This window comes from Wolffia australiana, chromosome 7, assembly GCF_029677425.1.
Source record: "Wolffia australiana isolate 7733 chromosome 7, ASM2967742v1".
Lineage (NCBI taxonomy): Eukaryota > Viridiplantae > Streptophyta > Magnoliopsida > Alismatales > Araceae > Wolffia > Wolffia australiana.
This window is the reverse complement of record NC_135841.1, coordinates 5,150,970-5,223,058: the sequence shown is the minus strand read 5'-3', so window position 1 is coordinate 5,223,058 and position 72,089 is coordinate 5,150,970. Positions and strand designations below refer to the sequence as shown.

Below are 72,089 nucleotides of genomic sequence, written 5' to 3'. Positions count from 1 at the left end.
TACTCGTCCGTCCCCTGTGGTGTAACACGAGCCGTCGATCGCGGCCGTTGTGTTACAACATACTCGTCCATCCCCTGTGGTGTAATCAATCATGCATATCATCTCAAGTGGGATTTTTTGATTTAAAATAGTTAACCTCCAATTGAGAAATGGTATAAAGAAATTAAATGATCAAAATAATGAGATCCATGAAAGGATGGAAAAGTTAGTGGAGAATGAATCATTGACTAAAGAGCTTGCTGCAATACCGTTAGCCATCCTACCAAAAAAGACAAATAGATTTATAAATGAAAAGAAAATAAAAATATTGACACGGTGAGGAGGTACGAGGAACATAGGAGCGAGTATTTAGGGGATCATAGGATGTATGAGCATAAGAGACAGATCCCTATGTAATATAGGTTGATGAGGACGAAGGTTATTTCAACCCAAAATCAGGAGTGAAGTGTATGGATTCCCAAATCCATCTTAGAACCCTTTAAAACAACTAGTGGGGGCTGCTCGCAATGCTTGCTTGGGTAGAGAGAGAAAGGAGAGAAAGCAGGGCCTTAGTAAATAATTAAAAGATGGAAAAAAATAAGGCCATGGTAATCATCTGTCCGCTGTAAAAGAATGATGAAATTCAGACTCATCAAAGAGCATTATAGATTCCGACATAAAATAGCATTGGTAATTCTTGTCAAAGACTTGTGCTCAACCCGGAATTCGAATGGTAAATAGAAGCTTAGCCTCAGGCTCAATGTAGAATCCACCTTTCAATCTGGCCTCCGGTTTCAACCGTATCTGTTCCTTTTCCTAAGAATCCAAAAGAAATCAGGAGATTAACAATCCAAAATGGTTAATCTCAAACTATCTAATGAACCCGATATCATCTTATGAATTTGTACTCCTCGGCGTACTGGAGAGCCCTTCTGAAAATAAGTTTGCGGTTTTTCACATTCTTCTTATGCTGCTCGAGATCTTATTCTCGGCGTATGCCCATGCCTCGGTACGCTTCCTCTTCTTCAGAACCGACTCAGGGATGATGGCAGTCCTTGCCCCCTCATCCATGTCGATTACCTCTGGTTAGCGTTCCTGCGAGAGATCACCCAAGAGAAATTTGCGAATTTTTAAAAGGGAAATGCCATGTGGGTAGGAGAGGCAAGGAGAATTGAGAGCGCAGGCGGGGTTGCTCACACTATGGTCTGGCGGCCGGCATCCACGAACAGGAAGAGAGGTGTAGGAGGAAGAGCGAGGGCGCAGTGGAATGTTATACCTTGGCCTAGAATTCAATCCGACGGCTAGAGAGCAATGCGCTTTGAGAATTCATCGTGACCGTTGATTGATAAACCACGGGTATCCGACTGCTGTGGATCTAGCCACTTCAAGATAAATGATACGTTACGCATGGTCGTGAGTGATAATCCTCGGCTCACGGGAGAGTCCGTTACCCAACTGACAAAATTTGTTGAAAGAGCCATCGTGAGCCAGGGAAGAACGCAGAGGAGACCCAACTCTGTGAGGTTGAACTTCCAAACCTGTTAACCAGCCATTTCAAGAAATTGGAAACAAAAAATGAATCTTATTCAGCTTCTCCGATGACTTTATCAATTGTACATAGTTGCTGACCTGATGGTAGTATGTCGGTGCCCATTTGAGAAGGATGATGGTTACCCTGTTGTGGCAGAAGTGGGAAAAGGTGAGTGCCCATACAGGCGGCTTGGACAACGTCTACTTCCAGGGTATTGACTTTACGGGCTCCTTGGAAAGTCTTAAAATCACCAAAAGATACTTCATTACTACAATTATGGGTTGGATATCAACAGGAACCTCCACGTAACAAATTCGCACATCGCACCGCACAGAGGCACGAAATAAATTATCTAAAGCTCGCCTTGGCCGGCGGGGCCAAGGTGGGGAAGAACTTTTTTGTGCCGCAATTCTTTTCATACATTTTTTTGTGGATAAATATGCAACATGTAATCGTAGTAATAAAGTATTTTTTGCCGGTTTAATGCAATGTCTAAGTTTTTTGCGCATGGAGAAATCTGGTGAGGGGAGAAATCTGGGTTGTGGTTTGATTTTCAATACGGAGAAGTTAAATGCAGAATTTGTTACGTGGAGGTTCCTGTTGATCATCGCAATCGTTCTTCTGATAATTTTTTTCTGTATATAAATCCAACCCGTAATTGTTGTAATAAAGTATCTTTTGACGATTTAATCCAATGTCTAAGATTTTGGTAGTATGATTTTGGGAATTTCTTGGCCCTGCATTCTTCCTAACCCAGTTGAGCCACGTCGAGTCCGAGTCTCTGGCAATGGCGATACTCTGTATGGCATGTTCCCCCCCCCCCACCCCCCAACCCCCCCCCCATTCGAATAATTTCTCTAATTTTGGGAATAAAAAAGAACATCAGTAAAGAAATAAAGGAAAACAATTTCTTTAAGCTTTTTTAGAGAAAACATCAACTTCAGCTTAAAATGTAAGAGCTTCTCAAGAAAGTATTTTTTTGTTATTGAAATGATTATTCCAATGATTAGAATATCGGTAAAGTGATCAACCTCCTGAGAGCTTTAACAGGGGAGCGGCTAGATTGAGTCTTCATCATCTTCCAGACCTCTTAAACCCTCTCCAGAGTCTGTTTGATTGCAGAGGCGGTCAGCGCCGTGACCGGCTTTGGATTTAACAGGAATCAGAAACCAATCACCAGTGACAAAAAAACATTCATAATTGCTCGTGAAAAAAATAAAAAGTTTATGCTCATAATTTATCCTACACAGCTATACCTGAAGATCTGTGCTGGGGAACTCGGTTTCCTCAGCAAATGGAAGCCCAACGTGATCGCATACGAAGGATAAGAGAGCGTCCCGGCTGACAAACTCTTCAAAAGAGGGTGAGATTCTTCACAACAATGGGAGGGCATACAGGAAGATCTTCTCTGGAAATGTATGGGTCAATTTCTCGTTAGAGCGAGAGGAAGAAATGCCCAGCACTAAAAGACCAAGAACTCCAGGCCTCCCAAGCTTGAATTCCTCTGGTCCCGGCTGTTCGATCTACATAGAGAGAGAGAGAGAGAACTGTCCCGCACGTGCCCTCCCCCGCCGCCGCCATCCCAGCCCTTCCCCGCTGTCCGCGCCCCCTTCCCGCCGCCGCGCCGCCCCCCTCGTCCCCCTCACCCTCTTCCCCGCCGGCTCGAGCGGCTCGACCTCTGCCCGGCTTGAGAGGCGGCGGGGAGGGGGGAGGGGGGGTGACGGGGAAGGAGGTGGCGGCGGGGAGGAAGCGGGTGGCCGGGGAAGGGGTGGGGTGGCGGCGGGGAGGGGGCGCGGGAGGCAGGGGGAGGGGCGGGGCGGCGGCGGGGAGGGGGCGCGGGAGGCCGGGGAAGGAGGGCGGGGTGGCGGTGGGAAGGGGGTGCCGGAGGCGGGGACTGGGGTTGGCGGTGGCGGGGAGGGGGTGCGGGAGGCCGTGGGAGGAGGAAACGACGGCTGGGAGGGGGCCCTCTCACTTTCTCACTCTCTTCTCTCTCACTCTCTCTCTCTCTCTCTTCTCTTAGCCAATCAGAGGCCAGAAGGGTACACGAATTTGCTTTATAGTAATAGAGATATCACATTAGGAATTATGGATTCCAAAGTTTATAATAGGGCAATTTGTATGACCCTAAATAGTTGAATTCATGTGGCTCGCCATTTTTTCTTTAATCGTATGACCCTAAATAGTCAAATCGAGAGACCTCTGAGTTGGATTGTAAAGCTTGACTTCAACTGGGCATCCCCATATATGCATGTAACATAAAGAAGGCTTTTCACCAGTCCATAACTCATAAGGAGTTTACCCTAAAGACTTGGTAAGAACCTTATTTGGTATATGCACATTTGTTCTCAATGCTTCACCCCACAACGAGACTGGTCAGGTTGAGTGACTCATCATATCTCTAACAATTTCCTTAAGTGTTATATTTCTGCCTTCAGTGATACCCCATTCATATTGGGTTTTCTTGGCAGTGTGTACTGTGGAATTGTGCTATGTTTCTTTACATATAGAGCAAAAGGTCCGTGCATTTGTCCCTTCTTAGTGTATCAACCATGGTACTCGCCTCCTCTATAAGATAAAACGGATTTGATGGATTTTCCTAGTTTTTTTCTACCTCTAATTTGAAATCCTTAAACATCGTGAAGACATCAGATTTCTCACGGATGAGGTAAAGATACATGTATCTGAACTAATCACCTATGAAGGTAGCAAAGTACTTCTAGCCAGTGAAGCAAGGGTTTAAGGGTCCACACACATTAGTGTGAATGAAATATAAAAGATTATGGCTTCTTGATGTAACACGACGTTCAGAATTGATACTTTGTGTTACGTCCGGAAGAAAATCACTAAATGCGATATTAATGATGAGAACTTATGAATATAATTTTAGAAATTAATAGCAAAAAGTACTTCAGCCACCGAATGACCCTAGACGCAACTCAATTGGACGACATGCAACGGGTTTTGACACAGTCAAACTCACAGTGATCTGCAGGATCAAATTGAAAGGATGAGGTAGTGAGGGACATTCTTCGTCCAAGAGTGTTCAAACTATCAAGTAAACAACTGGGTCGAATACCGTCAAAGAAAATTCTCTTTCACGATCGGGTGGCTAATCCTATGCCCACGTAAGATCCTCTCTCGGTAGCGAGGTAGTCAAAAGATCAGGACTGAAGAAAGTAATTAAGACTGTAAATGAAAGGGAAACAAACAAAAGTGTGATTGGGCGTAGTGAAGCTTATAGTGAACCATGACACGTCTAGTGAGAAATTCACTGTGACACAAATCTTGGCTCAGCTGATGTGAATGTTCACATTCAGTTAAATGTCCAGCTTAATGGGCTTGACATGATGTTCGGATTACAAATCCAGATTCAGCAATACCAGACCTTCTAGTTCCTGCAAAGTTGAGAGGAAATACTCCCCTACACGATTCTATCAGTAGGCCGTTCAAGAGAAGGAGAACAGGGTCGACTGAGCATGGTAATTGGCATGATTTGGGCTCTGTTGGAGGATTTCCAACGTGGATTCGACGATCACAAAATGCCCAAAAATCATTACAGGACAGTAGAAAAAATCCAGCAAGAGGGAAATCTCAAACAGCTACCATGACAATCAATTACGAAGCGCTTTCATGCTTGAGTCTGATTATCATGCAGTTCAGTAATATTGTGGCATAAGACAATCGACGAGGTTGAGTCGATCGACGGATAGATCAAATCACCAATAGACACCCAAAATAACAAATTTGTGCCGATGGACATCAGGCTTCTCATGGCAGAGTTGGAAACAATCTACGTGGCCGTCAATGTGTACAACCCTCTCGATAATCTTCTCAGGAAAGAACAGGATTATGATATGAACAGATTCTGATTTTCAATGAAAGATCCTGCTTCTTCTAAGCGTTGGAATAATGGAGCATTAACGGTGCCAATCAATAAGGAGTTTGTAGGGTCAATCTCTGGTGGCATTTACAGGGTTGTCCCCAATTTCCACCGTGAAGAGATCAACGCCAAATGCTCCCAAGAGGAAGTGTTGACACAACTTCAAAGGACAATCCAACAATAAAGATGAGCAGATTACTAATCCTCACAAACAACAGAGCTTCTTCTGATCATAAATGATGGCAATGAAATAGAATGGAGCCTTCGGTAATAAAAGAACAAGGAGCCACAAAATACAAATTTTCAAAAAACAATAACTGCCAACAACAGATTCAGATCTGGAATTTTCAACAAAAACTAGCCTACCTCTTCCCACGTCCACCCTTTCCCCTTCTTATAGAGAGCAGGGGCAGTTGTGGGTGGCCCAATTGGGTCCCCTTTTATGGGGAATCCTGTTGGGCTTCCCCTTAAAAAGGTTCTTCAGGGGGCTAATAAGTCCAACATGGATTTCCTCCCCGAAAGATGACATTAATCATAACTAAAATAAAAATGCTCGCAGGAGGCCGGTACTCATGTAGGAGGGGCCTCCAGAAAATCCAAAGATGAAGAAAAAAAGAAAATTATATAAAGACACACGACATAAAATGAGATGGCGATGCCACTTCTCAAACCTGATAGTGGAACCGTAGATTCTTCATGCCGGCTCGGGCTCTACGACATGGCCGGCGATGGGTCATGGCATGATTGATGGGATGGTCCTCCATCACTTCTATTAGCAGATTTCTTCGAGGCATTAACTGTTTTAGGCTTTATACAGACAACACAACTATGGAAGTTAGTGAAATCTGGGGAATTTAAAAGTCCCCCATTCACTAGTCTTTCCACTCTTGCGATAATCACCAAAAGATTTGGCATGAGACCACATCCTATTGCTTGAGACAATGAATTCTTTGCTTTGATTTGGGGTTCGACTTGTCTGAAAACCCTACAAGGTAGTGAAAATTTGCATAGTGGCACCAGAGTCAATCCACCAACTCGATAAAATTTGATTCATGCGTAGTTATATAGGCTATATTACCTGACTGACACTTGGCCAACCATGCCTTCCTCTTAGTGCAGTCTTTCTTGGTGTGACCAAGCATTTTGCAAAAGTGACACTTCATCTTGGGGGCCAACCTCTTGGACTTTCTGTGTCTCTTTGTTGCATGGCTCTTGGTCTGCAAGTTTCTTGACTGCTGGTTCTTATCATCATGAAAAGATAAGTTCACATTGTTCATCTTAGACTCAAACGTACTAGCAGCCTTACATTCCTCATCTTGGACCCATTTGACACTTAACTCGTTAGGTGACCATAACTCCATGATTGTGTTGTAGAGATTTTAGAAACGTCAAAGGTTTCTGGTAGCATTGGGAAGATGTAGCAAACCACATATTTCTCTCGCATGTGTATGCTAAGCTCATCCATTTGCCCAACGATGTCACGCATTTGCATGATGTGTTCACCAACGCTTCCCTCTCAAGTGTAGAGAGTGTTGCTGAAGCTTTGAATCAGTGATCTGGCTTTACCTTTCTCATTTCCAACAAATAGCTGTTCTATAGTATCTAAATATGTATCAAATAGACAGTCCTTAGAAACATGACCCCTATTGTCCCTTGAACATGTTGCAACATATATGATAGGGACAATTTCTTGGGCTTGACCCAGTTGGCATGATGTGCCCACGACTCTGCATCAGTCTCCTCAATGGGATCACTTGAGTTAGTTCCATTGAAACATAAGTCTAAGTTCATGAATCCTAGTTGGAAGAGCAACGGTTCCTTCCACTCGGGAAAATTTGCTCCACTTAACATGGGAATCATAATGCAAATGTTCTCTGTAAAAAGTAATAAGCAAATCACAATTTAAAATTCAATAGGAGTAATTGTAACTCCATATAAGTGGATGAAATCAATAACTCATTGTTAAATTTAATATGGACCTAATGATTTATGTGCAAGAAATTTACAAGGCACAGTACCATAGGGTACTTTATACTCTATAGTTAATGCACATGCTCATCATTCCATCTATGTTAATATGACCATAATAGTCCCACGTAGGTGAGTACTTATTAATCTCAATTATTGACACACAAGTTTCAAAACCATTCTCGTTTATTAAAATCAACTCCATCCATCTCAGTAAATAACCACTCTTACATGGTGCCGCGTTGGTGATTGCCCAAATTGTCCAAATTATATCTGAGATTACTTGGTATTTCAATTTGAAATCACATGTTCGAATATTGCAGCATGAATTAAAACTGAACATGTAGAGAATTCAACATAATAATTATGGAATTAAAATATTGCAAGCCCATGTATAGAAAAAATAATTGGAATTATTTAATAGAAATTTCTATAAACATTTATTGAGTGAGTTTGATTTAGTTTAAGCTGCCAATACCTAGGTCATTATGTTAATGTATGTGGTGGTGCACACAACCGCACACCATCATCGGACGTGACACCATTACTGCAGGAGATGCCTCGTGTCATGACACGTCGCTAACGTCCACGTCAGACCGGGGATTAGAGAATCATTTAAATTAGATTTGAACTTTACATTTATTTTAAATTTTCTCTTTGCTCCAAGGCCTATACATTGGCCAATGCTGTACTGAATTACTTGGTGATTTTCTTTTGGAATTGAATTATTCTTCTAAGATAAATTTTCCCTAGTCTCCTCTCTGCCACGACATCACCACTACTAGCCGCCGCTACCTATGGACGGTTGCAAACTGCTTCCGCCTGCTCCGCTCCGACGGTTGCAAAGCTTCACAATCAATGAAGAGGAGGAGAAAATGGTGGAGACGACTAACTGCTTCGCCTGCTCTTCGGCAACGGCAATCCCTTTTATACAGTCACTTACTCCACACTATTGGCAAGAAAGCTGCTTTGATCTCATCTCTGATTGGGTAGATAGGGTCAGGCCGGATTTGGCCCTCTACATTGGTTATGTTAACTTTTTTATTCAAAGTTTAGTTCCTTTGACCTGATATAGTTATAATATTATATTGATTTTTCTTATTATCTCAAAAATCTAAACTACCAATTCTGATTAGCGATGATCTTTGCGGTATGGTGTGTGCTTTTCATGAAATAAATGGCGTGTTGTAAAATTTTAAACCACACAATGATAAACTCAAAATTATGCTGTTATTTTGTCATTGATATCTGAGATAATCAAGAATACTTTATGAGCCTTTATTCATAAAATAATTTGACTAGTTAATGATGAGCAGGGTTCGGCTCCTCAGTGAATGGATGTTAGGGTCTCAATACTATTTAAATGATAATTCAAGAGGGATGAGAGGAGATATGTATAAAATAGGAGATTGTGATGCAAAAAATATGAGGTGGTGAGAAGATGATAATAATTATATAATAAATATGATATGAATAATAATATGAGGAATATGGAGGACGAGTTTGAGCGATCATATGGAAGTAAGAGAGTGAGATAGATGAAGACGTGAAGTGATGATGGAAGTAGAAGATGAATAAGCGGATAGGATTGGTGACTGGATGTGACTAGATGTGGATGGATGATAGTGAAATAGAACGGTGGAAGAATAAATGATAATGATCTAGCTAAGGAATGTGATGGAACAATGGGTACATGGTTGTGACACGTAGAAGATGATGATGGACTATATGATCTAGGGTTCTTATATCAGAACAAGGGGACAAGATCGTGATTGTAGATGGTTGTGGTAGGGTGAGATGATAGAACACAGTGATGAGAATCAGATGATGAAAATAAGGATATAGATGTAACTAAATAGATGTGAAAGAGAGAAACCAGGGCAAGGTAACACATTGACCTTAGACCCTATGTTGTACCAGGATCAAAGTATTTTCCTGATGCAAATGAGTTTCTCCACTTCTATTTTGATCTTCCCCGAGCACTCAAGACCCCAATGACACTCTTGATGGACCACCAAAAATTCACCTCCTTTCAGTCTACCTCTCTAGGAGGAAGTGTAATTACAAAAAGTTTTTTTTTACAAAAATCTGAGGGTCTATTTATAGAGCCAGCTATGTGGATAGAAAGAGGAGGGAAAAAAGAAGCTCCACTCCAAATTTTAGGCTAAAAACCCTAATGTATCATCAGAAAATGGGATTTGAATTTGTGTAATTTTTAACCCTTTGATTATCTCTCCGCTCCAATTTTCTCTCTCCTCTGATCTTAGAACTCTGAAAAAAGTTACAGAGCCATTAATAAATCCAAAATAAGTATTAATTTATAAAAAAATTAAAAATATAATTTTGAATTTTCAAAATTATTTCTCTTCAGGTATAATGCTAGAACTTTCAGGAAAAAATATATATTTCTACTCAAAAAATTGTTATTTTATTTTGATGTCACAAAAAATATTGAACAATAATTAAAATATTAAACTTTAAATATCATTATAAAATAAATTTAATCATTTTATACTTGACAACACGTATCGATAATCAATTTAATGCAATAGAGATGCAAATACGGTCATATTAACCTACTAAAGTGTGTGTTATTAAACATCGCACACCTTTCATAGCAACCTCATGGCGCATCGCATAGGCGTTTGTGTAGAGCAATCGTGTGGTGAAACGTTATTTTTTCTAAAGGAATTTAAAAAGTTTATTTTATTTTCTCCCATGAGTCTCCTCTATCTATCTCTTATTTTTAATCTCTCTCTTTTGTTTTGTGTCTCTCTCGTTTCACATCTCTCTCCCATCTTTTGATATGATATGTCTCTCTCACTCTCATGTTTTGATAATGATATGTCTCTCTCTCATCTCAAATCTCTACATCTCTTCCCTATCCTATTAATTTATAGTCATTATCTTATTTCATTAATATACATATCATATGAGGGAAAAATATGCGGCTAGCAAGCCAATCACTCATGTCATGTCTTGTTCCATGTTCATTAAGACAATGTACTCATTATAGAGCTTGCATTATGTTTGTAACAAAGTTTATGAATAAATTATGAGACTTATTAAATTATGATGAGATCATAATATGTAGATCACTATTCTTTAAGCATGTGCTCAAAATATTCTTATTCAAATGATACTCAATAAGGGCATCAAAGTATCTCGATGGGATACCATTATTTACTCTCTCTCAATAAGAGTATAGTAGCTCTCGTAGCCAATGTGCAGTCATTAAACATATGTAGTGGATGGTCTTTAGCTGAAAGAGTTCACAAATTTATCCATCTGAATCACTGAATGGTAATACGCCAACTTCTCAATCAAGTTGATTCACTTCACTAATGTGTAGGTAGTCATACAGCCTAAGACACCAAAGACACTTTGTGGATAGATTGCTGTGCTTTGACTATCACCTCTGAGCTCGTAACCATGAAATTCTAAAGAGTCTGAATTTGTGTGCATCCATAAATTTACGAAGTTGATTGGGTGAGCATGATGGGATTGTCCGTTCTAGGTATCAGAGGAGACAAGTCAAGGAAGAAAATGAATACAAAAGCATGCCTTGGTTTGTCCATGGAAACACGATTCCATGGATGTGGAAGCATGTTGATCGGTTCATAGTCGATCTTTACAATCATACATTGAGTATACCTTTTAGGGAACTCACTCCACCCCTGACTTTGCCTCTCTCAGATTGTTTTGAAGCCATTCACGTATCTGACCTCTAGAAGTATCCACCTGATCACTCGGTGCTTGGATCTCTACGTTTTCTTCTTCAACTCTTCTTGAAAATATAGAATATCTTATTACCATGAAGACACTCTCCTTGGATGAATCGACATATAGATTAATTAATGATCGATTTAACCCAATCGATAGGTTATGTTTCTAGCCCGTGGGGTACCGAGCTACACCTCATGCTCTAGAAGATATTGAGTAGTGATGAACTCTCTCATGGAACCTTTAGTGTCATAGGTTACCATTTATGTATATACCATCATCAGCGTGAGACTCTCAAATGACTTAAGGTATGGTTTATCGTCAAATCCTAATCCATCATTTGATTAGTACTGATGCGTAATGGGGAACATTGTAGAACTCCTTCAATATCCTCACTACCCTGGCCTGGTATTTTTAGCATAACCTTCCTTAAGTCGATCTCCTCTTATACTGAGGGCAGATGATCCCGTTTTGACCACTCGATCATATTCGTGAGCTTCTTACTACATCCGAGCTATGACTTGTTTGAATCCCATGATTTGAGGCTCATAAGTCATAGTCAAAATGTAGTCGTTCACTCACGAGATCTCCTTGGTGTCTCAAGTTAGTGGATCCTTATACAATCGTGACATGAATCAACATGATTGACATTTAGGGATAACACTATTCCGGGATTTGTATGGATCAATTCAGTAAATACTTTCTCCAAAGAGCACCGACTATCTGTGCTTAGTGTTGGCACACTAATAGCCATAGGATCAGCTATTCTTATCATTTAAGTAGGATCAACTAGTGTTATTATATCTGGATAATTCAATGTATGTCTCGATTATCCATCGAATAGGAATATTCAGAATACACATGTAAAAACTCGTGATCACTACATTATAATCTCATCATTGTTCACTATGTCATTGCACATATTCATGAACCTCATTATTAACATAACCAAAATAGTGATGAACATAAATATTTATTCAATGAACTTAAATAAACATAGTGGTGTGATTGGATTGACGACCATATAATATCCATCGGAAAATATGATGAATCCCTAAGCCAAGGTAGTGAAATATCAGAGAAGTGTTTATCGATGATTTCTGAATGCATCGGTCCTAACTCGAATGACTGATTAGGGGTTGATAATTGACCATAACCTAAGTCAGCCAACGAGCATCAAGTGCATAAGGAACTATGCATGCATAGTAATTGATGACATATAGATTCTATGAGTAAGTCAATACACACTGGTATTCTTGAGCACAAGATGTAGCTTGAACTCCATGGACTTTTGTGGATCATTCTCTCACTCACTAATCTTTACTTGTGCCCATGGTAGGCCGGCTGCCCTATGAAAACCAATCATCATACAGATCCCTATGCCCCATTTTCAGAAAGATTGGCTTCAAAAATGACTTGTCGATTGGGTTAAGTCAATCCATCATTAATTAATCTATATGATGATATGACTATTTAAATTAGAATGTCACTAAAGGTTGTTGTGCCATTTGAGTTTTTTACATAAATGATACAATGTCTAGAGGCTCACACGTGAATGGTTTTTTAGACATTGAAAGATTTACTTAAAATTGGAGGGTTTTCAGTAAAATACACATTTTAGCATACAAATCGGAAAGCCCTTAACAAAATTCACCCAGACCAGAATTATTTAGGGCTCTTCCCCTTCTTCCCTTAGCTCCTCTCCATTCATGCTGCAATCATGATGGCATAACGACGAGGGTGGGTCATGAAAGAAGCTCCTCAAAGTGAAGGAGGAGACTCGATGTGTGATGGACCATTTGGATCAGTCTAGAGGCTGCACACATCAGCAGCTCATCATGTCTCAATCAAGGATCCAAGAAACCATGAATGTGTTCTGTTCCCAAGTGATTCGATCATTAATTTATTGATTTTCTAAAATTATGTTTCAAGTTGTCCACTGTAGGAATCACCATTTTTTAATCGAGATTAAGGTCCAACAACCCAACATCATACATATCCCTTCTATCTATCATATAACATTACCTTATTGCCCTTCATCTTATCCTTTGGTTGAATAAAACTATATGCTTCCTCTCTTCACATACACATTTGAAATGAATATTATTTTATTCCATCATTCTGATGAGCTCATGATTGGTGTGAAAATAGTCATTTCACTGAGATGCATGCAATAAAATTTTTAGTTTATCTTAATATTGATATAGAGTATCATAATAAGGGGTTGGTCCATATAGAGTATTGTTTAATCAATCAGAATATTAATTTAGTAATATATGGAATACTGTGATAGAAGAGTGTGATAATTGAGACAAATCGAGAAAATATCAGAACGATTAAGAATCCCAATATCTCCTTTTGAGGATCAAAACCGTCAAGATCAAGGGTAGAGAAAGGTGAGAAATGTTCAGATAATTTTTTTAGGTTTTTGGTGTTATCTAATCAAACCTACAGTTAGTTTTGAGTGACTTACGAGAGGGCTTGTATATACTGTCTGAGCTAGACATTTTGCAATGAGCTCATGAGAACCAAAATACATAAGAAGAAATATTACTAAATTCATAGTTTTACACAGAAGTTAATCTCTAGTCACCTCCTTTCGTGCTAGTTAACCACTATTGGAGGCAAAACTCAAGCTCCATATCTCTGCCAGTTACAACTGACATGATCTAATGATGTGAAATTATTTTGCCTCATTTGATCCAACCATGTCATGGCAGATGTTTTAGTTGACTTACCATTCCTTGTGCCTGCACAAAATTCTGAACACGACAAATCCTCAATCGCACATGATGTAACACGATAGATGCCGGGATTGAATGACTCGTTTTACACCATAGGAGGAAGCATCCATGTTACGTAGCGGAGATAAATAATGATGATGTAATGCTAGTGATAATGTGACACAAAAATTGATGAGAAGTAAGTTACCAGACGTCAACAGATACCAACAAACACTAAGTCACGGTAAGTATGACCTGGGAATCCGGAGGTCAGTTCGAAGATTGACGATGCAAACTCGGCAACTGCCGTTAATGCACACGCCCCTGATGATCCCAACCAAGGAAAGACCAATTGAAATCCTAATCCTTGGAACAAGAATCCTATCTATCAATAGCGGTGGAGAAAACGTTTGGAGGCACAAAAAGAAATAATATAACACCAAGAGAGAGTTATGAGTGTACTAGTAGCAGCAAGCGGGCAATGTCTGATTTGATAGCAGTGGACAGTGAGCCACACGTAGGCGTGATGATGGCGCAGGTAGACACAGTGGTGTGTGTAGCCGCACATCGCGAGTAGACGTGGTGTGACAATGGATGGATCAATAGGCGCGGCAAGGGCGTAGTGGTATCAGGTTGCCACATCGTGGCGGCGTGGTGTTGCACAGTGCGGCGGCACAGTGCGGTGGTGAGGCACGCCAGTAATGAATGCGTCGGCTGTGGGGAATCAGGCGCAACAATAGCAAGTGCGGTGGCGGTGGGCACGACGATGGAAGCGACAGCGGTAGCTACGATGGAAATGGTAATGGGCATGGTAGTAGACCAGACGATCAGAATTGTTCAGCTCGTGTTATACCACAAAGATCAAACTCAAAATGATGATAAGAAATGCAGCATATGGTTTTACGACATTAACGAGAAGTATGCCAAAAGTCAGATGATCCGAGGAGTAACCAATGAACAACACCGAACAGGTTATGACTGTTGGGTTCTATAGGCCTAGATCTGGATGAACAAATCAAAACAATGCGCAACGGAAGACTTTTGGGAATCAAACGGCATCGACAAAAACATTAAACGAAGTACCTTTGCACGAATCTCATTCATGATTTCTTTGATCCTAGAGCGAGACGAGTCGAGCTGCTCAAGAGTGCAGCCTCTAGACGTATCCACGCGGTCTTCGGCACGTCAGATCTTCTCCTTCTCGTTGACAAGACCCGTTCTTTCTCCATCGGCGTCGTTACGTCGTCTCGATCACATTAGGGGTGGAGAGGGGGTGTGGGGAGAGTGGAGAAGAAGGGGAAAGGCCTTTGAACAATTATGGCCTGGGTGAATTTTGTTCAAGGCCTTCTCCTATTTATACTAAGTGGGTATTTTTTATAAAAACCCCCAAAACTTAATTATATCTTCCAACGTCCAAAAGACCATTTGCGTGTGACCCTCTAGGCCCATGTATCAGTCTAGTTAACGACTCCAGCGGCCCAATAACCTTTATTGGCCTTCCAAATTAATTAACTATATCATCATATAGATTAGTTAATGTCGGATCGATTTAACCCAATCTATAGGTCGAGACTCTGACACGTGGGGTGCCAAGCTACACCTCGTGTCCTAGAAGATACAAAGGAGTGTGTATCGACTCACTCATGGAACCTGTTCATCATCGGTTACCGCGTATGTGTAATCCCTCATCCACTTGACGCTCCTTGGACGACTTAGGGTATGGTCAACTGTCAAACCCTAATCGATCATCTGAGTTAGTACTGATGCATTCGGAAATCATCGGAGAACTCTTCTTCGATATTTCACTGCCTTGGCCAAGGACTTTGTTGCATCATCTTCCTTGAGCTCTCACCTCTTACACCGAGGGTGGACGATCCCATCTTGACCACTCAATCGCCTTCGTGTACTTCTTGATGCACCCGAACTAAGACCATTTAGAATCCCATGATTAGAGAATCGTTGGCCATAGCCAAAGTACAACCGTCCGTCCACAAGACGTCTTTAGTGTCTCAGGTCTACGGACCACTTACACAACTGTGATGTGAATTAACCTGATTGACAGTTCGGTATAATACGATTCAGGGATTCGTACGGATCAATTCAGTGAACTCTTTCCACTAAAGACACCCAATATCTATCCTTAGTGTTGCCACACTAATGGCTACGAGACCAGCCATACTCATCATATGAGTGAGGCTAGATAGTGCTATTCTATCCGGATACTTCAATGTCTTTGAATAGGAATGTTTAGAACACATGCTTAAAGACTAGTGATCTCCGTATTACGATCTCATCATAATTCACTAAGTCCGATCATGTATTCATGGACTTTATCATACGCATCACACATGCACTATAATGAATATGTGCTATTAATGAATATGGAACGAGATGTGGAATATGTGATTGGCTTGCCCGCCACATATATTTCCATCAATCTCCCACTTGGGCAAAAGCCAATCACTCTAATGAACAAACCCTTTGTTTACAGGTGATACTCAAGATACATTGAGCTAATGGCTCCGTCTATGCATCTGCTAACATGTCGGTTAATGGAACACTTCCATTATGTAATCTCCTACTAAAGGTGATCTTCCTAATCAAGTGAAGTTTCTTAAGAAGTTCTCCAACTTCAGATTAGACCTAGACTATTTCACTTGTGCATTAGCACCATTGGTGTCACACAACAATGGAATAGGGTTTTTGATCATATATAAATGCATGGTTCGTGATGAATATTTCAATCACTATTTCTACTTGTGTAAACATCAATTACAATGATGTACTCCACTCTTATCGTCAAGTTTTAAGTTGACCTACTTGGAAACCTTCCAATAGGTTATACTTTCATACGACATAACTTCGAATTTCAATAACTCTTGATTTTTCCAGAATGAACAATTCAACACTTCCACAATGGCAGAAAAAAAATAACTGTCAACAGGAACGAGATCTGGATTGCTTCAAATATTTCAAGCCTTTCTTCCCATGTCCATCCCTTCCCCTTATTATAGAGAGGTAGTGGCAGTTGTGGGTGGCCCAATTGGGCCCCCTTTTAAGGGTGTTGGGCTTCCCCTTAAAAAGGTTCTTTAGGGGGAGAAGAAGTCCAACATTGATTTCCTCCCCTAAAGATGGCACTAATCATAACTAAAATTAAAATGCACACAGGAGGCTGTTACTCGTGACCAAAAAGAAAAATTACATAAAGACACACGACACAAAGTGAGACGAAGACACTGCTTCTCAAACCTGATAATGGAACTATAGATTCTTCATGTCGGCTCGGGCTCCATGACGTGGCTGGCGATGGCTCGGAGCTTGATCGACGGGATGGGGTCTTCCATCATAATGGTAGCCACAAGGAGCAACGCTGGTGCAGAAGTGGTAGAGTGAAGTGGTATGGTGACACGCCAGCAACAAGGCGAGTTGGCACGATGATGTGACAACGGGGGCGGTGTAGGGCAGCCAAGGGCACCGTGGGTTGGCCGAGGGCAGCACAGGGCAGCCAAGAGTGGTGTGAGAAGGATGAGGGCAGTGTGGGCCATCCGAGTGTGGTGCGGGGTAGCTGAGGGTGATGCAAGGGGGCCGAGGGTGACAAGGGGCGGTTGAGAGCGGCTCGATGTGGCTGAGCGCGGTGCGAGACACCCGAAGGTGGTGCGGGGCGATTGTGGGTGGCAAAGTATGGCTGCAGGTGGCAAGGGGTGGCTGAGGGCAGTGCGGGACAGTCGAGGGCTTAAACATTTTTTGTTTCTTTTCTCAATAGACAACTGTATCCAAAACAACAAGCATGATCGTGCTCATTCATCACTATAATTGTGTGTAGAAGTTACTTTGATCGTATAGGACCCAGTCATCCACGTCAATGGTATGGAGGATCTTGGATGAATCGCGTTCCCCCACTCCTTCAGCTCACGAGCTGAAGGAGTGGGCTAGTAGGAGTTTGGTCGTTCCTTGATTCCCATCTTCGTGTCATTATCTTGGCTACGCCTTAGATCATCCAGATTTATAAGTTCTTCTCGTTTAATTATTTAAATTGTTTGCGTCATTTCTAATTGTCACATTGTATTATTAACTCTGTTACCGGGTGGTTAGCACGAGTCGCTCGATCCCCGTCGTCGTGTTACATCGTATTGGTATCTGAGCCAATCGTGCTAACCTATGCTTTGAGCAGCGTTGGTTGCATTTTTACTCATTTTTGCATCTTAAATTGCAGGCATTCATATCTTGAAATTCATTGCACGTGCATATATATATATATATATATATATATATATATATATATATATATATATATATATATATATATATATATGTATCTCATCATCACATCATTCTATATAGGAAACCCTAGAATACGCTTTATCTAGCCATAGGATGGTTCAAACACGCAGCCAATTACAGTTTGTCGTTGATAGTACTACACACATTGAAGATCCCATTTTTGATGTCGAACTCCTAGATATTTCTCTGTAAGATTCCATCTTAGCACTTCCTCAAGCCACTTTGCCTGACTTCATTAAAGTCTAGTCGTCTGCCCAAGCTAGTAAGTAATCCCCTCTGAGGTACCCTACTCCCCTTAGCGGAGCGCCAATGACCGTAGCCTCGACTCAGTCTGATGACCTAGGACAGACCGTATTACCCTCGACGCATGCACCTATGCCAAGCTCTCATCTCACTCCACCACGATCGGACGGCTTCATCCACCAACGTGTGAAAGTGCTGCCCTTAGATAACATGGAGTCCCTGCTGCCCCTCAACGCACCACCTCGACAGCTCGAGCAGCCTAGATGCCCTTATTAGCCACTTCAGATGCCATGGGGACAACTGCAACATCGACAACCATTGACCATCCGATATCCTCCTCTACGATGCAATAAGGAATGGTACTTCTATCAAGATCGGCCACAACACTACCCGGAGTTGAGGTTTCCACAAAAAGAGGAAGCATCCACTTTGGCCGGTTATTGACCAAGAGGACCCCGTTACGATTACCAAGGCTGACCTTAAGAGACGACCCCGGCTCTATACCCGACACAGGACACTTACATGTCATCATATCCAAATGGCCACCCACTGGCACGAGAGGAGCTGTATTACCCCCCGGCTCCTCAAGCAAATCTAGTACCATACTAACCAGCGCTGACCCATTCACCACCATACGACACCCACGACACTGCTACAGCCAACTTACGCATAGTGTAATTCCCACGACACTGCTACAGCCGACACAGGATTACTATGGAGTGCCTCGTGCGCCCACGACACTGCTACAGCCGACTTACGCGTAGTGTAATTCCAATAAAATTCCTATGTGCGCCCACGACACGACACTGCTACAACCAACCGACCCACGTGTAGTGTAATTCCTATGTTGTCGTGGCACCACCTACCGATCCACTGGCTGTGCACGTAGCCTTCGTGCAATACGCGGCTCCTACCCACTACGGCCAGAATACCAAGTCGGCGCTGCCCGCGTTAAGGACTGTTGACGTGCCACGCAGGCTGCCTGCTTCACAGGATTATTATCCAGTCCATCAGGTCATGACTCTCGCACCAACACTAGATACGTGAGATCCCAAGGTGTCATAGGACACCCATCGACACTTGCCAGTCCGTCGTCACTATGACGATGACAATAGAAATCGTACATGGGAGGCCCATTGAGCCATGATTCAGAAGAGTGCCCAAATTCAAGTACCCGTATACGAGGCCACACGGAATCCAAAAGACTATAAGGACTAGGAGTCCGATCTAGAGAGTTACTTCCAGTGGTATGATATGATGAGGACATTTGCATGGCATACGCCGAGGTCAGGCTTGGAGGCCAGGCAAGATATTCTAGAAGAATGATAAGGATGCCGCAAGACAACAAGGAAATACACCGATCACTTGGGAAATCATGTTGAGAATGTTTCAGAGTAAGTATATCCCAAAGCTCTATATGACACTCTCCTAAGTGGATAGATCTCAAGCAGGGTAGATGCAAAGCAAGCGACTACATTGAGGATTTCTAGGAGTATCGTATGAGCTGACGCTTCATCAATAGCCCACAAGATCAGATTGCACTTTTCGTGCATATAGTATAGTGGAGAGTAATGAGTTCTCCATCAAGGATATGACATCGACGGCAGCCCCGACTACCCCTAGACCATCTACCACCACATCGATGACTACTAGATCATCCCTGACTACCAGATTGACGAGAGGGGCTCCCACTCCCCCTAATGGAACCGCTTCTCTGCTATAGATCCCCATTATGACCCTTGTTGCTTCCTCCATTGTCTTGATTTGGGCATTGATGATCTGACTTCCCATCCCTACTTTTTATGGATGTTAGTGGGAACCCGATCGATCCACCAGTGGAGGATGATATCGAGGTTGACGTCTACCTAGGCGAGTGTCCTGAGGATGAGTTCTATGAGGAGTCGTTAGAGTATATCCATATTACTTCCACTGCTCTGACGCCAATGTCACTAGTAGTGAACCTCAAGATCCAGTAGAGTGCTACCTAGCGAGACGTCCCTAGAGTTTAGCGCCCTACCTCGATCTCGCCTCCCGTGCTACAAGCAAGGACTTTGACAGTTCCCGCATCGACACCATAAGCGTCCCAGGCACGCCCATCACTAGTGACACCCAGGTCACATTATCAAGGACCCCTACTCCGGTGGTCATACTAGTGCCTTCGAGGACATAGTCAGCACCTAAGTCTAACAATCTTGTGCAACGCACTTCGATCTACTACGTCTACATTAAGGTCAAAGCCAGCATGTGCAAGTTGATCATAGATAGTAGGAGTTGCATCATTGCAGTCTCCGAAGACACTACGGCCAAGCTCGGCCTTACTTTGACACCACATCCAGCTCCCTACAGCATATCATGGATAGATGCTTCTACTCTTACACTATGGTCACATTGCCACGTGCCACTGAAGATGAGCACCTATGACGAACGTGTATTATGTGACTTCCTGCCGATGAAGATCGATATTATCAGGCTTAGACGTCCATGGTTGTACGACAACGACCTCCAACTATCTGGTCGAGCTAACACATGCTCATTAATATATGGTGGATGATGATTGATATGGCACCCATCGATACGATCATCCACTCAGTTAGCGCCGACCGTCCTGACGTCATCTCCCTAGTCGAAGGAACTGTTGATTACCAACGGGTGAATATTTTGATGAGAGCTTGACAAAGAACGGGAAGACCTGCCCCTATGCTTCAATCTCACCCTAGTTGTTCCCTTGGAGGAACTGGCAAGAGCTTCCAGCGCTTCCAAACTGACCGAGCTCATGGCCGATTTTGGGGATGTTTTTCCCAAAGAGCTCCCCAACGAGCTCCCACCTATACATAGCATCCAACATGCCATCGACTTTGTTCTGGGCGTCGCACTCTTGAACTTAGCACATTACCAAATGGACCCAGTAAAATATGAGGAACTCCTAGCCAGGGGCCTCATACGAGAGAGCCTTGGTCTGTGCGTCATCCCCCCACTACTCGCGCCAAAGAAAGATGGGACTCGGTGCATGTATTGCAACTCCCGCACCATCAAAAAGATAATGGTGAAGTAATGTTTCCCTATCCCTAGGGTGCAGTATCTGTTCGATTAGATGACCATAGCAACCATATTCTCGAAGATCGACTTACGTAGCAGATACCACCAGGTTCACATCCAACCAGGGGATGAGTGGAAGACTGCCTTCAACATCAAGGATGGCCCATTCGAGTGGAACGTCATGCCATTTGGGTTGTCTAACGCACCGAGCAACGTTCCAGCATTTGATGAACGAGGTCTTACATCTGTTCATTGGTAGATTTGTCATTGTTTATTTTGATGATATACTGATCTTTAGTGGGTCCTGCATAGATCACCTAGAACACCTTCGAGAGGTGTGTGTTGCGCTGCAACGGGAGAAGCTCTACCCTCAACCGAAGAAATATAATTTCTTCATGGCTGAGGTTTCCTTCCTCTGTTTTATCATATCAGCTCACAAAGTTTCCACCTACCCGACAAAGATTGAGGCCATCACGTCATGGCCCAAGCTTAAGGATGTCCATGACAAATGTAGCTTTATGGGCTTGGCGACTTTCTACCGGAGGTTCGTACCAGGATTTAGCAGCGTTACCACTCCCATCACAGATCTTATCAGGCTCGACAAGTTCGAGTGGACAAAGACGGGTTACAAGGTCTTCGAGGAAATCAATGTTGCATGACTCAAGCACTAGTGCTACGACTGCCCGATTTCAACAAGGTGTTTAAAGTCGCCTGTGATGCCTCAGACATAGGGATACGTGACATCCTTAGCCAGGACAATCACTCGGTAGAATATTTCAATGAGAAGCTAAATGACACAAGGTGATGATATGACAATTATGTTTGCAAATCCTACGCTCTTGCCATTGGCTTCACTATTGCCTACCTATGGAGTTTGTTCTGTTCTCAGATCATAGTGCCTTGCGACACCTTCACGACCAGAAGAAGGTCAGCGACTGACATGCCCGTTGGATCACCTATCTACAGGACTACACATTCATCAGCCGACACAAGAAGGGGAAGGATAATGTCGTAGCTGACGCACGTCTTTACTTTCTTGTCTCTAATTTCTCGTCATTTTCTCTTTCCTCCAAGGCCTATATATAGGCCATTGTTTTCAAGAAACATTAGGCAGTCATAATTTCAAGAATATAGTTTCAGTTAAACTCTTCTAAGAGGACTGCCCAGCCCCCCTCTACCTTCAAACCCTAGCCGTCATTGTCGCCACTACCGCCGCCGTCGTCGCGTCGCCGGCCACCACCTCTCCCCATCCATCATCTTCTCTTCCACCTCTCCCCATCCATCTTCTTCTCTTCCACCTCTCCCCATCCATCTTCTTCTCTTCTACCTTTCTCCCACCCTCTCTCTCTTTCTCTCTCTCATCTGCCTCAAGCACCCTTCCAAGGCCGCCCAAGGCTGCCGCCTCAGGCCACCCCGGGTGGCCATAGGCAGGCCGCCCAGGCTCCGCCCAAGGCTGCCGCCTCAGGCCACCCCGGGCAGCCACAGGTAGGCCGCCCAGGCTCCGCCCAAGGCTGCACCCGCTAGGGCCGCCCAAGGCTGCCCCGACCGCCCTAGTCAAGCTGCCCAGGCTACGCCCAAGGCCACCCCTTGCCAGGGCCGCCCAGGGCTGCCCAGGCCACCCCAGCCAGGCCGCCCAGGCCCGCCCCTGCCAGGGCCGCCCAAGGCCCAAGGCCCAAGGCCACCCAGGCCACGCCCAAGGCCGCCCCAGCCAGGACAGCCCAAGGCTGCCCAGGCCGCCCCAGTCAGGCCGCCCCAGTCAGGCCGCCCAGGCCACGCCTAAGGCCACCCAGGCCACGCCTAAGGCCGCCCATTGCCAAGGCCGCCCGAGGCTGCCCAGGCCGCCCCAGCCAGGCCACCTAGGCTACGTCCTAGGCCGCCGCCCAGAGCACCCCAGGCCGCCGGTCGTCGTCGACGCCATCTGACGCTTTGAGCCGCGCGCGCTCCGGGTGCGCTGCGCGCCCTCCACGCACTCCGCGCGCACGCCGGCGCTCCGCACGCACCGCACGCTCAGCGCCAGCTGCTCCACGCGTTCCATGCGCTCTGCGCACCCTACGCGCGCTTCGCGTGCGCGGGTAGTCGCCTATGCCTGACTCTGCGACAATGACATCTACTCACTACCAGGGTCGTGCAATGCCCGGAATGCCCATAATCTTCCTCGTCCAGTGGGCCACTCAACACCTAGATTCGCCCAGCCTCGTCATGATATGAATTCCCCGCAACCTCTTCATGCACTACGGTGTCGAGGTACACCTGAACTCTTTGGTGTCGAAAGTGTTCTCCATCTAGTATTTTCTCGAGAAGTTTCCACCACCGTCAAAATTAGATTTTGTTTGGATTTCCCACTTCCTCTCTCTCTTTCGAGTGTTTCTTCGTGACGCGAATTCGGATATTGATTTTGGTGCTTCGGCATCATCGTAGTGGGTGAAGATAGTACTCCCGCCCTCGACGAGGGTCGGAGCTGCACCACCAGTTTTTCCTCGGTTTTAAAGTCTGAATTCGACCGCGTGTATTTCTGTGGCTGTTTTATCCCTCCCTACAAACCCGTCTATTACCCTTTACCCGTCATCATCCATCCGTCCATCCCCTCAGTCACCTTTTCCTTAGTCGTCCTACATCAGCTACATTGAGGGAGATCTTGTCATTCAGGTTGAGGCCTAAGAGATACTCTCTTGGGGTCACTATGAAGCTTCATGCTTGTAGTGTCGGTCCTTTCTCGATAGTCTAAGTGGTTGGGAAGAATGCCTAAGTATTGGGTATCCCACCAGATTGGGAAAGCTGTCCCACCTTCAACACTAGCCATCTGGTTCGGTACCAACCTATGCCGCCCATTACTAAGCCTCCCAGCCCCTCACGTCGTGTCCCTAGGGAGCCATGAGCATGTTGAGTCAATACTAGAGGAGATAATTAACGATATAGGGGAGCAGACGGACCGCAAGTTCCTTGTGCATTGGCAAGGTCAACCCTCTTTTGATGACACGTGGATTTCAGAGGAGGAACTTGATGGAGGACCATCGGGAAGCTTCAGCTCAAGCTCGTTGAAAACATGCAAATAAGTGTAGAAATATCATGCATAATCTTAAATATCTGCATCTAAATATCCATATCTGCATCTTATCACACTTTAAAATGATTAAAATTTCCCTCAATGTGAAAATTTATGATTTTTAAGATTTTATGGAATTTTAACAGATTTATTTGACTATAAATTATGTTAGAAGGCAAACACTAATTTATAATTACTAATTTTCCTAACTTTTTTGGATTCTTTTCCACATTTCTAACACCAGATTCGCAGAGAGATTCCTTCCTTCACATGGAAGATAAAATGAGCTGGCGATAGCTGGAGGAGAGTGAATGAAGAATTTGAATGGCCATAATCAAGAAAATTGAAACCTTCATATCTCGAGATCCGACTGTCAGATCGGCCTGAAATTTTGAGGGTAATTTTATCTTTTCGTGTTCTTTGAATCTACTAGAGGGATTTGTAAAATAATACCGGGAAGGGGGGGGGGACCTTTTCGAACATGGCAACCCTAGTTAGCCAAGAAGGACACATCAAGCTTTGGGAGTCAATTTTTTCTGCAGTTCTTGAGTTAAACTGGTGAGTTTCTTCTTCCCCTCTTTTTCTTCTTCTTGCTTGTTGCCAAAACGCAGAGCATGGGCAAAATATTCATGCTCTAGGAGTAGTTATTGAGGGGAGAGCATCAACTTAGTTCAAGACGGCAATCTAAAATCAAAAACATAATAGATAGGTCATGTACCATTTCTAGGATCTCATTTGGATTGAATCTATTAGTAACTACATCTTCTTTAGCACTTACATTAAGTTTCCCTCTAAGATCTTGACTTCCTCAAGGGAGAATCAATATCAAGAAGGGGTAGGATTTCTTTCCATCCATTTCTTCACTTAGGTATTGATCCTTTCAAGAGAATCAAGCCCTAAACACTGAAATCATTCTCATCAGTCATTCAAGTGATCTGAATCTTCACGAGAACGTTAAAATTGGTTGATCCCGTTCTCTCATTTTACATCATCTCTCTATTTATTAGGCATTCCATTAGTTCATATAATTTTTGGATCTTAGAAACCTAAAATAAGTTCAGATTTTGGGATAGTTGCCTCCCTATGGATCCAGCTTTTTCTTATTCGCAACTTTTTATATTTTGAAATAGGGAATTATAAAAATTGATTGCATTAGCTTAAATCCAAATGACACAATTACAATTTCATTAATCACACCATTCTTAGGCTTGTCACTCGCCAGTTGCCGTGATGAGAAGGACCCGACGTTCAAGTACACGGCTTGACAATCAATCTGGTAGTACGTTTACTTTTATTTTGGAATTTATTTATTTTTAATGAATAGTTTATGGCCACCTGTTGGGCCCAGTTCTCATTTACTTTGCACTTTGTTTTAATTTGGACCATTAGGGGAATATTTCTCAATGGAGCATTCCCCTAATGGCCCATTAGGGCAACCATCCTTATAAATAAAGGAAGGTCTGCCGTAATGGGAGATTGGACTTCTTTTGGTTTTAAAATTTAAGTGGTTTCCATTTCACATGGGAATTCGCCAATCAACCCATGGCGGTTACTCATCCACATCCTATGTTCGTGTGAGAAGAAGAATGAAGATTGTTGTTGTCGGTCCAACTGATTCATCCGGCGAGTCCAATACTGCCGCTGGAGAATCTACGACCACGCTGCAAACACTTTGTTAATCCTCTTGTCTTAGTCTGATTTTCTGGCATGAAACAACTGCACCGCGCCGTCAAATTTGCTACTATCAACCGTACTGGATCGCCTTTGCTTCTTGTCCCGAGCAAGTATCTTCTCTCCTGTCAGACGAGTGACACTTTACCATTACTCTCATCATCTATCACGTAACCGAGTTTTGAAGACCCTCGCTCTAGTCGAGATCGACAAGGCTCCATCGCTGAAATCTTCCACTGGGGACATTCCCACTTTAATTCATTGGATTTCTTCCAGATTTTCCCCTCGCAGATCTCCACTTTTTCGTTCATCGGATTTCTTTCAATTTGAACACTGTCGATGGTAATCAGTTATCATCCTAATCAACAAAAATAACCCCACGGTCATCCTAATGAACATACTCCTTTGGAGAAATTCTCTACTACTGACCAGTCGACCCAGCTTCGAAGATACAACGTTCACTACATCAAATATCCATACGTGCCACCTTGCCACCCAGGCTGTTGCCTACCCAGTTCACACTCTCTCATTACTTCCCTTATCTTCAGCTTAATTATCTTTTTTAGTGACGTCTCTTTCGTTATTGAGGCTTCTAGTGTAGGTCTAGCCTCCATCCATCTACGAGAGTAGGGATTTCTTTCTTGGTATTGGTCTTCATTCGCTATCACGATTTGTTGGGGCGCATATAGGCAGTGATTGTCTCCCTGATACATTGTGTTCTGACGGATCGATCGGGTTATTGAGAGCCTAGCGGTCCCTAGACTTCTCGTGTTGTCCTCTCGGTCATATCATCTTATACAATGGCAACCGAGTGTTCTTCGTCATTTTAAATTTGCATCATTCATTCCCAACATCACACCCATCTATTCTCTGTGGTGTAACTCAACCCAAAGGTTACGTCCAATTGTTTTACATCATATTGGTATCAGAACCAGGATGTGCTAACCTCTGTGCTTAGCACCGTCTGTCCAGGAATTTATTGCCATCATTTCACATGTCTTGCATGCATCACATATTTTGAAATTCATAGCACGTGCATTCATACTTATTTCGTCATCGCATCATAGTAGATAGAACCCATAGAGAACGAGATATCTGGCCTTTGGATGGTCCGAATGCGTGGCCAATTAAGGTCCACTGTCGGTGACAATTATTATGACGAAACACATGGTCCATGCTGCAGTAATATTATTAGTAAAATGCACTCAAATATTTTCTAAAATATTATTGATAAATACCCTCCAAAAGTTTTAGCATGACGAATGCACAAAAAATTTTCAACCGTCTGAAACATCAAATTAGGCTTGGCCGAAGTTATCTACACATGTGGCATAAACTTCATTGGATTAAGTTAATTATTATTTTCAAGGGATTAAGTTAATAGGACTGAATATATTACTATAGACATTAATGATTTATAAGCAACATCAGGGAGATAAGCTAGGGGCATGACGCTATCGATGAGAATGCCCTTCTTGTCTCCAGCATCAAAGATGCAAGTAGGTAGTTGAAGAACGTGATCGCCCAGCAGGATAACCTTCGTATTAACATTATAATGGGGCGTGGGAAAAGCATTATACAAAGCCTTAATACGATTTAAGTGACAATTATCACAATAAAATAATACACCAATACAAAAGTGTAAGAATTGGTGGCCTAAAGAGCCAATCAAAGTACATTCTTGAGTTTATAGTTAATTCTATCGAGACTCTTGTTTTCATTATTTCTATATTGTACATATATGATTAATGAAGTCCCAGGTAATGTCCATATGTTTGAGTGAATTATGAAGAGTTCATAATTTAGGGATCACTAGACTCAAAGGACATTAACCTAAACAATCCCATTCGAAGGAAGTCTAGTAAGGGACACTAGATATTCCGGAAAGAGTGGTGACATCTTTCATGATCACTTGGATGATGATAATGGCCGTTCCCAATAGCCATTTGTGTGATGACACTAATGATGGATGTCAGGTGCTTCTTGGTAAGAAGAAGTTCACTGTATTGATCCGTATGAATCACCTGGATGGTTAAACATCTAAGTCAACCAGGAAGATTCATGTTGTCATAGTATCAATGGTCCTTTGACCTAAGGTATCAAAGATATCTTGTGGTACGAAAGTTGTGCTTTGATCATGTTGACAAAGGCTTCTATTTAGAGGCCCGGTATAAATATGATTGGGCACTTCTAGAGTATCATGGAGGTAATTGAATAGCCGATTAGGAATCATTCAACTTCGCTGAATAGAAGTTATGGTCTCACTAATAGATTGCAGTGAATCTCTGGCCAGAGTAATAAAGGAGATTACAATGATGTGATTCATTGGAGATCTCTTATGCAATCATATTAAAATTGATTCATATGATTGGGATTTGACTGAACCACCATATCCCAGATATCAATCATGAGATCATTAATGAATGAAGGACTATATTGATATGGTATTGATAACAGAAAGGTTTTCATGAAGCAAAATGCATGGATGAAATTCATTTGTCTTCTAGGCCAATGCAAGTGAAGCTTGTCCTTATGGCATGGCAGGAGACTCAACTAACCAATTAGGTTAAATTGGTCAAGGTCAATTAAATTATAAGTGAGTTATGAATTTAATTGACTGGTAAAGTTGATTGGATGATTATCAACTATTAGAGTCATTAAACTAGAATGATAAGTGAACATATAGGGTCACACACATAAGATCTTATGAGGTGAAGTTATAATTAATTGATGGCATAATGGAAATTAATGCCAAAGGACATGTGGAGAGCCCTATTTAAGGAAATGTGGGCCCTGGGCACAAGCAACCAACTCAGGTCGAATTTGGTTCTCTCTCTCATCTTTTCTCATCCCCTTCCTCTCCTACTCACTTGGAATTGGAAGAATTCCAAAGAGCATGCAAAGGAGAACAAGGAGGGGTCAAAGAGAAGGATCTGTGAGAGCACCAGTGAACTCACCTCCAAGGGAAGATCGTGTGGATACCGGTAGAGGCCAAACACAAGGGAGGCTCAAAAGTCCATCATCTTCTTCAAGAGGAAAGCTTCTTGGATCAACTTCAACCATTTCATCATTACCAATGGCAATGGTATGTTATTTATTTGCTTTATGATGGAAATGTGTTTCATACAATCATACTATGAATAGATGATTGTAATCCAGTTGAGTTTGAGGTTCAAGAAAAAGTTTCAAACCCCTAGAACTCATAAGAGAATCATAGAACGCTTCTGCTTAAGTCAAGTTTTTGACCAAGTTAGATATCAGATTTCTTTCAAAAAGAATGGTATGATCTTGGATCTAGGCTCGTATTGGAAGGAGGGTAAGGGACAAGGCGAGGTAGAAGTTCCCAGGGTGGAGAGGTGAAATGGGAATAATCTGAGGAGGGGTCAGATGGATGGGGTAGGGATCAACCAGGGATGAGCCACCTGAAAATGCGGTGAGGAAAAGACGATCACGAGGGAGGGAGATCATAAAGGGAGAGAAGGAGGCTAGACCTAGACGAGGAGAAGTAAGACAAGAACACTAGACTTCATTCTTCTTCCTCTTCGCTGCCCTCCTAAAGGGATGTCATCCTTATTTAAAGGAAATACAATGATAGCTAAATGGCTGAAATGCCCTTGTGGGCTAACATGCCAAAACTACCCCTAGGATCCTATCAAGCAATACACCGATATGAATCGCAAACACATATATGTTTGGAGCCATGGCAACGACCTGGCGTAGAAACCTCGGTCCCGCCCATTGACGATCCCATTTAAGCCATCTATGTTGAGCGTAGAGGGAGGAAAAATCATCACGATGAGTCTCCTTCCACCTCCTCCTCTCTCCCTCAGGCTGTGACCTTCATCCCCCTCGTTCCCGCAAGTGGACATCACCAGTCTCAAGAGCGTGACACCCTCCTTCGTTTGGTTTACAATCCTTCGTAATCCCCTCACCATTGTCATTCTTTCCTTCTCCACTAGGAATCTCTCTCTCTCCCTCTCCCTCTCCTTCCCTTACACTGAACTATCTCTCCAAATTCAAGACTTTGTGTTCTATTGAATCTTTGCATTTACAATCTAGAACCATTACAATAGTGCCAGATCCGGTCTCGACGTTGGATCGTATCATTGGTATCAGAGAAATATCGCTTTGCTTTCCGCTTCCACCTCCATCATGGAAGCCAAGTCGGAACACGCCTCCTCATCCAGCCCAGATGACACAACAGCAAAAGCCTTGGCTGATGCCTATGAACGTCATCTTGCCCCGCTCACCACACAATGTAACAGCTCCTAGTGGCACAACAACAAAAGATGACAGACTTTTTGTTGGTGGTCAACTCCCCGGCGACAGACCCACTACCCACGCTGTTGCGACTCGAGGTGTGATAGACCTCCCCCGGCCCATCGCATCAACCTTGCAAAAGTTGAATTTCTCCAACGGCGGGCCCAAGTCTGTGCTACGAGAGTAACAAGCGTTCACAACGGGCCACCGCTGTAAGAAGGATCTGCACATCCACATTGTCACTGATAACCTGCAAATTATAATGTTAAATTGATGTATAATACATTACATATATGTGTTTTATTAGCCATATTTGAATGTTATAATACATAAATCTACATAAATGACTTGCACTCTGATTTTATGATTATTTTTTGAATTTTAGTATTTTTTACGTGGATTTAACCTCATTGCATTGAAGAAATATTTTTTATAGGGCCTCAAATACTTGGCTAAAGGTTGGTAATGGTTTTAATAATTTTTCTGGAATTCTTCCATATTGTTTTATAATGTTTTGACCAGTATTTAGCCAAGAAATGATTTTAGAATTAAAAGAATGGATTTTTTATGATTTATCTAATATTTTAAATATGGTTTTTATATTAAATTGAGGCGTCCATGTCATTCACCCAAAAATTCGGGCAAATGATTGGAAGCGGCAATAATAAGCAATCATAGGCTCATTATGGCATCACAATGCGCAATGAGATAATGAGCGAATTAGGGACTATGAAAAGAACCATGTGGCACAGACGGTGAGGAAAAAGGTACATTATGTTTTTTTTGTTTGTCTTTTTCATGTAATAAATGCATGCGGAGAATCGATCTCCGCATGCATTTATAAAGCAAGAATGCCTCGTACCCACAGTCGATTAGCCACGTGCATTGATTGCACGCGGCAATCGACACCACTGCATTTATATATGAAAAAGAAAGAACATTCGTTGTATTTAATGTTGGGTTCTGTAGTTTGGTTCATCCATGAAAAATAAATTCCATGGATGCGGAAGCGTAGTTGATCGATTCTCAATCGATCTATCAAATGAAATTTTGTAGTACCTTTTGGGGAACACGTTCCACCCTTGACTTTGTAGTTCCGAGATCGTTCTAAAGCCGTTCACGCGTCTGGCCTCTAGATATATCCACGCGATCACTTGGAGCTTGGATCACCACCTCTTCTTCTTCACTTCTTCTTGAGAACCTTGAAGATCTCCTCATCATGAAGACACTCTTCCTTGGAAGTGTAGAAGAGAGTGGAGAGGGGAGAGTCTCTCAAATGAAACTTGCATGGGTGTCTAAAATGAGACCCCTTTCCCTCTTTATATTTCACTTAAGGTTTTTCTCAAAAACCCTCTAAAGAAAAATATATCCACCAATGCCCTTATGACCTTTTGCGTGTGACCCTCTAGGCCCATGTATCGTTCTAGTTAATAACTAAAATGGCCCAATAACATTTAGTGACCAACCTTATTAATTAACTATATCAACATATAGATTAATTAAATAAGGATCGATTTAACCCAATCGACAGGTTAAGTTTCCAGCTCGTGGGGTGCCAAGCTACACCTCGTGCTTTAGAAGATACCGAGTAGTCTCAAACTCTCTCATGGAACCTTTACCGTCATCGGTTACCGTATATGTATAATCCATCATCCATGCGAGACTCTCGAATGACTTAGAGCATGGTTTATCGTCAAACTCTAATCCGTCATTCGATTAGTACTGATGCGTAACGGGGATCATTGGAGAACATCTTCTCCAATATCCTCACTACCCTGGCCATGGATTTTCTTGCATCGTCTTCCTCGAGTCAATCTCCTCTTGACCACTCAATCATCTCCGTAAGCTTCTTACTACATCCAATCTATAACTTGTTTGAATCCTATGATTAGAGACTCATATATCACAGTCAAAATGTAGTCGTCCACTTACGAGATGTCCTTGGTGTCTCAGGTCAGTGGATCACTTATACAACCGTGACTTGAATCAACCTGATTGACGTTTAGGTATAATACCATTTAGGGAATCATACGGATCAATTCAGTGAACTCTTTCTCCAAAGAGCACCCACTATCTGTCCTTAGTGTCGCCACACTAATAGCCACAGGATCAGCTATACTTATCAAATAAGTAGGATCAGCTAGTGCTATTCTATCCGGATAATTCGATGTCCGTCTCGACTATCCTCGAATAGGAATATTTAGAATACATGTTTAAAGACTAGTGATCGCTGTATTATGATCTCATCACAATTCACTATGTCATTGCATGTATTCGTGGACTTCATTATAAACATCACACAGAATAATAATGAATGCAAATAATTTATTCAATGAACTTAAATATACACGGTAGTGTGATTGGCTTGACGGCCACATAATATCCATCATTTAATACATTCAGAAATCGATTTGCCACGTGCATTAACTACATGCGACAATCGATAACCATGTGTAATAATTTTTTAACAAAAAGCGATGTCTTTTTATGATTTTTTAAAAAACAAGGCGACATGGCACTTTCATAGCCGCTAAAAGGGCATCTCCTTTTGGCCATGATTGCGGCCTGTGGAAGTGTGCAAAGGCGTGTCAGAATGCAGTCCGAAGATGGAGAAAATGAGGACAAGGCATCAGACAATAAAAAATGTCTTTTTTATAGCTGCGTGAAAGAGATATAAAATGATCCAATGGCCAGGATTAATCGTCAGTAAAATGAGGATATCTCGAGTTCTAGCCACCTGATTGAGCTCAAATTTTGAGGGTAGATTTTTCATTTCACCCTCTACAATCCATACAGTTGTATTTTTAAATTGAGGTTGGGAAGAAGGCAAAATTCACTTTTGAAAGCTCTCCCCAAGGATTTGGCCAAGAAGGACACAAGTGATGCTTTGGAAGTCGACAGATCTTGGTTCATCATTGAAAGTTTACGTTTCTATTTTGCTTTTTGAACTTCTTCTTGAACAATTCTAAAATCCCATGGCATGGGTGAAAGGTACATGCCCTTGAAGTTGATTTGAAATGAAATTAGCATTGGATTTTGATTTTGATTCAAAAGCTGACTTTTAATCCTTAGTTCTACATTGATTTTTATCCAATTTGGCATCTTAGATCTCTAGACTAGAGTCAAATTTCACATTTAATTCACTTTCCCCCAAATTCTTCTATTTTCTCTCTCTAGGTTAATTCGTCTGCTTTCACTCTCTAGATTGAGAAATTGATTATTTGAAAATTCCTTTCAATATATAAAAAACCTAAATCCAAAATTTCATCCAAAAATTCGTCCATCTTCAAGTCCAATTTAAAAATTCCCTTTCTTGCTTATTAATTCCTAAATTTGAATGCATAAAAATTATCTTCATAATTATCTTGATTTGAATATTGGTAATCCGAATTCAATTGACATCAGAACCAAAATTATCCTATTTATATTGTGTTTACCAAAAATATTAATATCAAAATTAAGCCTTTGCTAAATTTTGATTAATTACAAAAATAAATTAAACATGATTAAGGCCTATTAAATGCAGAATTAATTCATTATTGAAATAATTCATTTGAAATAGGATAAAAATTCTTGCTTAGTACCTCCCTGTGGTTTGACCCCTTGCTTTCTCTATACTTAGTACTGAGTGATTTAGGGTTATTAGAAATTTTATTGCATAAGTCTAAATCAAAATGACATTTTTAAACACCCAAATTTAGGCGTATTAGTCACATATCACCCCAAGGAACCAGACGTCGATCATGAGGCCAACCTTGATCCATCCTCTGAGGATGACAAGGGGGCAGAGAGGCCAACCTCAATTCTGACCAAATAGAGTCACTGACAGCAATGGATCGCTCTCCATATTCAGGGCAACATCCTAGGGCGAGCGGTCATCATGTTGATTAATACGGGTGCTTCGTCAAACTACATTTTTTGCTGACTCACTATGGAGTTGGGTCTTCCATTCAGCCGAGCACATCCATATCAGATCTGCTCTAGCAATAACACAGTCACAAAAGGTGATATCAGGTCGAGGCCATCCCCATAGGACTCAAATGATACACGAATGTCATCACTTTCCGTTAGGTGGCCGACCTCAACGCGGACATCATCCTTGGGTACTCATGGCTCCATACCCTTGGCTGGACGCAAACCCACTAGGATCTTTTTCTCCTCAATTTCTGAGGGGATGGGGTATGGCATATGCTGGCGGGTAATCCCGATATTTGTCGCATCTGCAGGATGCGACATCACCCCGACAGGGCCCTGGGCACGCTATACATCATATACATGTCACCCTCCAGCCTTGCTAGATCCTCCCCAACTTCATCCGAATTGCAGGCATTCCTAGGGCAACAATTTCCAAGGGTCTTTCACCATCCATGCGTACTCTCAGGTACGGGACCCGTCAACTCTCAACCCTACCAATATTCTCATCTCCATAAGAACAAGCTAGAGCGGTTAGTATGGGAGCAACTCGAATCGGGTATTAGTCGCCCCTCTTCAAGTCCCTACTCCAATGCGTCTCTCCTCATCCACAAGGAAGGACAACGGGTGGAGGTTCTAAGTCGACAACTTAGCCCTCAATAGGATTACAGTTCCCAACCATTTTCCCATTCTAGTGGTCGACGAGCTCCTCGAAGAACTACACGCCATGTGACGTAGCCTAGAAGCCCATTTTCTGAGGCCCATTAGCAAGTTGTGGCCCAAGAAGGAGATTCTTCTAGAACTGACAAGATCTGCAAAAATACCTAGAGCCCCTCAAAATCCTCTGACAGGTTCTTCTTCTGCCATCAGGATCTTCTTGAGCCACACAAATATCTCATGACAGCTTGTACATGCCCCAGAATCTGCAAGATATATCTGCTATGGCCTGTCAAGCTTCTTATCGATTGTTTTAGCTTGTCAGAATTGTTTTTCTCAATGTTTTGAATTGTCTTGTCATGGGTACAGTCATTATGGACAACCCTGCACTTCTTGTGGCCTATATAAGGCCCCCCTATACCCTGGAATGATTATTATTGAATCAATTGTCTTGTTGAAACTATTGTTTCTTCCCTCTAAGTGTTCTCTTTGTTAGAAAGTGCTTCTGTGCTTGTGGATTCAAGTACAACTCCTTGTGGATTCAAGGGTTGAAGAGACTAGTGACGTAGGACAACTACGGGGTAGGCGAGGAAGGGCGGGACGACAGGACTAGGGGTAGGATAGGCGTGAGGGATAAAACAATCCACAGAAATTCACGTTCGGATCCGGACTTTAAAACTGATGAAAATCTGGTGGTGCAGCTCCGACCCTTATCGAGGGCGGGAGTACTGTCTTCACCCACCGCGACGATGCCTAAGCACCGAAATCAATACGTCGAATTCGCGTCGCGAGGAAACACTCGAGAGGTAGGTTGAAGAAGCAGAGAATCGAAACCAATTCAGATTCCGACGGCGGTTGAAACTTCTCGAGAAAACACTGGACGGAGAACACGTCGACATCAAAGAGTTCAGGTGTACCTCAGCACCGCAGTGCGTGAAGAGGTTGCGGGCAATTCTGAACGTGATGAGGCTGGGCGAATCCGGGCGTTGAGCGGCCCACTAGACGAGGACGAGGCTGGATGTTCCGGGCGTTGAACGGCCCTGGTTAAGTGCGGTTATCGTGGGTGCAGCGTCAAGCGTGGGTGAACACCCGCGCGCACGAAGCGTGCGAAGGGTGCGCGGAGCGCACGGAATGCGCGGAGCAGCGCGAGTCTGGCGAGCGCACCAGTCGCGCGCAGCAGCACCTGCGGTGTCCGGACAGGGGCAGCGGTGCGGTCTCAGCGGCCCTGGCGAAGGCTGTCGGGGCAGCGGCGAGCGCGCGGGCGCGGGCGGCGTGGCGGCGCGCGGGCGAGCGCGCGAGCGGCCTTGTGGCGGCGCGAGCGTGGCGCGCGGCGGCGCGGGCGCGGCGCGAGCGGCAGTCTGGGTGGCCCCCTTGGAGAGAAAGAGAGGAGAGAATGAAGAGAAGAGAGAGAGGAGAGGGGAGGCCGAGCGGCAAGGCGGCGGCGCGGCGGCGCCAGGCGACAGGGGTTTGGAAGGTGGAAGATAGGGGAGGCTGGGCAATCCTCCAAGAAGAGTTAAACAAAAACTCGATTTTTGAAGTATGATTTCCTAAGGTTTCTTGAAAACAATGGCCTATATATAGGCCTTGGAGGAAAGAGAAAATGACGAGAAAATAAAGACGTGCGCCGTGTCACGCCAAAGGGCAGTTGTGGATCTGCCTCTGGCGTCGTGTCATGACGCGTTTAGGGATGTGCGCGGGTGGAGACGTGCTTGTCGACGGTTTTGGTATGTTGACTTTGGTTGACTCCAGTTGACCATGGTCCATAGCGGGCGTGTTGACTTCGGTTGACCGTGGTGACGCGTTCGATGCTGAAGTGTTGGCGTCCTCGCCATCAGCTAGTTTTATGGATTCAGGAGTCAGCTCCTTCAAGCAGAGCAAGGCTTGTGGATTCAAGTCATGTTCCTACACCATTCGTGTACTAAGGCTGCGTCATCGTGGGATACTTCTCAAAGCTCGACCTCAAATTGGGGTATCACCAGATTTGCAGGCACCCTCACAAGATTTCTAAGAATGCGTTCCGCACTCACCTGGGGCAGTACCTGTACCTCGTCATGTCGTTTGGGTTATCAAACACACCAGCGACATTTAAAGCCCTGATGAACCATGTCTTCCAACTTGTCTTGTGGAGGTTCGTTTTTGTTTTTTTTTACAACATTTTGATCTACAATCACTCAAGCAATGAGCACGTGGAGCATCCTCAACAAGTCATACATCTCCACGACACCAACTCGCTCTTTGTCAATATAAAGAAATGCTTTTTCCTCCAAACCCAGCTTTAATACCTAGGCCATTGAGTGTCTCCAATGGGAGTTGCCATGGAAGCCAAAAAGTACGTGTCTTCTACGAATGGTCGCAACCCCTGACCCTCGGACAACCTGATAACTTGCAAATTAACATGATTAGTTAATGAATTTTACATTATATTTATGTGTTTTAATGACTATATTTGCATGTAATCATATTAAAATAAAGATAAATCACTTACACTTTCATTTTACTATTATTTCTGATTTTTTAATCATTTATTACATGGAATTTAACCTCATTTTAGTGGATAAATATTTTTTTCAGGACTTTAAATACTTGGCTAAAGGTTGGTAAGGGTTTTTATAATTTTCTGGAATTTTTCCATATTTTTATATAATTTTTTTACCATTATATAGCCAAGAAATGATGTTTTATATATTTAAATAATACATATTTAATTTATTTGGCACTTTATAATGTATTTATATACATATTTAAGGGCATCCACGTCATTTGCCCAAAATTCGGGCTAATGAGTGGATAATTATCATTAAATAATAAGAGAGAGAGAGAGATTGATTTTTAAAAAAAAAAATTATTATATATAACAGCCACAGACATGCACGTGTGCAGCGTGCATGCGGCGTCGAGTTGCCGCGTGCATTAATGCACACAGCAACCGACATGCACGTGCATTTGAGCAGCGTGCACGCGGCGTCGAGTTGCTTCATGTGTTAATGCATGCGGCAACTGACACACACGTGCACATTGAATTGCGATGTTTTTTAAGAAACAAAGCCCGGTAAGCTCACCGCTTTTTTTTTTCATAAAAATGGTGCGGTCAAACATTGCAGCTCAACGAAAGAAATAATAAAATATTAATTTTTTTTTTAACACAGGGCGACGTGGCGTCCTCTCAACCACTTAAAAGGGAGAATTATTCTCCAATGATTGCAGACAATTGACACGCACAACAACGTGGCGACACACGATCCAAGGATGGGGGAAAACGAGAAAAATAATGCCAGCCATTAGAAAAATTCATTTTTTTAAGAAAGAAAAACAATCCAACGATCCAGATTTATCCTCACTAAAACCTTGATATCTTGAGATCTAGACGTCCGATTGGGCTGAAATTTTAAGGGTAGGTTGGTCTTTTCCCCCTCTACAATCCAGACGTTTGGATCTTTCAATGGGGGTCTGGAAATGGGCGAAAATCACTTTTCGAAGCTCTCTCCAAGGATTTGGCCTGGAAGGACACAAGGGATGCTTTGGAAGTCGACAGTTCTTGATTCTGAACTCAAAGTTGTAAGTTTCTGATTTGTATTTCAATCTTCTTCTTGAACGATTCTAAAACGCCAAGCCATGGGCGAAATGTACATGCCCTAGAAGTTGGTTTTGAATGAAATTAGCACTGCATTTTGATTCTGATTCAAGATCTGATTTTTTATCCTTAATTCTACATCAATTTAGAACATTTCTGCTTCATTAGATTTTTAATTTAGGGTCAGATTTCATCTTTTCCCCAAATTCTTCATTTTCTCTCTCTAGGTTAATTTGTCTAGTTTCTCTCTCTAGATTTAGATTTTTATTGTTTAGGAATTTAGTTCAATATATAAAAAACCTAAAAATAAAATTTGATTCGAAAATTCATCCATCTTGAAGTCCAATTTAAAAACCCTTTCTTGATTATTTAATTCCCAATTTTAATTCATAAAAATTATCTTAAAATTCTATAATAATTGGGAAATTAATAATTCGAATTAATCTGATCTTAAAATTGAAATATTTCTATCTTGAGCTTTCTGACTAAAATATTTAAAATCAAAATTAAGTCTTACTTAATTTTGATTAATTAAAAACATTATTAAGCATAATTAAGATTTATTAATTGCAAATTAATTCATTTTTGAATTAATTCATTGAAATTGGATAAAAATTCTTATTTTTTGCCTCCCTGTGCTTCGACCCCTTGCTTACTCTATATTCTATATTAAGGGAAATTATAAATTTTATTGTATAAGTCTAACGTCAAATCAACGACATATTTACGTGCATTTTTAGGCTTATCACAACCCCGTGGGTTTCACAGGTTGGCCGGCTATTACCGACAGTTCGTGGTCGGTTATGCTGCCATTGTGTGGTGCCTCACGCGCCTCCTCAAGAAGGGCATGTTTGCCTGGTTGGCCGAGGCCCATGTAGCATTTGAGCAATTGAAGCAAGCTCTCTCCTCAGCTCCGTTACTCGTCCTCCCTGACTTCAGACATGAGTTTGTGTTGGAGAGAGATGAATCCTGCGCTGACGTGGGGGTTGTGCTAATGTAACACGACTGGCCAATGGCCTATTTCAGCCAAACCCTCGGGCTCACGTCTCAGGCTTGCTCGGTCTACGAGCGCAAGTTGATGGCTATAGTCGTGGCGGTGTGCAAATGGCACCACTATCTGCTTTTCCAGCCCTTCGTCATCCCTATCGACCAACAAAGCCTCAAGCACTTATTGGAGCAGTGATGTAGGACGACTAGGAAATGGATGTCTGGAGAGACGGAGAAATGATAAGGACGAAGGGAAGGCAATGGATGGATTGGGCAAGGGAGGGATAAACAGCCCACAGAAATCCGCACGGTCGAATTCGGAGTTTAAAACCGATGAAATACTTGTGGTGCAACTCCGATCCTCGTCGAGGACGGGAGTACTGTCTTCACCCACTGCGACAATGTCGAAACACCAAAATCAATATCTGAATTCACGTCACGAGGAAAACTCACGAACGAGATAGAATTTGGGGAAATCCAAACCAAATCAAATTTGACGGCGGTGGAGACTTCTCGAGAAATACTGGACGAGGAACACTTCGACACCAAAGAGTTCAGGCATACCTCAGCAACGTAGTGCGTGAAGAGGCTGCGGGGAATTCTTATCGTGACGAGTCTGGGCGAATCAAGGCGTTGAATGGCTCACTAAACGAGAGAGTCTGGGCGTTCCGGGCGTTGTACGGCCCTGGCAGAAAGCGTGACAATTGACGGGCGCTTCGATGCGGGGTCGCGGATCCAATTGCGCGCTCAGTTGGCGGGGGGTCAAGGGGGGGGTCGCCCCCTTGCGGGGTGTGGGGTAGCGCCCCGACACCAGAATGGTATGCATGATGTGCAGTGGCGCCGGCGGCGTCCCGAACCTTGGGCGGCCTGGGGGCAGCCTTGGGCAGCCCTGGACGGGGCGGCCTTGGGCAGCCCTTGATGGGGCCCTGGGGCGGCCTTGGGCAGCCTTGGACGGGGCGGCCTGGGGCGGCCTTTGGCAGCCCTTGATGGAGCGGCCTGGGGCGACCTTGGGCAGCCCTTGGGCAGCCCTTGATGGGGTGGTCTGGGGCGGCCTTGGGCGGCCTTGGGCAGCCCGGGGCGGCCTTGGGAAGCCCTTGATGGGGCGGCCCAGGGCGGCCTTGGGGCAGCCTTGGACGGGGCAGCTTGGGGCGGACTTGGGCAGCCCTTGATGGGCGGCCTGGGGCGGCCTGGGGCGGCCTAGGGCTGCCTTGGATGGGCAGCTTGGGGGCGGCCTTGGGCAACCCTTGATGGGGCGGCTCTAGATGGGACGGCCTAGGCGCCCTAGGGCAACCTAGGGAGGGAGAGAGAGAGAGAGAGGAGGGACGAACGGGTGGGAGAGATGAACGGGAGGGTGGCCGGCGACGACGACGATGGCGGCAGCGGTGGCGGCACTAGGGTGAGAGGAAGGATCGGGGAGGCTGGGCAGTGCTCCAAGAAGAGTTAAAACAAACTCAATTCTTGAATAATGACTGCCTAACTGTTTCTTGAAACAGTGGCCTATACATATAGGCCTTGGAGGAAAGAGAAAATACAACTTAAAGACGAGAAATTAAAGACGGAAGATGTGTTTCACGTCACGCCAAGGGGCAGTTGTTGATCTGCCGTTGGCGACGTGTCATGATGCGCGAAGGAGCGTGTGTGCATGGAGACGTGCGTAGCGGAAACGGTTGGGGCGTGTCCGTGGCGGAGGTGTTGACATCGGTTGACTGTGGCGGTGTGTCCGTGGCGGAGACATTGACTTCGGTTGATGGCGGCAGCGCTTCCGGTGTCGATGCGATGGCATCCACGCCACCATGCAGAGCGAGGTCCAAGGCGACTAGAATAGGTGGTTGTTAAAATTTTTGGGTTATCGCTTCACCATTGAGTACAAGGCGGGGTGTGCGAATGTGGCCACAAACACATTATCACGTGTCACTCTCTCAGAGGAGTTCACCCACCATGACATCTCCTTCTTCCACCTCCTCTGTCCCTCAGGCTGTGACCTTCATCCCCTTTATTCCCGTAGGTGGACTCCCTCCGTCTTTTGGCGATCCTTAGTCATTGATCAATCCGAAACGTAGCATATAATTATACATATTTTAAGGTCATTTTGGGATGATTTCATGAGTATCTTATCCAATTTTATAAGATTTTGCATCACATGTGCTAAATAGAGAAAGTTATAAAATAACGCATTTTGTATGTCACTTTCATGCATGTTCTACAAATCTAAATATTTCTTAGTGAAAATATGTTTAAGCCATTATAGTTTTCTAATGCTCTATTTAGTGTGTATATATGCTAATGCAGGAAAGAAAACAGAGTTGCAGAAATAAGTAAAATAAAGAAATAGAAGAAAGGAAATAAAAAAAGATATATAATTATAAAAATAAAAGAAGGGGTTTGTTAACGGGCCGACTAAGGAGCCGGCTAGGAGTGCTAGCACCCAAGCCAGTCACAGCAGGCGAGCGGCGTAGGGCACTCAAGCCCGCCCGTGGCTAGCAAGGGGTGGCGCAACCAGCAGGCCAGCCCAAGCCAGCGGTATTTTGTATGGAGGCCCAGAGAGGCCCACAAAGAAGTCAAGGTCGCGCGCTAGAGGTATGTAATTTGAATTCTATGATTAAGAAATGCCGAAATATATATAGTGATTTAATCTTTTTAAAATGATCAATTGGGTCGGGCCACTAGATGACCAAAAGATCGCGACCCAATGGGACGGGATCTCAAGAAACAAATGAAAAGAAGGAGATTGGGCTTCGAGCCAGCCCCGCCTGAAGCTGGTCTATTTTCGGGCCATTTTAAAAGACAGATTGATCTTAGCCGTCTGATCTTCTTAAAGAAGATCAGACGGTGGAGATCTATTCTGTCTATTTAACTTCTTAGATATTTTTTTTCTAGGCTCTGATTGGCCGCGATCGCTGACACGGATCGCTGGACCCCTTGGTTGGCGAATCAAACCACATGGAGCTAATGGGGCACGCTGATGGGACACGCTGACGGGGCAGGAGCAGTGGTAGACCATAAGAAAGGTCCATGGCTGTGATTTAATTGCAATGGTTGGACATCTATAAAGAGGATCAGACGACTAGGGCAGTTCCGTCCATTCGTGCCCCTGGCCATTGACGCTGCCGGACGGAGACGGTTGTAGGCCGGCAAGGGGGACCGCCAAGCCATCTAATGGCCTGGGAGGACCCCCAAGGCCGTCCCCCTCCATCGGATGGCCTAAGGGACCCCTCTCAAGCAGTTAAAAAGGGACGAGAGCCCCTAACTTCACTATCTCTCGCCCCAAGAAAAGAGGGACGGCAGAGGACTCTCGCAGATGACCTAGGGGCAGGCTGGTTGAGGTGTCGTGACATGCCTCAACTGCTCAAAGGACTCTCGAGAAGATCTCAAAGGTCAGAGCATCATTGAGTCACACCCGGACAGAGGAGGAGAGCAGGGGAAGCATTCATTCGAGTGTCGGCGGCGGCGACTGGCGCCGCCATTCCTGTTCTCCAAATCAGGGCATTTGGTGAGATCTGATCTTCGTAGATAATCCCTTAAACATCCATTTTGATATTAGCGAAAAAATTTAACCAAAATTTTCACCATATAGTGCATTTTCGATTGATTTTGATTCACGGACTTCGTTAGGGCATTTCATCGAACACCTAGTGTGTTCGAGGAATATATTGTGATTTATCTAAATTCCACATTATAAAAAGTTAAAAAAATGTATACATCTTATTACTCGACTTCTTTCGGGCATTTCGTCGAACACCTGACGGGCGTTCAATGAAAGACCCCTTATCTTCGATTTCCTCTACAAAATCTATACATAAAAAACTTTTAAAAATCATAATATACTAAGTATGTTCTATACAAATATTTGTATTCGACCGCTTATCGGGTATTTGGTCTAACACTCTTGGGTGTTCGACTAAATCTACCCTTATTTCCTTAAATCAAATGCAAAACTATATAGAATACATAAAAAATCATCTAAACATTATATAAACTATATATAATCCTTTCTCGACCCAGTCTAGCGCATTTGGTTGAACACCTTGGAGGTGTTCGACTAAATAACCCATTCTACGCCATAAAATTAACTATAAATAAAAATATAAAAACTACTCGAACGGGTACACTAACTTCTATTCTAACTATATAAGAAATACTTTACTGACATAAAAAATTAATTTCTACTACTCCCTCCTTACTCCTTAATATTTTTCTATACTTATACTTATACTTAGTATACTATGATTAGATAATTACAAATTCTTCCTATCTAAATCCTTCCCATCTCATTACTAATTACAGATATTAAGTACTCTATAGTAGTTCCCTAGTTATATTACTATCATCTTAAATATAATATCTAACCTCTTCAATTCTTTATTATTCTTAGTATCTCTAATACGTATATATATACATATAATCTCAGATAGTCTCTCTTCTATACTTATCTTATTAAACTAATATTCTCTCTACTTACTCATTACTTATCTATTCTCATTCTTATTATCTTTAGTATTATTACTATTTTTTCTTAACTAACAACTCAACTATTGGATATACACCTAAAGGCCAGTCTCTGTGGAAATAACCTTATTCTCTCTTATACATATTTGAGTAAGTTTCTAAATTTGATAAATTTATTTGATTGTAGGCAAATTAAAATTACAACGACAATTAAAAATAATTACGTAATTTGCCTCCATTAGTCATCCCCTTACCATTCTCGTACTTTCCTCCGCCCCCCGGAATCTCTGTCTCTCTCCCTGCCTTATACTAATATATCTCTCCGAATTGAAGTCTTTGTGTTCTATTGAATCTCCAGGTTTACAATGTAGAACCATTACAACAATGCCAGATCTGGTCCCCATGCGGGATCATATCAGATAGCCTTCATATTAACAATATAATGGGGCCTGGAAACAGCATTATACAATGCCTTCTTAATATGTTTCAATGACAATTATGACAATAAAGAATGTACACCAACGTACTGGTTTTGTACCAAAGGCGGGGTCGTTTGCTGTTGGAGGCGCAAAAAGAACATATTTAAAAATACAGAAATCGAAATGTTTAAAAATCATATTTTTAAAATATGATCCGTGGCGGCCGTTCCGTCACGTCATACGTCCAGGGCACCCGTCACTGTCACATCACTGTCACGCCCTCCTCATCACTGTCACCATCCCTGTCACATTCCCCTAAACCAGTCACCGTCACAGTCATCCATCACGTTTCCGTCATGGTGACGTGTGATGTGACCGACGACGCTTGGGACGCTCTCGGAGGCACCCCAAAATGGAGCCCTCCTCGGGTGGGTCTGCTCAGACAGTCGTGGTCGCCGTCGTCGTCCTCTTTCCTTATCCCATTGTCTTTGTCTAGAAAGGGAAGGGCAGCCGAGAGGTCCACACCGAGCTGCATCTCGGCCACGGAGAGCGGGTCGTCGAGATGGGCGGTGGCAGAGTCGGAGTCGGTGGGGGCAGGCGTGTTCTCGGGATGGCCGTGCTTTCCATTGTAGAAAATTGCTGTGATAATTCCATCACGATCCCTCTCCACCATCTTCACCTGGGAAAGATGCATTTGTAGTAACTGCGTGGATACTCGCACCCTTTCACTGATTTCTGGCCGTACTTTCTCCAGTGGAAGTGGTCTTCGGAGGGCCTCTCCGACGAGGGAAGCCGCTCAGCCTGACGACCCCTCGGCCTGGCCCCACAACAGATGGACATCTTACCTCCTCCGTCCGTCGACGTCGCCTGAGAATTCAGTCCAAATCACAAGGCTATCTATCAGTTATTTGATCTTCAGTGTCAGAACCACTTCTTTAATGCTTATTTCTCACAGAAATTCCCGTTAATTCAGCCGCCGATTTCGTAGAATTTAACAATAGGCTTGCGTCCGTAAAATTTTGAAATATCATCCGCAAAAATCTGCCATTTGATTGTCGAAAATCTTTCTACGGTTCCGCGGAAATTGCGGTGTCCTCGCATTCGACGACGGACGAGAACAGAACGGATACCATGCATTGTCAGATGATGGCAAGGGACGGGACGGATAACGAGATCTCATCCGTCCGCGAACCTTGAGGATTCAGGAGTGCAAAATGATTTAGAACAACGAATGCAGCAAAAGACCACGACGTCGGGAAATTCAGAAGAGATCTAAACTCCAAAGCCTGGATCGGCGAAGCAGACGATCTCGCACGAACCTGCGAGTGGAGAGGGAGACGCGAATCGCCGATCGTGATCATCGGGTCGTTGAAACCGCCGTTCATCGCCGGAGAAGACAAGGCTTGGTGATATGGAAACGGCGCGATCCAGTCGCCGGCGGCCGATCCGCCGCCATTGCCGGCGGAGGAAGAGCCGCCGAAGTTCCAGGAGGATGTCGTCATCCAGGGGTCATTTTTGCCGGCCAATTTCGACGGTCGCTTACGCTATAAGCGAGACCAAGTTGCTTCGATCCGTTCTCTGATACGGTCGATCGGGTCGGACCGTTGAGGAATCAACTACAATGAGGATTTCTAAAAACAGTAAAATGACGTTTTCAAATTATGATATGATATTAATTGGCGGGAAAATATATCATTAAAATCATAATCTAACTGTATAATTATAGTGCCGGATCGTCCCCAACGTGGACGGTGGACGGGATGGGACGAATTTCGTGCCTTCCGATGTATTGCTTCAGTGCAGGGAGGGGGATGGACGATTTTTCTCGTCCGACGGTACAAAAACCGCCCCGTCCAGTCGTCCCGGGATAAATTTCTGCCCCGTCCGGGAGAAAACCGTGCCGTCCCTCGTCCCGGACGAAAAAAAAGCCGTTTTATATTTTTTATATTTTGAAGGTTTGTTAAAATAGAACGCTCCGTTGACTCGTTTGGGGGGCAATGTTGACTCGGGTTGAAAGAACAAACAAGGCCGGCGCTGACTAGTGTAGCAGCTGACTTGTCTCTGGCTATCTGCCCCCCCCCCTCCTCCACCCCCTTTGGTGACCTTGGTGACTCACCGGCTCTGTTTCTGTGCCACTTCTCCTGTCCTTGTCGTCGGCATTCGCTTCACTGACGTCCTTCGCTCCTGTCCTAATCGTCAAAGATCGTTTCCCCGACGGACAGCTCGAAGACGGTTGAGGTATGTATAATTCTGCTTTGATTTTTCACATTCTGACTCTCTTGATCTCTCATCGTTTCTATCATTCTCACTCAATAGCTCTCTCAGTCTTTCAATGTCTCATTCTCTCACTCTATATCTCTCTGAATCTTACAGTCGCTGCTTATTTGATTCTCGAATCTTTATCAATATCTCATTGATAAGCCGAAAATAGGGGTAAAAACTATGCAATTTTTAGCCCTTGTCGTTTTGGATTTTGGCTTATGCAATAAAATTTATAAGAACTCCACTTAAGACGTATAGTGATAAGTACGAGTGTCGTCCAAGGGAAGCTAGTAAGGAATTCAATTTGGTGATTGTATTGGTCGTTTCACTCTGATTAAACTGAATTTGATCTTCAATGAGGATCAAGTCACCCTAATTAGATGAGAATTTAGAAAGGGGGGTAGAAGAGTTGAGATGAATAGAAGAAATATGGAGCTCTAAAATGGCTTATTTGATCCTAATAAAAGGATCCAAGAGGTCAATTAGAGAGGTTAAAAGGGAATTTTTAATTTGAGTTTGGTTTGTTTTTGCAACTTTGATAATTCAGAACTGAAATGGGGGTAATTTAATCTCCTAAGAATTAAAACTAATTCTTTTAGAGTTTTTCTTTGGAATGCAGTTGAATGCTTAGTTGAATCCCTCAAATTCTCCTCTCAATCCTAATCAGGGCTTGTACATGCCGCTGAAGCCAAGCGATTTAGAATTTCAGATCAAAACCAAGAAGAAGAAACAAGAAATTGAACTAATCTCATTCAAAATGCACAAATCCAAATACAATCAAGGAAAAAGTACCAGATAACTTGATCCAGGGTGGGACTCCTCTCTGTCTTGCAGCTGTGATAGAGAACCATCAAGAATGAGCCCCTCCTCTCGAAATTCAGCTTTTATACCTAGGTTACATGGTGGAAATCACTATTTTACCCCCGTTTAGTAATTAATATTTATCTATCAATGTAGGATAGATCTGAATGATCCAACTGTACAGATAGAAAGAGGGGATCAAGACGAGCAAATCCATAAAAAATCATCTCAATCGGACTTCAGGATCAAATGTTATTAATAAATCAATTTTAACCAATTTTAACCATTGGATTAAAATTGATTTATTTCTTAGTTCACGCAATGACGTGTCGGCAGCCTATTGGTTGCCGCATTTGGCGGGCTCTCTCTCATCGCGACACGTACCCCACCTGCGAAAAAAAGAAAAACAAAAGAAAAATCGAAAAGCGGGATTTGCATATGCATCGCTACGCACGTACCGGTGCGTTTCTTTATACCTTATCCATTAAACTGTCGCCACGTCACCACCCGTGCACACGCGTTGTATGCGTTGCACAGGCGATGTACTTACCTCCTGCGTGTAGCGCACATCTCATATCCGTTGGATTTTAATCCAACGGCTATGATTTTGCCACGTCGACGCGGTGGAAGGCACTGGCGCGCGTTTTCAACGAAGCCCTTCATAAAACAGATTATTGATATATGACGCCGCCCAGAGGTATTTGTATATATGTCCTTTCGGCACTCTCTCTCCTACGATTTTCTCTAAAATTAATAATGCAATTGCAAATAAACCCTGAATGATTTTAAATTGGATCTTTACGCCTACCATGGCGACCGAAAGCTGTTTTCAGGGTCTTTTGTAACGAAACGTTGCAAAAAGGTCACGAAAAGTCTAGAAATTGCATAAATACATTTTTTCTCTTATAAATATGCCTTTTTTTAATAGAATAAATGCATTTCTTCTTGAAATAAATCCCATAAAATTCCTAAAAAATCGTAAAAAATTCTAGAAAATTCTAGAAAATTCCCTGATTAATTCCCATGTTGATAAATTTCGAAATAAAATTTTTAATGTGCCATTTTCATCCAAAAATAATTATTTCGAGCTTCAATAAATCCTTACAAATTCATATAATTAACAGAAAATTAGGGAAAATCAGAAATTACTTGAAAACATTATTTTCGTGTAAATATATGATAACAACCCAATTTTAAGCCTTTTAAATGCATAAATCATGCTAATAACATGAAATAAAGACCGAAATCAGGGTGTTATCACTCATCCTTTCATTTTCTCACTCTGTGTTTCTCTTAATCACTCAATCCCTCGTTTTCTCGTTATCTCACACTCTATCTCTCTCCACGTCTCAAAATCTTTTGATCTCTCGCTCTCTGTCTCTAAATCTCCAGGTCTCAAAATCTTTTCATTCTCACTCTCTCATTTTTTGCATCCTTTCCCTATTGCTACATTTGATTCATTACCATTCTCTTACTCTGTATAGATAGATATACAGAGTAAGAGAACGTATGGAATAATTTTATCAATTGACCATAGAAAATTCAGTGAAACTAAAATCAGAAAGACAGAAATCTAGAACGTTCGAAAAGATTAAATTTCATTGACATATATTTTTGAACATTCTAGATTACTGTCTTTCCGATTTAATTTCAATGAATTTTCGCTGGCCAATTGATGACTCTCAATATGTCATCAAATATTAAGAGTTTCTTGAGCATTAAAGCATCAATTGCATCCACTTAATCCATATTGGTTATCGTTCATATGCATTATTTTCCAACTTACTAACCCCACTTGATTCTTTGAATCAAGTGGATTAGAACTCACGTGTTTGATTAATAAGTTCAGATATGGATTAAGCATTCAAAGAGAAATGAAGTTGATCAAGAAGAGCTGGCGAAAATCAAGAAGAAGAAAAGCCCTAATTTCTCCATTAAGCATGTTTAAGAGAAACCTATAAATAGCCTCTTAAGGGCTCATTGTAGGTTGTCCAGAATTTCTCTCCAAAGAGGCTAGGGCTTGGAGAAGAAGGAGTTCTGCAGACCCTCCAAGGGCTGATGAGCATTGGAGCTGGGAGGAGAAGCAAGCTGAAGCATATCTGAGCAAGAAGATCACCAACTAGCCGGAAGGGACGTGACACAAGGTTGGTGTGATTGAGTCGGGTTCAGAAATTGTATTCTTCTCCCTCTTGGACAATCTCGGTTGGGCTTGAAGCACCCTGCAAGGTTCTTCAGCATTCTCCAACCAGAGTTGTTTATGTTTTAGTGAATCTGAAGTTTTTGGTTGTTCAATTCGTCCTCCTTGTTTTCCCAAAAAAATCTACAATTCTCTACTGAATTTATACTAGGAATTCTCATACGCAGCCAGCAGCCAAACTGCCAGCGACCCAGGCCTCAGCCTAGGTCGCCAGCAGCTCAAGCTGCTAGCAGCGCTGCGTGCGCAGCAACTGCCCGCACGCAAACGCCGCCTGCAACAGCATAGTGTGCAGGCACGCCCGCGCGCAGCAGCTGCCCGCCTGCAACCGCCGCTTGCAGCAGCGTCGCGCGCAGGCACGCCCGCGCGCAGCAGCTGCCTACGCGCACACGCCGCCAGCAGCAGCCACGCGCAGGCGCCGCGCTGCTCACAAGCGAGGCCCGCCTGCGTGCAGGCTGCGCCCTTGCGCAGGTGCACGCGTGTGCACAAACACCCGCTGGGTGTTTGTGAAATTGCCTCAAAGGGGCAAAGGCATATCCTCAGTAAAGGAAATCCTTACTGAAGATTTGCTGGACTGAGACTTTTAAAGAAAACTGTCGTTTGTACTGAAGATCATTGACCAGAGCTTTATACTTAAATATAGAGGTTTAAAAATACAAACTGAATTGAAAAGAAATTACTACTGATTTATCGGCTCTCTGTGGGACGACACCTTACTCGCCCTAAGGCTGTGAGGTTATAAATATTGTTGCATAAGCTCAATCCTCACACAATTAACCAGTAATTAACCAGTAAAAACCACTAAAATCGAGCTTATCACCAATTGATAAATTCAATCCATATTTTAATAAATTTTAACATATCGTAATGTCTTGCTTTGTCAGCCTCTATCTCCATCAATTTCTTGTCCCTTGCTCACTCATTATCTCTCTCCCACCATCTCCCTCTTTTCTAACTCTTCCTCCCCCTATCTGTGTACTTCTGCTTCATTCTCCCCCCTCTAACTATTCTCTTTCATTCCAATTCATCAGAATAAGGGAAATTCAATATGTTGATAATTGCATGGATAAATCTAGAGGCTGGACACTTGAACATCTCTACGTGACTTCCTTAAGGATCTACATGATTTAAACACTGCCTTTCTGCACCATGGTGAAGATGATTTTGAGCGTGCTGTCTGGACGGCTGAGTGAGCTCTACATCATTATTTTGTCCCACATTCCGAAGGAATGCTGCCTATTTTCTCGTCCACCTTTGATGTGATAGATGAACGACACCTTTGATGATTTCCTTCTAATCCTATGGACATTTCAAAGGGTTTGTGATATTTAGCCATTTCAATTTTACACGCAGAGAAAAGCAGATATATATCTGTGAAATTATGAATCTCAGGCAATTTATTTAAGCTTGGAATAACCCCATTTAATTTGATAATGGCTTCTTTAAAAAATATTTTTATTGTTGACAAATCTGGGGTTCAAAAAATAAAATTTGTACATTTCTCTGGAATTTTATTGCATTGTTTGGGAATTTAATCAAAGGATAAATGGGATATAAAAGTCTGACTTTATCCTAATTATCTGTTAAATAATTCATTTCATGCAACTTATTTAAGCTTAGAAATACTATAATAAGATGATAATGGGATGTATAAAAATAAGTTATATTCTTAATTAATGCGGGGATTTAATAATGAATTTTCCACATTTTCTTGGAAATCCATTGAAATTTTGGGCAATTTATTTGAGGAATTAACTAATTTTAATCATCTGCTTTTTACTTATTTATCTGTTACACTATTCATTTTGCGCAATCCATTTGAGCTTTGAATTACTATACTAAAATGATAATGCCATGTCTAAAATTAATGATTTCTATTGTTAATTAATGTGGTTATTGAATATAAGTTTTCAACATTTTCAAGAAATCTATGGAATTTGTTCGGAATTTAATTAAAGGAGATTTGAATATTTAAATCAAAAAAGGGGTACAACTGCAACAAAAAAAGATTTTAAAGTAATTTTCAAAATAGGATGGATTGTTTTCAAATTTTTTTGCATATTATCTTTTAATATCTTTTCTTTTCCTCCGTCTCTGTTATTATATTTTCCTTCTTTTGCTCTTTGTTCTATTATTTTCCATCCTTCATTTTCTGCAATTATCACCCACTATTCCCGCTTTGAATTGGGATGAGCTGTTATCACTTTTTAGTTATCTATCATCCCTTGTTATTTTGGGAGACATGTCGTTCATGTTACGGATATTATTCGTGTGATGTTTACTTTGTTTTAGTAGGATTGATTGTTTTTAATTTTTCATTCGACCCCTTTAAAAAAAAGCAAAAAAAAGCAAAAGGGAGAAAATAAAAAAAAGTAAGCAAGCAAAAAAAGCGAGCAAGCAAAGCCAAAAAAGGGAAAAAGCAAGAACTCTGATTAGCAAAAAGTAAGAAAAAAAAGAAAATAATAAAATATGGGAGTCCTCAATAGCAAAAAAATCCGAGGAACAAAAGAAAAAGAATCGTTGGGGCTTGTTGTAAGTTTTTATTTATTGCTCCGAGGACATCAACGTGATTTGTTCATCAACATCTTCCCTTGTCTGATGTGTTGTACACACCTTCATTGGGTAGTTTGAGAATATTTCTGCACTATTGATAGTGAAATATCATCTCCTCCTTGTTGTTTACCTCTTCTTTGCATTCTTCTATCTTGGGAGTAGGCTATCTAATATGTGCCCTTTGTTCATCTTTCATTTCTTGTTGATGGGGGGGGGGACCATCGCACCGACACTGACACAAAACGAGCTGTACCACACCGAGCAGCTCGTGCCATTGTCCGCGACGCTGGATTCAAGTATTCGGCATGATGATTCATAAGTTTTCTTCATTATTTGGTTTAGTTGTAATTTTATGAACAATTGGATTGGGCCACTGTCTTGGGCCTTGTCCGTTATTTCCTTTTCGTCAAATGTAATGTTTGTAAAGAGGAGGACCTCGTCTTGTGACGGTTTCCTCCTCCACGAATGACCACTTGGCACCCATCCCTCCCTATATAAGGGGATGGCATGCATGCCCAAGTGATAGACAGACTTGAGAAATTTGAAATCTGAATGTTCTTGTTCCTTTCTTTCCTTCTTTTCGTTGTTGAGAGAGATAGTTAGACATTGTAGAGTAGATCATGGAGATCGTGTTCGTCGTCGTCAAGCCGTTACACGTTGAGATCACTCCGTGTTACGTTCGCTCGACAACAGTTCAAGGTTTGTTGTTTCTTGGAGTAGTTTTCAAGAATTGATATTCTTGGTGGTTATTCATCAAGAACCACGCAAGAAGACCAGGAATTCGATCCTCTGCCTCTCCATCGACGGGAATCAACGCTCGCCAACCACGCAGCCCTCAGCCTCGCCGCCCAGCCTTCAGCCGCGCCCATTCCTGCCCACGCGTTCGCTCAGCTGCGCCGCTCTTCAGCCGCGCTGCGCCTTGCCCGCGCGCTCAGGCTGACTCACGCCCCTCGGCCACGCTCAGCCACGCCTGCGCACCCATGCTGATGGCGCTGCCCTCGTTCGCGCACAACTGGACCACGCGCTCGCGCCAAACACGCCGCCCCTTGGCTGCAGACAACGCCGCCCACACGCCCGTGCCAACGGCGCGACCCCGGCCGCGCACTTCTTGCCCGCGCGCTCGCATAGGCCATGCTCCCCCTTGGCTGCGCCCAACCCTGCCCGCGCGCCCCTATTGTCGGCGCCCTACGGTGCTGTTGCAAGACTTTCAGCAACGCCAAGCATTGAGCCAACACTGTCCTATCGCCACCAATCATACCCGTCTTCGTCGTTACGCATCGTCTTTGACAAGAATCTTCGGGACGCGTAGGCCAGGTTCTACCTTCGACTTCCCCTTATTTTTCAGTATTATTACATTCTCCAGTGCCGTCGTCCACTATCGTTTTCCTCTGCCGACCTTTATTAAGATTGGATAGGATAGTCACCATTGTCGAGAGGTAGGGATTTCTTGCGATTGACGATTAGGTTGTTGATATTAAAGGTTTAACTCCGACGGGCCGTAGAACGCCTCTTCGTCGTAGATTTGCTCGTGGATCCCGAGGGTCATCTAGAGTCTACTTGATCTATTAATCTATTCGAGGACGTATTGTATTGTTCACCTTGGTTGGACTGTCCTTCTTGCTCATTAGAGTTTTCTAAATAGCATAATTAGTCGCCATTAATAATACTTTCTGTGCATTGTTGTGACGTCATACGTGCCGTCCATCCCGGCTGTCAACGTATTACATCACTTGTTATCCACCTACTACCCCTCTCTTGTGTCATTCCACCTTTCTCTTCCCTCTTTACCCATAGAGACCTGCTATTGTATCCTCACGGCCATATTCTGTTGACACACGTTTGATATTTTGTGCTCGAAAAAAAGGAGAAGAATGACCATTTTTTACTTTCAGGTAGGAGGAAGGTTAGTGGGGAACCCCAAGCACTAATTAGCAACCACGTGTGAGAGAGTCACCTAGAGAGGAAAAAATGTTTGATCACCTCCTGGATTATAGTATCATACCTGCGAGAAGTAGGCTTCACTCCTCATGACCACCAGCTCTTTCTAAAACCTCAAGGGACTTGATCATGGTTGTACTAGTATCTCACGGGGATATTCATACCTGGAGGTGTTGTTGGTACTACTAACACTTCATGCCATGCCTTTAGGTTCCTAAGGTAAGTGGATGATCCAAGGAAAATTCAAGGGCTTTGCTAAGGGAATAGCGATGATTAAGCGGATGGGTCTGAAAGCACACTAAATAGAACATTTATCTCATTTTTTATATATTGAATTTCTTTCAAAATTTCTTTTTATATGTATTGAGAATGGAACATGAAGCTCAAAATTGTTGCCCGGTCGCAGCCTCTCATTGTTGGGAAAAGTTTAATGATTGCATATCATGCTGAAAAAAGATTCGCCTTTATTTGTTATTTATATGTGTGCATATCATGTTGTTATATTTTTCTGAATAAAGTAACCTGACATCATCAGCAGTTCCGAGTGTAAAATATCAGATATTGGGCAAAAATTGAGAAGAAATGAAAGCCATTGAGAGGTATACTTCTTACTTTCCAAAAGAATTTTCTTTGAAAGAGTGATAGATTTTCCTTTCCCTTTGCTTGATGTCATTGTGAATGATGTGGAGTATGATAGAGTGAAAAAATAGAGTAAGAGTGGAAGGGTCAAGGGGGGGGAAAAATAATAAAAAAATTGAGGCAAGTATGGTTGAAGAATTGGAAGGAGAGAGCAAGGAAGAGAGGAAGAGGGAGAGAAAGATGGAAAAAGAGGATGGGATCGGGCCCAAAACAGCGTCTCAGCTCCAAGATGGGTTTCACTCTTGGGCGTAGTTCTTGGGCCTAGTTCTTAGGTTATGGTCTCTCTCTCTCTCTCTCTCTCTCTCTCTCTCTCTCTCTCTCTCTCTCTCTCTCTCTCTCTCTCTCTCTCTCTCTCTCTCTACAAGGAAGAGGGAACACAGCAATTCTATCTACCATATATTGCTGTCTCTTCAAAGTTTATAATGAAAGAGCTCCACGATTTGGCATTATAATGCTCATGCTTGTACTTTTCATGCATATAACTGTGTTAGTATTTTTCTAAAACTTCAGGTGTGACATGGCTCTGCTGCTGGGGACCATGGGTGACATTGAAAATAAGGGTGAGATAAAGTGGACAAAGGGCAGCTTGCTGACATCAGAACAGGTTCTACTCTTGCACCTACTTCTATTGGGTGGGCCATGAAGCGCCAAAAAGTTTCATTTTAGAGATATCTATTTTTATAAGGTTCCAGCATGTGATCTGATTGTAACTCATAAACAATGAAATAAAATGTATCGACTTAGTTTATCTTTACTGTTTTTTTAAATGTGTTTTTACGTACTGCTGGTTTTGTTTACTCGCAAAATAGGCCTCAAATATGAAATTTAATTCACAATTCTAATTCTTCTAATAATGTATTTCAAGATTGCATCGTTTCCGTTCTGTTGGAGGTTTTTTTAATACAAATATTTTGCTAGTTTTTTATGCACCAACATTTCTTTGTTTCTCTTTGAGAGATTCAATAATTGCTCTGTCACGATTTCCTTTTTATTGCCGCGCTAATTTAACGTTATGATCCCAAAAAACTTTTCTCTAATTGATCTTAGAAGTTTCCCGTTTTACTGTTAATGTTATTTTTATCATTTCAAGATATTTAATATTTAATTTTAGTCGTTTTCAGTTTAGATTTTTATTTATTCGTGCCAGTTGTGGTTTTCATCATCAATACGATTAAAGTCATAGTTTTAGAGTCGTAGTTTCTCACGTCAACTTTCCTCTTTGGTACTCGGTTTTCATTTTAATGCTATTTTATCGTTTTATTTTTGTACCGGTATTTATTTGTTCTTGCACATGTGGTTTCAGTTCTGCAAGTGTAAAATGTCTCTATTTTCTTCCTGATGACTTTTGTTTTAAAGATTAACAGTGTTTGGTAAAGTAACTGCGCTGGTGTTTGCTATAAAAAAGGCTCTTGTTTGAGGCACTGTGTTTGGCAAAGTAACTGCACGGGCGTTTGTTATAAAGACGGCTCTTGTTTAAGGCACTGGTGTTTCTACTCATTCAGCACATTGCTATTCATCAGTTAATATATAATTTTAACTTAACCGAATGAAATCTTTTGAATGATCTGCTTGTTTTTTAAGATAGTAATCATCCATTTCAGGCGTTATTTAGTAGTTCAAAAGCAAGATGTTTTCAATTATTTGCATCTACCCGTGCAGAATTGAGCTTTCATCCAAAATATGTTCAGAACACTTTTTCTTTTTTTTTTAGTGCGATTTTCTCTCATCCATTTTCGTCCGATGAATTGAGTTGCGTGCGCATGCTCGTTTCATCTTTTTAATCTGTGCATGATTTATTTGTTCTTATTCTTGTATGTTCAGTTCTGTTTATGTAAGGTGTTAATAGTTTCTTCCCGGTATCATTTTTTAGAGATCTCCTTTCTTTCTGATTATGTAGGTGAAAGGATTTCAATACTATCTGTTTCTTTTTGAATTGTAGTTTGTCTGGTCAACTTTCCTCTTGGGTACTCGGCTTTAGTTTTAATGCTATTTTATCCATTTATTTTGTAATGGTATTTATTTGTTCTTGAACATGTGGGTTCAGTTCTGTGAATGCAAAATTTCTCAATTTTCTTCCTGATTTGTGTTTTAACAATTAACAGTGTTTGGTAAAGTAACTGCACTGATGTTTGTAATAAAAAGGTCCTTTAAGCCATGTTTAGTGTTGTAACACATTTCCAATAAAATTTTCATCTAAATTTTTGATTCATTCAAGTATAGTAATTTTAATGTTCTGCTTGAGGGTGAAGATATTTAATCTTTAATTTAGGCATATTTTTAGGTAGTAAAAGGTGGAAAAATGAAACAACGTTTAGTTCAAGTAGTTCAAATTATTTGGATTATTTAGTTCAAGTCGTTTCCACTGTAAATGTATCTTTGTTTGGACTGATTTGGTTTTCTTTAATCAATTGAAATTTTTTCTAAGGTCATTTGCTCACGTAACAGATTTCAATTAAGAATTTTTTATAAATTTCTAGTAAACTATTTAAAATTTTATGTTTGGCACTTTAGATTTTTATTCGACAGTTTTGTCCATTGATTAGATTGTAAAAAATGATTGTTCTTTTTTCTAATATATATTTCAACAGTTTTTATTTTTATTTTTATTTTTCCTTTTTTCTAATATATGTAAATTTTAGAATTGTTGTTGTCTCATTAACCCTTTTACTGTATTTGAAGAATTTTTATCAGCATACGATTTCTTTATTATGAATTTAACATTTGAGCTGCTGATCCATTGTATATTTCAATTTTGTTTCTGTTTTTTCCTAACTAAATTTATCCAACCGATAAGTTTTACTTCCATCTATTTAATTTTATTTTTATTTTTTATTTTTTTTTGTATGAACATGAACATTGGTTATTTATTGTTACTATTGCAGAATTGAATTTTTTTATGTGATTCACTATCTTCTTCTAAATTTATTATTATTAGTATATATATTTAGTCATATTATTTCAAGTAACTTGAAATATAGTTGTCCAAGGCCTTTGGTTTCCGGCTCATTTTACTCGTGCAACATATTCTGATACGAAGTTGTATGTTGACTTCTAATTTGACTGTTAAGATATTTAGTTATCAAATTTTTAATGCACATAAATAAACTACTGCAAATGTTTTTTTTATTTGTTAATATATATTTATCAATATCATCCACTTTTAACATTGGAAAAAAATATTATTCAATTTTAAAAAATATTACATATTAAAAAAGGCTATTTATGAACCAATTTTTTTATTGTAGCGATAAATTTATTTGTTTCTGAGTGCTAATTTGTTTTTTCTAAATATTATGTATTTAAAAAATCTATTTATGTACCAAATTGTTTTTGTTGACCGAAATATCTTCAAAGTAATTATTTTTCTGAGTGCTAATTCATCTTTAATTTTTCCCGCTTAATTTCACTCTTAATTTATTATTACTTTTTAATATTATCATTATTTCTGTACATTTATCTTTGTTAATCTAGTTTTTATTAATCTTGGACAAAAAATAAAATTATTTTGATTGCTTCTTCCTTACTTTTTTATGCAAGTTTATCTCTAGCTGCCTTCTTTCATGCTAGTTAACCACTATTGGAGACAAAACTCAAGCTTCATGTCTCTTCCAGTTACAACTGACATGATCCATTGATTTGAAGTTCTTGTGCCTCATTCAATCCAACCATGTCATATTTTCACAGAACTGCTTGCAATGAACTTTCATTTAAATGGATTTCATAATATGAAACACATGTTTTAAACGTTTGTCAAATATCAGATGCTAGACCAATTATTGGTTCCATTGAGGATTTTTTGCAGGCACATGGGAAGTCAACTAAAACATTTGCCATGACATGGTTGGATTGAATGAGGCACAAGAACTTCAAATCAATGGATCATGTCAGTTGTAACTGGAAGAGACATGAAGCTTGAGTTTTGTCTCCAATAGTGGTTAACTAGCATGAAAGAAGGCAGCTAGAGATAAACTTGCATAAAACTATGAATTTAGTAAAGATTTCTTCTTGTCTATTATGATTCTCATGAGCTCATTGCAAAATGTCTCACTGGGACAGAATATACAAGCCCTCTTGTGAGTCATTTAATCAAAACTACTTCTGGGTTGGATTAGATAACACCAAAAACCTATAAAAATTATTAGAACATTTCTAATAGAGTATTAGTTTCAGATCTGTCACCTTTCTCTACCCTTAATCTGTTGGGTTCGGTGCCTTGGTTCGTCCATGGAAAACATGTTCCATGGATTTAGAAGCATGCCAATCGATTCACAATCAATTTTTAAAACAAAATATTGAATGGACTTTTTGGGGAACTTATTCCACCCTTGACATGCTCACTTTGAGATCGTTTCGAAGCCGTTCACGGGTTCGGCCTCTAGAAGTATCCATGCGATCACTCGGCGCTTGGATCTCCACCTCTTCCTCTTCAACTCTTCTTGGAGACTCTCTCCTTGGTTGATGTAGAGAATGAAGAAAGGATAGGGCTCTCAAATCAGGCTTGCATGGGTGCTTAAAATGAGACCCCTTTCCTTCTTTATATTTTACTTCAGATTTTTCTCAAAAACCATACAAAGTAAAATATATCCACCAATGCCCTTATGACCTTGTGTCTTTGACCCTCTAAGCTGATGTATCATTCTAATTAATAACTTTAATGGCCCAATAAGATTTATTGAGCAACCTTATTAATTAACTATATCAACATATAGATTAATTAAATAAGGATCGATTTAACCTAATCGATAGATTAATTTTCTGGCCCGTGGAGTGCCAAGCTACACCTCGTGCTCTAAAAGATACCGAGTAGTCTCGAACTCTCTCATGGAACCTTTGTCATCATCAGTTACCGTATATGTATAATCCATCATCCGCGTGAGACTCTCAAATGACTTAGGGTATGGTTTAACGTCAAACCCTAATCCGTCATTCGATTAGTACTGATGTGTAACGGGGATCATCGGAGAATGCCTTCTCCAATATCCTCACTACCCTTGCCAGGGATTTTTCTGCATCGTCTTCCGTGAGTCAATCTCCTCTTATACCGAGGGTGGATGATCCCGTCTTGACAACTCAATCATCTCCGTAAGCTTTTTACTATATCCGATCTATAACTTATTTGAATCCCATGATTAGAGGCTCCCAAGTCATAGTCAAAATGTATTTTTCCACTCACGAGATGTCCTTTGTGTCTCAAGTCAATGGATCACTTATACAAACATGACTTGAATCAACCTGATTGACATTTAGGTATAATACCATTCAGGGATTCATACGGATCAATTCAGTGAACTCTTTCTCAAAAGAGCACCCACTATCTGTCCTTAGTGTCGCCACACTAATAGCCATAGGATCAGCTATACTTATCAAATAAGTAGGATCAGCTAGTGCTATTCTATCCGGATAATTCGATGTCCGTCTCGACTATCCTCGAATAGGAATATTTAGAATACATGTTTAAAGACTAGTGATCGCTGTATTATGATCTCATCACAATTCACTATGTCATTGCATGTATTCGTGGACTTCATTATAAACATCACACAGAATAATAATGAATGCAAATAATTTATTCAATGAACTTAAATATACACGGAAGTGTGATTGGCTTGACGACCACATAATATCCATCGTGATCTTGACATTGTTGATCTTCAAAAAGAGATCTTGACATTCTTCATCGTTCTGGTATTCTCTCTAGTTGTCTCAATTGTCTCACTTTTCTGTCACAGCATTCCATATCTTACTAAAATGAATTTTCACATTGATTAAACAATACTTTATGTGGACCAACCATTTATTATGATACTCTATATCAAGTGCTTAAGATAAACTAAAAAAATTATTGCATGCATCTTAGTGAAATGACTAATTTCACACGAATCATGAGCTTATCAGAATGATGAAATGAGATAATATTAATTTTAAATATGTGAAGAGAGGAAGCATATAGTCTTATTAAACAAAAGGATAAGATGAAGGGAAATAAGGTAATGTTATTTGATAGATAGAAGGGATATGTATGATGTTGGATTGTAGGACCTTAATCTCGATTAAAGAATGGTGATTCCTACAATGGACGACTTGAAAAATAATTTTTGAAAATCAATAAATTAATGATCGAATCACTTGGACACAGATCACATTCATGGTTTCTTGGATCCTTGATTGAGACATGATGAGTTGCTGATGTGTGCAGCCTCTAGACTGAACCATGTGGTCCATGGCATGTCGAATCGCCTCCTTCACTTGGAGGAGCTTCGTTCATGCTCCACCCTCGTGGTTATGCTAAGGGGAGAAAGAACAAGACGGGGAAGAGCCCTAAACAATTCTGGTTTGGGTGAATTTCTTGAGGGCTTTCCCATTTGTATGGTAAGTGTGTATTTTTCAGAAAACCCTCCAATTTTAAGTAAATCTTTCAATGTCTAAAATACCATTCACATGTGACCCTCGAGACATTGTATCATTCTGGTTCACGACTCTAGTAGCACAACAACCTTTTTTAACCTTCCAATTTAAATAATCATATCGTCATATAGATTATTAATGATTAACCTTTTTTAACACTATCGACAAGTCATTTCTTATGCTGATCCTTTCCACGAATGGGGCTTAGGGATCTATATGGTGATTGGTTTAGGTTGGGCAGTCGGCCCACCATGGGCACATGTAAGGATTAGTGAGTTAGAGCATAATCCACAAAGACTGTGGGGTTCAAGCTACATCTTGTGCTCAAGAAGATACAAAAGAGTGTCTATCGACTTACTCAAGGAACCTATATGTCATCAATTATTATGCATGTATAGTCCCTTATGCATTTAAAGCTCGCAGGATAACTTAAGGTATGGTCAACCATCAACCCCTAATCAGTCAACCGAGTTAGGACTGATGCATTCAGAAATCATAAAAAAACTCTTCTCTGATATTTCACTGCCTTTGCCACGGACTTCATCATATTTTCTTCCTTGAGTGGTCCCCTCTTATACCAAGAGAAGACAATCTCATCTTGATCACTCAATCATCTTCATGAATTTGTTGATGCACACAGACTAAGACTCTTTAGAATTCCATTGTTAGGAACGCATAGACCATTGTCAAAGTACAACAATCCATCGACAAAATGTTTTTGGTGTCTTAGACTACAATCCTACCTATACATTAGTGAAGTGAATCAACTTTATTGACAAGTTGGCGTATTACCATTCAGTGATTCAGATGGATAAATTTGTGGACGATTTCTGCTAAAGAGCATCCCCTATATACCTTTAGTGTCTCCACATTAATGGCCAAGGGACCTACCATACTCTCATTGCTTGAGTTTAAATAATGTTATCCTATCGAGATACTTTGATGCCCTTCTTGAGTGTCATTTGAATAAGAATATTTAGAACACATGCTTAAAGGTTTATTAGTAAAGGTTTATAAACTATTATTGATTATCTCAAATATCAACAACAAATTAACACCATAATTTTGAGTTTATCATTCTGTGGTTCAAAATTTTAAAACACACCATTTATTGCCTGAAAATCACACACCGTACTTCAAAGATTATCTCAAGTCAAGATTGGTAGGTTAGATTTTTTAGATAATAAGAAAATATCAATCTAATAGTATAATTATATCTTACACCCAAGCTTTTTGTAATAAAATATAAGACACGACATCTATTTTCCTTCATAAATAAATAATGTGTGACATCTACGAAGAATAGTCTACATAGAGTTAGTAAAAATTAATAGGGATAAATAGTTTTAAAATAATAAGTAAATATAACCATGAATAGTAGAGAGAAGAGATAATTTATCATAGAGTATTATAATTCTCTGTTTGCATATTCTACGTTCTTCCCTTCCCTCACTTGGTTTTAGGGGTCCAGGTGCGGGCCCTACGAAAACCAGAGCATCAACACAATCTAGGGGGGTTTACAAAAACCAGATCAGATCAGATGTTAGTTTAAAAATATTTTGAATGTTCAGATTTGGAGGGGGAAGGTTTGGTAACCAGGTCCTCAAAACGATCTAGGCCCTAAAACAGATGATCTGTTTTAGGGCCGATCCAATAACCAATTGATGAGGTTGGGTATACAATCACCAATTGACCAGATCTAGTATTGGAACCATTTATATTCATTAATTCACCCATTATTTCTAACTTATAAAAACATTATTTTGTGGGGGTGCAGTCTCCAAACCGAAGACCTCACCATTGAGGACGGGGTAAGAGAGATTTTAATACTAAAATACAAATTTTGAAATAACAAAAACAACTACAAAATTGTATTTTGAGATAAATTCTTAAATTTTGTATTTTAAAATACAAATTTTAAAATAATACTAACTTTGAATTACAAAATTTCAAAATTTTAAAATAATACAATTAGATAATATGAAAGTACAGTCTACCAGTTATTTGCCTAAATAAAAGTTAAAAGGAATTACATTTTGAAAAAAAAAGTCAAAATAACTAATGTAGTCAAATAACTGGTTTTGTAGAGGGCCAGATCCAGCCCGACCCGATCGACCGGACCAGAGGTCGGATCGAAGCAACTGTCTCGCCGATAGTGTGGAGTAAGCGACCGTATAAAAGGGCTTGTCGTTGCGGAAGAGCAAGCAGAGGCAGTTCGTCGTCTCCGCCATTTTCTCCTCCTCGCCATCGCCTGCGAAGCTTCGCCGCCGTCGGAAATGGCCGGAGAAGACGACTACTGGATGACGACATCCTCCTGGAACTTCGGCGGCTCTTCCTCCGCCGGCAATGGCGGCGGATCGGCCGCCGGCGACTGGATCGCGCCGTTTCCATATCACCAAGCCTTGTCTTCTCCGGCGATGAACGGCGGTTTCAACGACCCGATGATCACGATCGGCGATTCGCGTCTCCCTCTCCACTCGCAGGTTCGTGCGAGATCGTCTGCTTCGCCGATCCAGGCTTTGGAGTTTAGATCTCTTCTGAATTTCCCGACGTCGTGGTCTTTTGCTGCATTCGTTGTTCTAAATCATTTTGCACTCCTGAATCCTCAAGGTTCGCGGACGGATGAGATCTCGTTATCCGTCCCGTCCCTTGCCATCATCTGACAGTGCATGGATTCCGTTCTGTTCTCGTAATTTCCGCGGAACCGCAGAAAGAATTTCGAAAATCAAATTTGAGACTTTTGTGGATGATATTTCGAAATATTTAACAGACGCAAGTCTATTGTTAAATTCTGCAAATTTTGACGGAGGCAGAAATAACGGGAATTTCTGTGAGGAATTAAATATTAGATTACAGAAATGGTTCTGACAATGAGGATCAAATAACTGATAGACAGCCTTGTGATTTGAACCGAATTCTCTCTCAGGCGATGTCGGCGGACGGAGGAGGTGATATGTCCATCTGCCGTGGGGAGAGGCGGAGGGGTCGTCAGGCCGGGCGGCTTCCCCCCGCGGAGAAGCCCTCCGACGACCGCTTCCACTGGAGGAAGTATGGCCAGAAATCAGTGAAAGGATGCGAGTATCCGCGCAGCTACTACAAGTGCACCTTTCCCGAGTGTCCGGTGAAGAAGCTGGTGGAGAGGGATCGCCATGGATTTATCACAGCAACTCGCTACAATGGAAAGCACGGCCACCCCGAGACCGCGCCGGCCCCACCGACTCCGACTCCGCCTCCACCGTCACCGCCCATCTCGATGACGATGACGCGAGGACGACGATGGAGCAGCTCTGGGATTTCCCCGAGGACGACGATGACGCGACTGCCCTTCCCTTTCTAGACGACGCGACTGCCCGTCCGTTCTCGTCCGCCGACCGCGACTGTCCGAGCAGGCCCGAGGCGGGCGGCTCCAGTTTGGGGTGCCTCCGAGAGCCGAGTGGTCGTTCTAACAGAGAGCGAGGTGGACGTCCTCGACGACGGCTACCGCTGGAGAAAGTACGGTCAGAAGGTGGTCAGGAACCCCAACCCCAGGTGCGGGTTCAATTAATGCCAACATGCATATTATTTTATTTTACCCACTGAATTACCTACCGGGCCTCCTGTTCAGAAGCTACTCCAAGTGCACCAGCCTGGGATGCGGTGTGAGGAAGCACGTAGAGAGGGCAGCCGACGACCCCAAGTCAGTGTTAACGACCTACGAGGGCCGGCACAACCACGAGGTCCCAGCTTCCAGAGGCTGCAACAACGCCGCCGCCGCCGCTGCGCCACCGCCGGCAGACGCCGCCGCCGCTGCCACGCGATTCAAGCGGAAGCTTGATCTATCCTTCCTTCCCGGCCATCTGCATCGGTTCCTCTCCATGCCATACCCGCAGCCGCTGGGTCTCTGCGGCAGCCCCGCCATGCCACCCTACGGCCGAGAACTCCCCCTTTCTATCCCCTTGGCTCAAGCTCCCTTTTTCCTCCTTCCCCCCTCCTTTGCCAGTGGCAGACCCTCCAAGCTCCCCAAGACCGAGCCCGCAGCCGACCACCACCAACCCCCACTTACTCCCCTGACTCCCAATCGAATTACCAAACCTAACCATCCTCCTTCAATGGCCACCAAAACTCCATCGTTTCCTCCCACTCCAACCTCCTTTCCGGATGTGAATGCAATTCCTTACTCCCTCCACAATGGAAGTCCCTTAAAACTTCCCAAGACTAAGCACGCAGCCAACCACAACCAACCCCCTTTCCTCCCCTGACAGCCGATCAAATTACCAAACCTGACCGTCCTCTTTCAATGGCTTCCAAAACTCCGTCTTCTCCTACCACTCCAACCTCCTCTCCGGCCGTGAATTCCTCACACCCTTGGCCGTGGCAGACCCATTCAACCCCCCTTCCTCCCCCTGACTCCCAATCAAATTACCACACTTGTCCGCCCTCTTCCAACGGTTTCCAGAATTCCATCTCCTCTTCCAAACCAACTTCCTCTCCGGCTGCGAATTCCTCCCAGCCCTCTCCAACCCCCTCCAAGAACAATTCTTCCAGTGGATCGTCTTCTTCATCCAGCTCTTCTGCTTCTTCTTCTTCTTCTTCTTCTTCAGTGTGGTCGTCGTCATCGTCGTCACAGTAGGCGGTGCTGCGCCTCTGGTGGCGGCGCAACTGCTTGCCCTCCTGGACGAGCGCCGCCAGGCGGTCTCTGAGCAGGGAGAGGTCGTCGGCGTCCCGGAGCCGGCCGCGGTCGTCGTAGGCCTCGACGAGGAAGACGGAGTCCCTCTCCCCTTTGAGGCTCACGTAGAAGAGCTCCGGATGACGCACCAGCATGGAGCGCAGCCGGTTGGGCAGGCCCCAGTCCTTCCTGAAATGCGTCAGATGGTCGACCAGCGTCCGCCTCTCCGTCGTCAAGGCCAGCACTTCCCTCACCACGGCGCAGGCCCGCCGCTCCGCCGTCTCCGGCGACGACAACGAGTACGGCGACGGGGCGGGCAACCGGTGGAATTGGAGCAGGAAGTCCCGGTGGCGGCGCTTGAGGTTGAGGCCGCGGCGGAGCTTGAGACGGGGGAATTTCCGGGGGCGGTCGAGGATGGGGGCGTCGTCGCCGTCGTCGGGAGGCGGCGGGAGGGGCGCGGCGAGGGCGGGGTCGAGGGCGGCGAGGGCGAGGGCGGGGCCGCGGGGGGTGTGGACGACGCGGAAGCGCGCGGGGTGGCGGGCGCAGAGGGCGGAGCGGAATTGGGGGGGGAGGCCGAGGTCGGGGGCGAGGTGGGCGAGCTTGGAGAGGAGGATGGGGCGGCGGAGGGGGGAGAGCATGAGGAGGCGGTGGAGCTTGGCGGCGAGGGCGGCGGAGAGGAGGGCGCGGAGGCGGGCTTCCTCCGCCGCGATGGCGGCGGCGGCGGGGGTGAGCGCGACGGCGAGGAGGAGCTGCGAGTGGGAAGAACGGGAGGGCGCATGGAAGAGGCGGAAGACGGTGGGGTAGCGGGAGAGCATGGCGAGGAGGGAGCGGCGGCGGGGGAGGCGGAGCGGGCGGCGCCGGCAGTGGCGGTCGAGGATGCGCAGCGGGAGGAAGTGCCGCGGCTTCGCCAGCAGCAGCCTCGTCAGCTTGCGCACGAATCTCAGCCGGTGGTGCTTCTCCGCCGCGCCGTCCAGCGCCCGCCACCGCGGCCCCGCCGCCCCCGCCGCCGCGCTGCATCTCGTCCGCGCCGCCGCGCGCAGCGGCGGCGCGGGAGTCGCGCGGCGGCGGCGGAAGAGGACGGCGGGGGCGGCGATCGGGAGAAGCCGATCGAGGCTCCGACTGCCGACTCGCGGCGGAGGAGGCAGCGGCGCCGCCGTGACCGCCGCCATGGATTTGGTCTTGGCGAGGTCGCTGAGGTTTTATATTGGGGGCATAAATATCTCTCCGAAATCGCGTCATCCGTCCGAAAACGCGTCACTCGTCCGGAAGAGCGTCATCCGTCAGAGACAAGGCATCCGTCTGAAATCACGTTATCCGTCCGAAACAAGGCTTCCTTTCGAAAGCGCGTCATCCGCCCGAAAGCTCGTTATCCGTCCAAATCCCGTCATTCGATTGAAAACGCGTCATCCGTCTGAAACGCAATATCCAGCTGAAAGAGCGTCATCCGTCACTCACATAGCACAGTAACTCGCCGGGTTGCTAGTTTCTTCCCACGGCGGAGGTTTTTCGAGGAAGAAGATGATCGCCCTCCGCGGGCCGCCGCTCGCGCCGCCGCTTCCGCCGTGCTCCGCCGCTTCTCCGCGGCCGGCGGCCGTCGCCATTCTCGCGAGACGTGATTTGGCGAGGTCGATCGCGTTTGGAAGGAGCTCGCGGAGGATCGGCGCTGCGTCTCGGTTTCTCTCGTGCCGTTGCAGCGGTGGAGCGTTTTCTTCCGGCGATGATGGAGGAGGAAGCTCGATCGGAAGCGCGGTCGCCAAGGCGGGGGAGATCTTGTCCTTGGGATTTCCGGTTTGGGTGTCCGCGGCTTGTGCGATCGCGCTGTTTAGACCGTCCGCATTCGAGTTTCTCCGGCCGGAGTTGCAGATCGTCGGCATCACTCTCACTATGCTGGGTTAGCCGCTCTCTGATTTTGATATGATGGATTCTGGAATCTTTTCTTGCGGGAAATTGTGAATAGTATGTTCTCTGATTTTCGTTGGCGATGCAGGGATGGGGATCACGATCACGTTGGATGATCTGAAAGGCGCTTTGCTGATGCCCAAGGAGTTGCTGATCGGGTTTGTTCTCCAGTACACGGTCTGATGATCTCGCAATCTTCTCCCTTGCCTTAGTATTTTGCCTGGAATAGTGATTGGCGATCGTTATTTTGTCTTCTTCCCTTAGAAACAATAGAGTAACTTATGCATTATGATAAAATGGTTAATGATCTCTCTTATTTCTTGATTCCTAAGATTTTCCAGTCTGGATATGATATTTTGGCTGTCCATGGTAGCCGTTTCTGGTTCAAGACCCTAAAGAAAAAGTCCATTGTGAAATAAAATCTTAGTTTAATTTCTATTTAAATGGTTGGTGATGCCTCATTTACTTTTTCAAAAAAAAGTTTCATTTTTCTCGAGTCTGAGCATGATATCTGTATTGTCCACGGTAGTCGTTGCAGGTTCAAACCTCGATTGAATTCGTCAATTTTGAATAAAAGCTTACCTTAATCGGTTATTAAAATGTTTGGTGATCGTTCATTCAAAAAAAAAAAAGTTTCGTGATCGCTTGTTTCCTGATCTTTTGGAATTAACGAGACTCTGCATGATATCTTCTCTGTCCAGGGTAGCCTTTGCGTGTTCAAAACCCTGATTAAATTAGTCGACGAAACAAATGCTTTATTTGATTTTTTATTAAAATGATTTATAATGGATATCCCCCTAAGAACTACCAAATATCTCATAAAGGGGATGTTAGATGATACTGCAATGATCCATTGTTCAACCCTTGTGCTCAATCAAATTGTTTAGAGCCTCTTGGAATTTAAAATACGAACTACATCATCCTCTCATTACAATGTTAAATACTATTTCTTCATTCTCTCTACACAAGTACCTAAAAGTACTGGGACATTCCCAGTCGCCCTTTAAAACCAATGAAATAAAGACCCCTCTGAATATGCAGGTAATGCCATTTTCTGGATACATGGTGGCAAAACTCCTCAAGCTGCCTTCATACTATGCTGCAGGATTAATATTGGTATCTTGCTGTCCAGGAGGTATATTTTCGTCAATTAAATCACAAAAATGCATTTCTTTTACTGTGTCGACAGCGTGAATACTTAAATAACTTAACTTCAATAAAACAAGGGGTTGAAATGTTCCCATGTCTTGAACAGGAACTGCTAGCAACATAGTCACATACTTGGCAAGGTGAATACCTTTTAAAACCCTTCTGAATAATGATGAATAAGATTTTAATGTGATATGTTTTGCATTTTCCAGGGGAAATGTTGCCCTCTCAGTCTTGATGACGGCTATGAGCACCTTTGCATCAGTGGTAAGAGGATAGGTTCTTCATTCAATACAAGAGTTTCAAGATTTCCCCTCAATTTCCCTTTCAATTTCCTCCAGGTGATCACCCCTCTTCTTGCATCCAAGCTTGTGGGCCAGTACGTGACCATCGACCCAGTCGGCATCTTCCTCTCAACCATTCAGGTCTTGCCCTAGAGAAGAAACAATCCATTTGTCATCCTCATTGGCGTCACCATTTATGATCATTGTTATGTTCACCATCTTCTTGCTTTGCATCATCATCATCAACATTCTAAGCATCGTCCATCACCATACTTTTCATAATCATAGTCATGGTTCTATCACAACCTCATTACAATCATCCTAGTCCTCATCAGTGTCCGTGTCATCATCTAATCACCATTTTCTTAACTCGCTGACATCTGGCTCATCCTTATCAAATATTCGTCTCCCTTTTTTCTTGCCATCATCATCATTGTCGTCGTCGTTATCCATTATCGTCATCACCACCACCATCATCGCCATCATCACCATCCACCATTACCATGCCACCCACCACCACCGCCACCATCATCATCATTGCCATCATCACCATCCACCATTGCCACGGCACCCACCACCACCACTACCACCATCATCATTAATCTAATCATCATCTGACATCTCCTCTTCATCATTATCATTGCCATCGTCACCATCCACCATCGTCATTCCCTGTATCTTCAACATCATCATTCTCCGCTGTCTCCACTATCACCATCAACGTCATCGACATCACCCTAGTATTCTGCCAGGATTATCTGATTCATGTCAAGCGCCACCACCATCATAGTCCTCATCACCATCCACCGCCATCATACCTAGTCCACATGTTATCATCATCGTCTTCATCAATTTTTACTTGGTCATCATCGTCTTATCTCTGTATTCTGCATCATTATTTCACCCTCGGTGTTTCCCTCTTTCCCTCATCATCATCATCGCAATCATCATCATAATTGCCATCATCATGTGTAGGTGGTGCTGGCACCAGTGGTCTTGGGGGCGGGGCTGAATCAGTACTGCAAGTGGCTGGTGGGGATCATCTCTCCTATTATGCCGTTCATCTCCGTGGCGACGGTGGCGATGCTCTGTGGTCGTGCCATTGCACAGAACGCGGCATCCATACTGGGCTCAGGGCTGAAGGTAGCGGTGGCGGCAGTGTTGCTACACGCGTCGGGATTCTTCTTTGGGTATGTCTTGTCCCGGTGGACGATGGGCGTGGGCGAGCGGGAAGCAAGGACGATATCAATCGAGGTGGGCATGCAGAACTCAGTGCTCGGCGTTGTATTGGCTGGCCAGCACCTCAGCAGCCCTCTTGCCGCTGTGCCCTGTGCTGTGTCTAGTGTATGCCACTCTGTTGCAGGCAGCATGCTGGCTGGAGTTTGGAGGTCCAACCCTACTGAGGACTCCAAGGGAACACACTGATGACTCCACTGCCCATTTATTCATTCACTCACCTTCTGTTTCCAGCCATCATATCAAATAGGGCTGTTGTTTATCTCACTGTTGCTTCATCTGCTCAACATCATCCTTAAGACATGATCATTATCTTTAAAAATAGAGGTGGCGCATCCTCTGAGGTCTTAGTTCTCACAATTCATTTATCTTGAACTCGTACATCTGACACAGGTTAATCTTTCTTTTGTTGGCGTTTCAGGTTCTCTTAAAGAACCTGTAAATGATTATAATGTATACAATTCTTTTAATACACTAATTTATAACAGAATTATAGAAGTATATAAATACCTATAATGATAATTTTTTTAATACTTATTAATCAATGTCAGTACATGTTCTAAATTTGTTTCTTATTTTCTAAGAGTTGCCTTAACGGTTAATATATATTTATATATTATCGGACAGTTATTCAGTTTTAATGTGCTGATATTGATGAAGCTTGAAACACCTGAAAAAAATTAGGAAAAAATTATTACCAGAAGGGTTTATTAGGAGAATTTTAATAAGTCGATAATTCCCACCAAATGAGGAAAACTCCAGGATGGAGGTAATGAGAATATTAGTGAATATAAGTTTGCTTCAACCTCTCAAAAACTTCTTCTGATCCTCCCATTTCTCATCCACCCTACCTTAATTTTCATTAAAAATATCTCTTCTGTGTTCTCTGAAACCTTTTGAATGATTTTTTGTAATTCATTGAGAAAACAGATCTGAGTAATTCTGAAGTTCCATTTCAAAAAGAAAACAGGAAAAATCACATTAAATAAGTAATTAATTTCAAATGTTTTTTATAGTTAAAGTTGTACTGTGGTTTTTATTTGACCCTCTGACATGTCAAAGTTTTCTGATTTGTACACACTCTTTTAAGATTTTCCTAATTGGTGAGATACTGGAGACTCAAGTAAAATGATAATAGAAATATTAAAAAACTATACACTTTATGGACACCTTGCATCTGGCTGTATAAATCTTAAAGGTGATACTCGAACTCTGTCAAGTAATATGATAAGCTTTCACTTATTTGAGTTGGACACAACTGACCATGTGATTATGTATTGACTTACTCATGGCGTGTTCATTATTGGCTCAAATGATAAACCTCCAAAGAAGTCATCTATTTCTTCATTATTGACTATATTAAATGGATGAAACTTTTGATCAAAATGTTGAATTAGTTAAAACTACATCATTATTTTGGTGCATGGTACCAATAATGTGATTGAACATGTGGTTCACTGCACCAAGTATATCTCATCCCTCTATTTTTACTTTATTCAGAGATACCTTCATCAAAACATTAAATTAAAATTGCAGTTAGAGTGTTATATTATTTTTTTGATATCTTGAATCTAGAACTTTATAATTTACCGTTCTCTATCTTAGGTTTCTTGTATTGTCAAACCCTCCATGGTATATCTCTTATTGTGGGTGAAGGCATTCATCTTAATCTGGCCAAACACCCAGATTGCTGAAACTGTGTCTTGATTGATCATCCCTGGATACGTGGTCCTCATCAATCATGTTAGGAAAGA

At 42.7% G+C, this 72,089-nt stretch overlaps 4 protein-coding genes across 4 annotated transcripts; 2 read left to right on the top strand and 2 right to left on the bottom strand.

Annotated features, from left to right (window-relative positions):
* Nucleotides 1-44,241: 44,241 nt before the first annotated feature.
* Nucleotides 44,242-45,930, bottom strand: LOC144705627 (WRKY transcription factor WRKY24-like). Its single transcript, XM_078578396.1, has 2 exons — nucleotides 45,650-45,930; nucleotides 44,242-45,197 (listed from the first exon to the last, which is right to left on the bottom strand). Exons 1-2 carry the CDS (start codon nucleotides 45,830-45,832, stop codon nucleotides 45,006-45,008), a joined length of 375 nt encoding a protein of 124 aa, XP_078434522.1. The 5' UTR covers nucleotides 45,833-45,930; the 3' UTR covers nucleotides 44,242-45,005.
* A 17,234-nt stretch (nucleotides 45,931-63,164) lies between these two features.
* Nucleotides 63,165-64,486, top strand: LOC144706140 (WRKY transcription factor WRKY24-like). Its single transcript, XM_078579037.1, has 2 exons — nucleotides 63,165-63,605; nucleotides 64,049-64,486. The coding sequence occupies exons 1-2, from the start codon at nucleotides 63,399-63,401 to the stop codon at nucleotides 64,457-64,459; spliced, it is 618 nt and encodes a 205-aa protein (XP_078435163.1). The 5' UTR covers nucleotides 63,165-63,398; the 3' UTR covers nucleotides 64,460-64,486.
* Nucleotides 64,487-64,903: 417 nt separating this feature from the next.
* On the bottom strand, nucleotides 64,904-67,001 carry EMB1692 (Ubiquitin carboxyl-terminal hydrolase family protein). The gene has a single exon (XM_078579034.1). It carries the CDS (start codon nucleotides 66,934-66,936, stop codon nucleotides 65,521-65,523), a length of 1,416 nt encoding a protein of 471 aa, XP_078435160.1. The 5' UTR covers nucleotides 66,937-67,001; the 3' UTR covers nucleotides 64,904-65,520.
* A 51-nt stretch (nucleotides 67,002-67,052) lies between these two features.
* On the top strand, nucleotides 67,053-70,695 carry LOC144706139 (putative sodium/metabolite cotransporter BASS1, chloroplastic). Its single transcript, XM_078579036.1, has 7 exons — nucleotides 67,053-67,658; nucleotides 67,755-67,843; nucleotides 68,708-68,801; nucleotides 68,922-68,955; nucleotides 69,028-69,082; nucleotides 69,157-69,240; nucleotides 70,075-70,695. Exons 1-7 carry the CDS (start codon nucleotides 67,286-67,288, stop codon nucleotides 70,522-70,524), a joined length of 1,179 nt encoding a protein of 392 aa, XP_078435162.1. The 5' UTR covers nucleotides 67,053-67,285; the 3' UTR covers nucleotides 70,525-70,695.
* The last annotated feature ends 1,394 nt before the right edge of the window (nucleotides 70,696-72,089 follow it).

Bases quoted from the DNA above. Each gene is read 5' to 3' on its own strand.
- LOC144706139 (XM_078579036.1), top strand. From the start codon at position 67,286: ATGATCGCCCTCCGCGGGCCGCCGCTCGCGCCGCCGCTTCCGCCGTGC. The intron at 67,844-68,707 runs GTCTGATGATCT...CTGAATATGCAG, and splicing joins GGTTTGTTCTCCAGTACACG to GTAATGCCATTTTCTGGATA. The intron at 68,802-68,921 runs GTATATTTTCGT...TGTCTTGAACAG, and splicing joins GGTATCTTGCTGTCCAGGAG to GAACTGCTAGCAACATAGTC.
- LOC144705627 (XM_078578396.1), bottom strand. From the start codon at position 45,832: ATGACGACATCCTCCTGGAACTTCGGCGGCTCTTCCTCCGCCGGCAAT. The intron at 45,198-45,649 runs GTTCGTGCGAGA...CTGAATTCTCAG, and splicing joins GTCTCCCTCTCCACTCGCAG to GCGACGTCGACGGACGGAGG.
- EMB1692 (XM_078579034.1), bottom strand. From the start codon at position 66,936: ATGGCGGCGGTCACGGCGGCGCCGCTGCCTCCTCCGCCGCGAGTCGGC.
- LOC144706140 (XM_078579037.1), top strand. From the start codon at position 63,399: ATGGCCGGAGAAGACGACTACTGGATGACGACATCCTCCTGGAACTTC. The intron at 63,606-64,048 runs GTTCGTGCGAGA...ATTCTCTCTCAG, and splicing joins GTCTCCCTCTCCACTCGCAG to GCGATGTCGGCGGACGGAGG.